The sequence below is a fragment of the Carassius auratus genome, chromosome 37 (assembly GCF_003368295.1).
Source record: "Carassius auratus strain Wakin chromosome 37, ASM336829v1, whole genome shotgun sequence".
Classification (NCBI taxonomy): Eukaryota; Metazoa; Chordata; class Actinopteri; order Cypriniformes; family Cyprinidae; genus Carassius; species Carassius auratus.
The window spans coordinates 17733040-17804944 of record NC_039279.1 but is presented as its reverse complement, the minus strand read 5'-3'; the positions used below and the strand labels follow the sequence as shown (position 1 = coordinate 17804944).

Here is a 71905-nt window from a genome sequence, read left to right as displayed (position 1 = left end):
CGAGTTTAATGTGTCTCTGAGCACTGGCCTCCAGCGAACATCGGATGATATCAGCGTCTTTTTCCGGTTTTGAGATTGCATAGAAAAAGCACCGCGTTGTTGTGCTCCAAGAAAGACGTCGGTCGTAAGAAACAAAAAGCATGTGAAAGAGACCGAACGCCAGCGGAATATAAACTAAAATCTACTCTGGTTTCAAGGCACGGCTATTCTAAGATACTCTCAAGTGTGCAAAATGAAGCTCAAAGGTTCGCGTATCTTAAAAGTTGAGATCACTAAAGGTGTTTTGCGGGATAGACTCAAATCAGTGTGCTTCGCTACCAAATTCACGTTGGCACTCCGTTGCATTTGGTTTATTAGTTTCTCCTAGATTTTCCACAGCTGTGGGGCATTTCTAAAACAGCAGGATCAAGCCGCTTGTCCGTCTCGATTCTTTTTTGTGCAAAACGTTTCTCAGCTGCTGTGGTTTGGTCCTTTATGTCGCTCGGTCCACTCCGTCTTATTGGTTTGGTGCGGGTTGGTTCACGATGACCTGGATCACAAAGTCCTTCTGGATCTTGGTGTCCTGCAGGCGGGTTTTGTCTGTGAGGAGCTTTCCAGAGAAGAACCAGCGTTGATGTGCCAGCTCAATGTTCTCCTGAGCTTGCAGCTGCTTCTTCAGGAGGCCGATGCTGTCGGACATGCTGGCGTTCAGACGCAGGTCTTTCCCGCTGGAGAGCCGCACCTTCAGCTGGAACTCCTTCTTCTGCGTCGTCAGGGGCTCAGGGTTTTCTGACAGGTCTTCCTCACTTCTCTCTGTGATCAGGTTGAGAGGCGGAGCCAGGCAATAAACCGGAAGCTGGTAACGGTTGCCGAGTTCATCGTAACACTCGGTCAGGGATCCTGCAGTGATTGAACGTACAAACAATTGTGAGTGATGGGAAATAAAGTGCTATGGATATAACAATGTTTGGTCATTTCTTTGGTTCATGTCAGTGAAAACGTCTTCATTATGGTAAAAACAATAAAAAAGTAGGGTATTTAAAGGGATAAATCTTTGCATTCACAAATGTAAATACAAAAAACATTCAAATATTCGAAAAAGGGTCAAAGATATACTTCAGAGTGCTTAAAAAGCATTTTATCATCTGACCAATCGCAACGTGATTTTACATTTGCAATGTAAATATAAGCTGCCTTATTATATCGTCTGAAACGTGCTGCAATTATTCAAAACTATTCCAGAGCGTCTTTGTGCATGTAAAGATTGTGGTTTAACGTGGATATTGAGACGCGAGTGAACTAGAAAAGCCTTATTTACATAATATAAAACAAGTATTGCAACCCAAACGTTACATTGTGAATATGGAAACATTTGGATTCATAACAAATGAGATCCACTCATATACTTGGATTGGACTATATGTCAGCTTTAACCTTTATTTAAAGAGACGCTGACCGAATTGTTTTTTATTATATGTAATAATTGCACCACTATTTTAACAATATCCGACAAGTTATTCCACTGGACAACAGATGGACTCTCTTTTCTCTTTTCCCAAATACTCAGGTCTTACCTTCTGTGTTTTTTTGTATATAATTGATGGTAATTATTGGTCAATTCAACAAGAACAATTGAAAATCTTTAATTTCTTGGGTTTTGGTTTTTAATCTCTCTTCATATTCAGCTTGAACACATGGCAAAGCAAGTCAGGTTTAATTGTTTAGCACATTTCCCACATGCCGGTAATTCAGTTCTGGTTTAAATTAATTCAGGCTTTTGGGGTTTCAAATAAATATTGTTTATAATGAATGCAACTTTAATTTCTGTACTTCATAATTACACTTTTTTTTTAATTCTCGTTTGTTTGCATATTTATTTGAATGATTTTTGTGGAATAAGGGAGACTGATATACATATAGTGTTTGTAAATGCTTGCATTATTTCTGAATGTAATAATAAAATGTGACTTAAGCGCTGGTGCAACATTTTTTCCCTCAACAATACGATTTTGGGTTACATCGACGTCCTTATTACAATACAATTATTCAATTAAGTAGCTATTGTTTCTAATTAATGTCTATTTGTGTTTTTCATAATAATAATATAATATTCTTATTCTGTTTATTAATTTGAAGGATTTTTTGTGTAATGAGGGGAACTAAAATACATGCTTATGGTGTTTGTATATTTTTGCATTTAATTTGATATTTTACATAATTTCTGATCATGATAATTAAATATGACTTAAGCACTGATGCAACTGTTTCCTCTTCTCTCAACAATGCAATTTTGTGTTACACTTTGTTTTAAGGAGTCCGTATTACAGTGTAGTACTGAATAATGTTAATTAACAACACACACTCACTACGGGATCAGGATTAGAGTTTGCTATTGTTATGGTTAGTTGCATGCATGCATAATGTGCTGTTATTACAACAGTACGCACATGTAATGTAAAAAAGTGTTTTGACCCAATTTGTTGCTTATTGCACAATATAGCACCTCGTCTCTGCATTTGGTAAATGAAAAACAGCAGCATGAACATTTCTAATTTTCTGTTCCACAGTTGCAGGCAAAGCTGACTCTCACCGTGTGGTAATGTGATGTTGGCTCCGTCCACGATAGCCTGAGCCAGTTCATGATCGTTACACTCCAGAGCAACAGCGGCAGCTTTCAGGGCGTCCCAGATCTCCTTGCGCCCCTCGAACGCTGGAGCCGTGTCCCAAAACTCATCTCTCTTACTGCGGAGCTGGCCCTCCGTCATGGGGTAGTCGCTCTTCCACTTCAGCTTGTCTTTCTTCAGCGGCTCATTACGACCTGCAGACGCAGATGAGGTGTGAATGACCACTAATGAGCGAGAAGTGTAGACTATACAGCATTTCCTGGATTAACGGCTGTAGAAAGACTAGCTTTGAGGATCAAAGAATTGGACTATTCCACTGAATTACGACGAGGTTAGTTTCCAATCAAACGTACATGTGGTTCCACAGCAAAATGTGCATGTGTGACTCCACTAATGCAGATCTTTCCATTTGTATTTTCCATCAGTACTTTCACTAATGCCTCAACTGGGCAACAAACAGGAGATTAGGTGCGATGTGAAACCAATAAACAAGAATAGACGTTTAGTGCTGAGGAATGGTTATAGTTTAATGGGGTACTAGGAGGAGAACTCCAACATTCAATTAGAAAGAGCATAATTTGTCACCTTTGGCTACAGGAATATAATAAATAATAAGAAACAAACATTTACACACATACTATACCTTTTAAATATATTAATACTTACTTTCATTCAGCAAGGATGCATTAAAATGGTCAAAAGGCATTTATAAAGTCACAAAAGATTTATATTCAAAATAAAACCTGTTATTTTGAACTCTCAATTCATCAAAAATCCTGAAAATGCATGCTTTCCAAAATAAATAAATACATTTATAAATATATAAATATCTTAAGTGTAGTGATGCTGAAAATACAGCTGCACATCACAGAAATAAATTACACTTTAACAGAGATTCACACAGAAAACAGTTATTTCAAATTGTAATAATATTTCACAATATTGCTGTTTATAATGTATTTTTAATCAAAGGAATGCAGCCTTGGTAAGCAGAAGAAATTTGACATTAAGCTTCCATATAGTTATATATTATTAAACAATTAATTGTACCAGACTACACATACAATTTAGTGATAGATTTTGGAGTACAGAGTCAAATAAAAAGCAGAAGTATACTATACGCTCCCTCATATTCACATGACTGAATAAAGGTTGTGTATTTATGACTGTTTGTCTGCAAATACTGCCCTCTCCAATGACTGATCACTTCAGGCAAACAGCCTCCATCTATCAACAACCCTGAAGGCATCCGGTCAAACAGAGCTGCTGTTTTCAATCAACAATCATATGTTGAGCCCAACACACGACCCGTATTACTGGATAATGCTTCAGATCACAACACCGACTCAAATGAACAGTCCACATTAGCAACAACGGTCTACAATTATTATTGTTAAATAGTCATTCAATCCAATTCAAAGTGTCGACATTACAAAAAGAATCAAATTACAGTTCATTAAAAAAGCAGATCTACTGCTCTTCTGTTTTCATCCGATGTCAGTTCAGTTAAACTGTTTTTACACTCCAGTTACAAATAAGGTATATTTAAATACCTGATGGGGTTCAAATAAATGAGAAGCACTGTTAAAACAATAATACATCACAACATCAGACTTGTCTGGACAGGGTTAGATTTCTCAGAGGACCCCCACCAAAAAAAAGCCAACATGCTATTCCAAAGTAACATATAAAAACAACGTGTGCAACCAACAATTATCCACTTATAAGTGTTTTATATGTTTATATCAAAAGCAGTCATAATTTAGAAACAACTTTAATTTAAAAGATAATTACAAATACATTTACATTTAGTTTAATTCAAAAAATTATTTGAAAATGTAGAAATGGTAAATGTAATCTGAATTTTCTTTTATAATAATAACTCAGAACTTTACAAATAATCCCATTATAGCATTATAGTATATAAAAATTCATATTAAATCATTATTTAACAGCTGCAACACAATCAATTTTATTCAGAGCAATCTGGCGCAGGTGCTGATATTTATATGGCCATAAGATGAAATACCTGTATTGTAAATCAATGAGACCTTTATAACAGACTACTTGCATAATCACCATAAATTAGTTGTTACTTTATATCTCTTCCAATGCTATACTCCCGACAACCCCGAGGTGCGTTCACTTTTGCTTCTTCTGTCGTGGCAAATATCCTTGACAACAGTCGATTATGTCTCAGGTGAACAAACTGTTGATACAAATCAAATACGGATCATTACATTGGACTCATGCATAGGGCTGGGTATTGTTCAAAATCTTTCGATCCGGTGCCAATTTCGATACCTCCGTTTCGATACCGGTTCCTAACGATACTTTTTCCGATACCATATATTTTAAAATCCATTTCAACATCAGCACAAAACTTTTATTTTTCACCTTAATTAAAACAAATTCTGGTAACACTTCACACTCAGGATAACATTATTAATACAACTGGTTGTGCTTTTTGGATAGGGGTGCACCATTCAGGGGCGGACTGGGACCAAAAAGTTGCCCTGGACTTTCTGGCCCACAGCAGCCTACCACATCATAACACAAACACCCTGTTTTGATGTCATTAATTTAATATTTAAGTATACAGTTTGGGGATTTTAACCAATAGGGCAACTTTTTTTTGAAAAAAAAAAGAACAGCAGCTGTTCATTTAGCGACTCCTAGTGAGCGATACATGCTCATCAAGACACAAACATTCTTCTAGAACTCACACTTTGCATTCAGTTAGCAGATCCATATCAATCATGCATGAAATAGAAGTTTATAAACTCAAACGATAGCTTTATGTGCTTTACAGATGAACTTGAAGTCTTTATTCATTCAAGATGTTTAATAATAGATAATCTTTGGCTCGGTAATACAAGTTCATGATCCAATTAGTGAACCGATCTTTTGAGTCAATCTTTTAAAATAATCATTTATTTTGTTTAACGAAACCAGTGTTTCACAAACTTGATAGATCTGAGGTGCAGGGCTCGTAAAATCGCTATCCTGACGTCCCGGGGCTATTGTGTTTTCCAGTCCGATGTGCTATTGTGAATAGTGATGTAAAATTCCTATCTTGATTTGCGTTGTTCACTCGCTTGCAGGGGTGAAGCGGATCGTAGCCGATCGTTTGCATTTGTTTCTAAATATTGCTGATTCAAGCGTTTTAAACAATTTGCTCGTTCGGAGCTTGCGCTCACTCATTCTAAGCACGCGCTGCACCTGAGCTTTTTTGTATTGCTTGTAACTGACTTACAAGGTATGGAGAAATATTATGAAAACGATTACTATTAGAGCTACACAATTAATAAAATTTCTATAATCGCAATTACAATCATGGATGCCAAAATTACGTAATCGTTCAAAGTCCAGTTATGTTATTCTGCACGCTTAAGATGCTTTTTTTCTTTCTACATGTTATCTCAAGGGTTTTTCCCCATTATTTTTAGTTTTAGTATGACATTATAAAACCATTTAAAGTTAGACTTTTTTATAATTTAAGAGAAGAAACCAATCCGATGTACAGTTGACATTTGAGGCTTACAATTTCAAGGGAATAATCGACATTTATGATTATCGTCATAATCGTGCAGCCCAGTAATAACTATTGCACTTTATTTTTTTTTTGGCAGGGCAAGCTCCACAACACCAAACAGACATGTGATCCGTCTCTTTTGCCTCAAGCTGCCGTTTTGGCTTTCTCAAGCCAAAAATCAAAGCTTTAGCCTCTAGTTGGATATTCAAAGACTTGTTTAAATGACAAAAACACATATTTGCTGATAGCAAAAGTTAGCCTTTCTATTTTTAGTCCTATATTTTCCGATATATCGGGGTACATCGCTCAACTACGGTACAGTATAATGTTGACAAATCATATTTATTCAAAAAACTTCCAAAAAAACACCAAGAAACTGTAAGGCTACAGATACCGCGAATGCAAATATGTCCAATAAGTAATGTTTAGAAGATCTAGCAGCAATTTGACCAATCCACACGTATTAAACTTCCCATAACCCTTAGGGTGAACAACAGTAAAGGTGATGCCTGCCTAAGCAATCACCTCGGGCATGAAACCTGCTACAGAAATAAAAAGTTCACAGTGATGGTGAGATAGTACATGACTCAGTGCTTTCCCATCCTCACGCTGCTTCGACTGGTGCCAACTATTCAAATCTTGCACCCAAACACTTTATTTATAGTATAAAGGTGTGAAATCATCATACAGTGCTTTGGTCATATAAAAGAGACCACTGACAATGTGAAGAACTCTTAAAGTACAGCTCTAAACATTCCCAGAAGATTGTTTTGTTTATATTCTCCAGATTTCATTGGCTGTCACAATGTCACCCTTTGATACAGTCTGAACAATTCAAGACCAGTCTGCACATTTTAAAAATAACTAGAAAATCTTTCGCAACGTGCACGGCTAGATGGAAAGAGCATGTGATCTAGTCAAGGTCAAAGAGCTTATTCCACTTTATCGTTATGACTTATGCCACAACAACAAGAGGAAATGTGGGCGTGTAATGCAGAATGTGACTGTCAAAGTTCAGCACCTCAATCAAATCACATGTAAATGGCTCTCTTGTTATCGTAAGTGCAGAGTAAAGATGCTTTCTTCTCATGTAATTCTCTCGTTACGTTCACACACTCATCCCAAGCATGTTCCCGCTTCCTCCTGCAGCATCACAGAATAATGTGCAACTCTTCCTCAGAACTGGTTCATTTGTTGCGAAAGTGCTGTAAAAGGCATTTTTATGACATTGGGTTCTGTAACTGTTGAAGTGTTTTAAAATATGCAGTCGAACTGAATGCAATCTAAGCGAAAGACTGGGTACCACAAAATACCACAAAAGCCCTGTGTGCATGGGATTAGTATTACCTGCACTGAAATAAATGCATTTAAAAAAAAAGCAGTGACATTTACGGTAAAATACTGGAAGCTGTGGTTAAGAAATCACACTAAAAAAAAAAAATATGGTAGCAGCATTATAGGTTTTACAAACTTAACTTAAATTCACAAAAAATACCATATTTCATTAACTGATGCAATGGGAATAAACCAACATATTGAAGTATTAAAATCTGTTTTGAACCATTGTAATGCACTATATATTCAGTAAACATTCATCTAACAACATTAGATGCCAGATTAAACCCTAATGTACCCAACTGAAAAAATAAAAAAAATAAACATTATCTCAATAACAAAAAACATTAAATATGAAGTGTTATTCAGGGAATTCTGGGAGTGTCAATTCCCCTGAACATAGTATGGAAACGTACTGTTAACAGGTTGGTTTTTACTGTAGCATTTTTACAGTATTTTACTGTTAAAATTACATACATAACACATTTTTTAATGTGTTGACCTCCAGTCATTTGTAATAATTGTGGAGGCTGTCTGTGATTTTAATCCCGTGCGAATTGAATGTCTAATTTGTCAAGTAGAAATTCTCCTGAAAATGACCAATCATCTTCATGGGTCCTGTGATAATATAAGTCCGGAACGACTTCTTTGTTTCCTGTGCATGTTTTTATTTTGTTTGTATTTTCGCAAAGAATGGAGGCTGCGTTGGAGTGTTCTGATTGTATTTTGGGTGCTGGGTTTTAAAAACTGTAGCTAATTATTTTCATTATCGTTTATCTCTTTTGAGAATCTCCCAAAATTAGCAACGCTGCAGAAACATACTGGAAAGATGCATTGACTTCAGGCAACGCTCACGTAACAGACGGCCAACGTTTCAATGAAAATCTTCTCTCCTGTTCAAAGCAAGACAACACACAACATGCTGAAGCACAGATAACTCTACAATACAAGACATCTGTGGCCACAAGACTTTCACTGATAGAAGTCAAACACGTCACTGACAAAATGCAATGGTTTCCTTTAATGGAAACAACATTTTGGGGCTCTCTATCTAATTATGTTTCACTACAGCTTATGGTAAATGTAAAAACAACAGGCATGACGGTCACAAACATGCAGAGACATGCCCCGAGACGGACACGACTGCCAGCTCCAACATGCACACTGAAGAAAACAGACACCATACGAGTAGATAATGTGTCTAACAGCCCGTATTATCACATCGACAAACAGACCTACACACTGTGACAAACAAACACAGTAGTGCTAGAAAACAAATCTTACTCCACATTTAAACTATTCATATGATTTCTGGAGGGAAGTGAAACTTATACGAAGAGGAAAAGCAGAAGTATGATGTGTTGATCTTAATACATCTGATATGTGCACATTTTAAAACACAGCTACAATAAGTTATTGCATAAGAAAACAAACATTTCTTAGAAAAATGTACTAGTATACTTTGATACATGTATCAGTGTACTATATATGATAAGTTCACATATTTATATGCCTTGATGCTTAAACTACCTTTGTGTAGAATGGAAACATGTCTAAAAACATGGTCATTTTGACTAGGGTTGTATGAAAACTAACATCTCTTACTAAAAACATAGTGTGAAACCATTGCACTTTGAGATATATATATATATATATATGGTGGCAATATAATTATGGTAGCAAACCTATGGTAGTTTGACACACATATAAATACCACATGCATACCCTTTATAAGTTCACATACAATATCTTGCAACATGGTAATATCTTGGAATTTTTGTTTATGTTTTTTTTGTCTTTTGAATGCCACATCAGGTTAAGTAAATGCACCTGATGTTTGCATGTTTTCAAAGAAAGCCACACACAGAAGCAAACATGCAAAGGTTCCTCTCACCTCCACGTTTCCTCTGCGTCCTCGAGGCGCGTGCGTCTGACTCCGCGCGCTCGCGCCCCACGCATCCTCCCATGACTGTCAATCAAACGCAGGCCACATCTCAACACAGAATCTAGATTCACTCCTGCTTTGTTATCATTTGATTTCCCAACCGGAAACAGTATTGCGCTTTAAATTACTGCTGCGCTATGGGTGATACAGCAGCAGTACGCGCAATAAAGGGAAGTAACTAACTAACAACTAACTAGCTAACTTACAGTGGCTAGCTAAGAACACGAGCTTTATCCTGAAGTCATCAATCCGGTCTAAAAAGAAACAGAAACAACATCAGCGAGACTGGTATTTGGGATATGTAGACTATTTCGCGCTTACGTTACTTCGTAGTCTATTAAATCATTCCTGCGTCGTAAACCTACCTCAGCTCTTTATCTCTCGCTAGTCTACCTTTCCTTTCCCCCTTCTGGTGTTTCCAACTGCTTCACGTTACTGGCGCGCACCGCGCATGCGCACTCTGACCAGTGACCACGTGACTCCACCAGAGCCCCTCTTGTTGAGGGAGCCTTCAATCTCCGCTCAGAAAATGCAGCGGAATGTGGAAGTGGTGAAAATAATATGAAATGCAAACATTTAAACAGATCTTTTTAAAAATAACTAAAATCTCTTAAAACTATAGTCTATAAAAACTGATAAGTTGAATTATGTTTAAAGAAAAAAAAGAAAAAGTGTTCCGAGCAGATGAAAAATGTTCCTGTCTTACGCAACGATTTGCTGAATGTACAAATATAAAATAATAAAATAATATAACACTTCGATCATTTATGGAAGACAATGCAACATTAGTATCAGAAAAGCATTGCTATTTCAAGATCTGCTTGTCCTCACGAACGACACGGGTCCAGAGTTTGACGTCTCCACCACTTTATGTGTTTGAGTGACGTAAAACACTTTATACTCAAATGTCAAAAAAGTTACTCGAATCATTGAACAGCACTAATAAAGCCCATTCTTACAGATCATTAACTAAAGTTGGTTTAGAGTTTAGTTACCCTTTAAACATATTTAATAACAAAGACGTTCTCTTTCATTGTAATAATAAATATATTTATTTTTATAGCTATTATATTGTTATTTTGGGAGTCATTTTAAATAGGACAACATTTTTAATGAGCAAAATGGACATTTAAAAAAAGGACAACCTTATTTTTATTTATTTTTATATATGTATATATATTTTTTTATTTTAGCTACATTTTAAAATCACAAGTCAACCTCAAGATGTACTTGATTACGCAACATAAATAAATCAATAAAATTAATAAATTAAAAAATTATGAAAACTATATATATATATATATATATATATATATATATATATATATATATATATATATATATTTTTTTATATATATATATATATAGTTTTCATAATTTTTTAATTTATTAATTTTATTGATTTTTAAAAGAAAACAATATATATATATATATATATATATATATATATATATATATATATATATATATATATATATATATATATATATATATATATATATATTGTTTTCTTTTATGTTTATTGCTATATTACCGTTGTTTTTATTTGTTTATTATCTCAAATTATCTTATCTATTAAATAATGTTTTGTACTTTTTTTTTTTTTTTTACCTGAAAACAAAAGTCGTTTCGCGGCAGCCGCAGATGTTGTTGTGCGCATGCGCAACTTAGTCTGAAGCCTGGCTGGTTCTCTTCAGGATGGCGGATAACAGTGTGCTGCTGGGTTTAGTGGAAGAATTCGTGTCTGGACAGGTTGACAGCAAGGCTGCAGAAACCGCAACAGGTATCCCGTCAATTATTCTCCCTCGTCTTTGTTGTGTTTTACAGTTGCAGCGCCGAATCTTTATATTAGCTGTATTATAAAGGAGCGCGAGCGCCGCGTGTGATGCTGAACACCGAAAGCTAACACCACATCCTGTGTTACACACACACACACTGGGGCTGAACACAAAGATCAAATCTTTGTTAGGATTACACGGTATTTTTTCTTCATAATACATTCAAATCATTAGCTGCCATGGCGTCGTTTTCTATATTAAAGGCATGTTTGTTTTGCTAAGCTGCTAGCGGAGCTCTTCTGTGTCAATCTGACAGTGTGCTGTTACTAAAGCACATTAATAGCCTCACATCTGATACATCGCTTTTAAATGATAAACATGATCAAATCCCAATGCATTATGTCATCTGATTGACTCATAGTTCATACTAGACAAGTATAAATGTACAAATGTCCACCTTTAGGTTGTGCTCCACATGTCGTTTTGTTGTGAAATCTTTAACTAGAGCAGCACAGGACTAACTTTTATTTTCTTAGTAATATTTCAAGATGAACAATTGAATGTTGACTGAAGCAGCATTGGTTAATTTGATCAGCCATACATCATTTATTTAGAAACATCAAGAGTTTCAGTCAGATATGATCATAGGTCTAGGCTTTTGAGGAACTTTTATTTATCTCTCAATCATCATCATTGTATTGCATTGCATTATATGCATGTAAATATCATCTTAATGAGACGTGTTATTGGAGATATAGAGGGATGTCAATTATATTGATATCCTTTTATTTAAGTTAGTCTCCTATGCTTAAAGATCTCAGTCATTTGCTTTACAAGCATCAGAACTGCATCTTTTTTTTTTTTTTTGCAATATCAGCATTTGCAGCAAATTGCATAATTTTCCTCTGTTTAGATTGTTTCTTTTTTTCAGTTATTCAAAATATCATACAATGTGAGCCACAAAAGCATCATGTATCAGATATAATGCATAACAAACAAACAAGCAACCATGCACAGTCCGTTTCTTCTGTTCTTTTTGAACCTTTTTAAACCGTTCCATTAAAAACAGCTGTTTTCTGACTATCATTAACAGGCTTTAAAGGGTTAAGCATGAGTTTATGTCTCTCTTCAGGTGTCAAGACCGGACAGTTCACGATTCTTCAGCTGGTTGAAGCTTTGGGGTAAAGGTTTCTGTATTCTTCATAAAGTGAGCTGAGTTTGTGGTTTCAGGTCTTCCTGCTCTTCTCTAGTATTGACTGTAGTAGTATGTCTTGGTGCAGGTTGAGTTTGAGCAGCTCTCAGCATCAGACGCGTGGCCGTGGAGTCCAGCTCCTGTCTGAGGTCCTGCAGGAGAGCTACAGCAGTCTTTCTGAGAGAGAGGGTAAGACGTGCCTGATGATGCACCTTTAGATGGGTGTAGTTTGAATGCATGCCATTGACAGTCTAAGCAAAGATGCATCTGGGTGTTTTGCTTGCAGTGGAGGTCCTGCTAGCTTTCTATGAAAACAGACTGAAGGACCACTATGTGATCATACCACATGTTCTTCAGGGGCTCAAGGCTTTGGTAAGAGCACTTTTGTGTCTAAATGTGCATGATCTGCCTTGATATTACTTGTGTGTATTGATGTCTTTGGTTGCTTTCAGACGAAATGCTCGGTTCTGCCTCCTGGTTCAGCTGTGTCCATCTTGAAATCCATCTTCCAGGATATTCATGTTCAGGTGAATACATTTATTTAGCAAGGATGCATTCAATCGGTCAGGAGTATTTTTTTCTAATTCTTATAAATGCATAAAATATAGTTCAGATTTTTTTTTTATTCAAATATGTTTGGGAACAAAATGGCATACAAAACATGGCTGATTTATCATTTTAATTGCAACAGATTATCACATGATTACTAACAAGCCATTAGCTAACTCCGTAATTATACATTAGTTTAATATTTCAATCATTGCAATTTGATAAGTTCCTTACATCAGTGACCTCTGGCTCCAGGACGTCCCGAGTGTCCTTCTGTGTTTCCTGAATGACATGAACTCCTGTCCAGCTCATAGACATAACGTATATTTTCTCTCACTTCTCTGCGACAGTCCTTGATGCTGGCTGAACGATCGTGTGTTTACAACATCCTTATCAGTCTAATGGAGTCCAAAGAGGAGGGTGAGGAACGCCGGCCACCTTTCTTTCTCTCCTTTATGTTGTTGACTTTACATTCATGAAACAGCAGTGCACACTATTTCTTGTCCCACAGAGCTCAAAGGTTTGGGTGCAGACTTCATATTTGGATTTGTGCAGTCAGTAGATGGAGAACGAGATCCACGCAACCTGCTGCTGGCCTTCCAGGTGGCCAGGAACATCATTCAAAGGGGCTATGATCTCGGTTAGTGTTTACATGGAGTTGAACCCGAATGCATTTAATGTAAAGTAAAAAAAAAAATAAAGTAATTTTTTTTTTTTTTAATTATTATTATTTAAATATATATTAATTAATATATTATAATTAACATATAAGTTAAATATAATTTTTATATATTTATTTTTATATTTTTTATGACCATAATTACTTATTTGTTATTAGTTATTTATCTTATGTTGTTTACTGATTTGACCATATGCACAAATGTTGTTTGGTCAGTAATTCGGTTGTCTTCATGTTTTTCAGGGAAGTTTGTAGAGGAACTGTTTGAAGTGATGTCCTGTTATTTTCCTATAGACTTTAGCCCTGTGAGTACTGCTGTCTTACATGTTTGCATTTCATGCTTCACCTTAAAATTCAGTACATCTCTTGGTGAAATTTATTCAAACTTAAAAAAAAAAAAAAAAATCCTTTGCTCTTTGAGCTGCATTTTTTTAAATCTAAAAAATACAGTAAACCCAGTAATAATATGGAATGTTTTCCATGTGAATATATTTCAAAATGTAATGCAATCATATTCTTGTGATGCAAAACTGAGTTCATCAATGCATCATGATCTGAAATAAATCATTTCATTACAAATGTCTTTTCTGTCACTTTTGATTCACACTTGCTGAATGAACGTATTAATGCATACTGAATGCCTCACACTCATGTAAATGTCTGTTTCTCTGTCTGTGCTCAGCCGCCCAGCGATCCTCGAGGGATCACACGGGAAGAGCTTGTTCTTTCTCTTCGGGCTGTTCTTACTGGGACGTCTCAGTTTGCTGAGGTAGGATGCTCTGGATGATCTAAACCTCATTCAGGCTCTTAAAGACTTGTTTGGGATTATACTGTGTGTCAGTAGACTGGAAACGATGCTTTGTAGGACCTGTTGTGTTTGTTTATTGTGTCCTGTGTGCTTTCTTCTGACAGTTTCTGTTACCATTGATCATTGAGAAGCTGGACTCAGATATTCAGAGTGCTAAAGTGGACTCCCTGCAGACACTGGTACAGATCCAATGCAGATCTACACTCACTACATCAGTGTTTCTCCACTGCTTCTGCTTCAGGATTCACGTTTTACACTCGTTATGAAATAATGAGACAACACTGTACTCAAAAAACACCAACAGAAGTAAAAAAACATAGTCCGATTTACATGAAAAATCATTTTGGGGAATGAGGTCATGTCACCCAAGCTGTCCGTATTTCCATCTGCCTCGTTCAATTCGTTTTAATTTGTGCCAACCAGTGTTATTAGAGGTAACTAAAACATGAAATACTTGAAATAAAATACACTTTTAAAGTAGAATATTTAATAAAAAACCCTTAAACTTATTCTATTTCAGCTAGTTGCAACATTTCTCATTTTCTTTCGTTACTAAAGTAAAATTAAAATAAAAATGAATTGAAACTATATAGACATTTCAGTAAAATAGAGAATAAATAAAGAATTTTGCAACAAAATAACTTTAAACTGTAATAAAAAAAATAGTAAATGTAATAGTATCTCACTGATACTAAAATATGGCTGTTTTTGCACTCGACTTTTATGTCAAGAAGATAAATTTATTTTTTACTCCTTCCATTTTTCGTCTTTTGAAGTAATTTGAAGTAATTAATGTTAAACGGTCACAACACTGTTCATGATTATAATATTTCATTGTTTGCAAATAGCATAATCGCCATCCACTGTTATATATCTTACCTTTATGCATTTTGCAGACACATTTTCACCAAAGTGGCTTACGTTGCCATTGCACTCGAGATACACATTTTATTTATTCATGCATAGCCTGGAACTCGAACCTGTGACTTTGCTTTTTGCCATGCTTTACCGTTGCTCTGGCTGAACATACTGTATCCTCTGCAGTAAATGAATAAAACACATGTGTTAGTGTGCTAAACATGAACCCTGAATGTTCCTGTGTTGCAGGCCGCCTGCGGTCTGACGTATAGCCATAAAGAGCTGGCAGAATTCCTTCCGGGTCTTTGGAGCTCAATACGGAGGGAGGTAAGAGAAACAATGGATGCTGGTGCTTTTCTCACATTAGTTTGCTCTGTCATGCACACTTCCCAATGCTTTATACCAAAGATTTTCAGTTTCAAACAGCTAAAGTGTAAACTAGAAGAGTTTGGACAAAATGCAGCTGTAAAGCCCCTCAGTTAAAGACAATAGTGACATGATTCAGCTCAGTTCAGTTCAATTTGCAAAGTTCATCAATTATGAAACGATGCAGCTCTATGGAAGACAATCAAATCAGTCAATTAAGTTCAAGATTTATCTTGATTTACTGAAATAACTTTGCTATATGTGTCCCTGGAGCACAAAAGCAGTCTTAGGTCTGTGGGGTATATTTGTTGCAACAGTACATAGTATGGGTCAAAATTCTCGATTTTTCTTTTATGCCAAAAATCATTAGGATATTAAGTAAAGATCATGTTCCATGAAGATATTTTGTAATTATCCAACTGTAAATATATGAAAACGCAATTCTTAATTAGTAATATGCATTGCTAAGAATTTAATTGGACAACTTTAAAGATGATTTTCTCAATATTTAGATTTTTTTGCATCCTCAGATTTCAGATTTTCAAATAGCTGTAGCTCAGCCAAATGTTGTCCGATCCTAATAAACCACACATCAATGCAAAGCTTATTTAGACAACACTTTGGACTGGTTTTGTTGTGTTGTGTTTGATCTGTGTGCAGGTGTCCCAGACGGCCAGTGAGCGAGTGGAGACCGCTGGTCTGTCGGCTCTCAGTGCTCTGGTGTCCTGTCTTTCTCGTTCTGTGCTCACTTCAGACTCCGAGGATGTGCTGCAGGTGTTTTTAAGCCTCGTTCTCAAAGGTACCTCCACAATGGTGGATTCAAACAAGTATAATTGTTAGATAGCTTTAAAGGAATGGTTCAACCAAAAATGTAAATTTACTGTTCACATGCAAGATGTAGTTGACTTTTGTTGTTCTTCAGTAGAACAGTAAAGAAGATTTCTAGATGTAACTGTGATCCTTGGCCATTCATGAAATGCACGTCAATGCAACCGTCGCTTTGAGAATCACAACAAGCAAGATAAAATTAATACCCATGGCTCCTGGTGATTTATGAGGTCTTATGAATTGATTGAGTAACTTGTAGATATGTGCTGCTCGATCTGCAAACTGTTTCAGACGGCTCAGTTTGATTTGATGAAGCATATCAAATGATTCGTTCGTTCGTTGTTTTTGCTTCGAACCCTGATGGTAACTGCTGACTTGTATTTTATGAATAACCAAGGACCATGGTTTCGTCTTTACTGTGTTACTGAAGAAAACAGGGTTGGGTGGCCTGAGGGTGAGCACATTTTTGGATGAACATGAATGAAGCACACACTGCCAAAACAGCTGATCATGCAGAATAAACGATGAGTGAGCACATCTTCTCATGATTGTTCCTGGCCTCCTAGTTAATGATCAAGCCGAAGGAGACTGATCAGACTCATAACATATATATCAGTGTTCTCCCAGTCACAGTTTGTGTGTGTCTCGTCCTCTCAGACTGTCAGCATCATCTCTGTGAGCCAGACCTCAAGCTGGTGTGGCCCAGTGCCAAACTCCTGCAGGCCGCGGCCGGAGCCTCGTACAGAGCCAGTCTGATCGTGTCCGCTGCCATCATACCTTCCCTCCTGGAGCAGTATAATAACAGGACACAGGTACCATCTAGTCCATCTTTAACTAATATCTTCCGCACAGGTCTTTTCCTGCATGTGCTAAGTTAAAAAAAATCTTCTTTTGGCATGCAATTGAAATGTATCAAATAATGTTTTTCCTTAATAAAGGGATGCATGGATGCATTTAAAAGCAAAATTCGTTTTTTTATCAGAATGCAAGAATTACATTATTTTTGGCTTGAGCTGCATTGAACAATTGCATAATTATTAGTGCTGACACAATGAATGCAGAAGTGGAGCTATGGTTGGCTACTCCGCTCAAAACTGAAGCTGTAAGAATGTGTTGGATTAAGTGCCAGATATAGTTTGTGTAACCAAAATCATAACCAGAGAGACAAAACAAAAAAGCACTTTTCACGTAAAAACCAACATAAGTCATTAAAGGGATAGTCCACCCAAAAATAAACCTTTTTGTCATCACTTACTAACCCTCAAGTTATTCAATACTCTACGAGTGTCGTTCTTCGGTTGAACACAAAAGAGGTATTTTTGAAGAAACTGGATAACCAAACATCTGACGATAGCCATTGACTTCTAGAGCATTTTGATATTCAGTGGAAGTCAATGGCTACCGTCAGATGTTTGGTTATTAACTGTCTTTACATTTATTTTGAAAGCAGAATCTCATGATTATGGAAAGGGGTGTAACATTTCAGACGAGTGCTTGCAGTGTTCGGCCAATCACAATGCACTGGTTCAGTCGGCCAATCAGAGCAGACTGCGCTTGTCAGAAGGAGGGGCATTGTACAGTATTTAAAAAATACTGTTTTTTTTAACATTAAAACATGTTTACATATTCTGTTACACCAAATACACAAAATAATGATCTTTATAAAAAAAAAAAAAGCATAATATGACCCCTTTAAACTGTATTAAAAAAATGGTTGTTTAGACCCATGCGTACTGGTATATAGTGCTGTAATGCATGCGTTTGACTGTGTTCTTTACAGTGTGCTCAGCGGCGCACCCTGCTGGAGGTTCTGCAGGGTTTCGTGCAGCCCACCGCACTCAGCCGGCCTGCAGATGGAGGTACATGAGCAGATAACATGATCGAAACACTCACGCTCTCATGCATACGATTAGCTTTCAAAAGTGTGTGTTTGTTACCACTCACTGGAAAGAGTCTCAGCAAGTTTAAGTGATGTAACACATTTCAAATAATTGTTTAATATGTAGTGTTGATGTATTTCTCTTTCTGCCTCCATCATAAACACACAGAGGACAGTGTATTGGTTGCGTTTCAGCAGTCGTTGTGTGGCGTGGTTTTCTCAGCGCTGACGGAGTCCAGCGCCGGTCTCCAGATTACAGGCACACGTGTGCTCACTGCACTGGGACAGCAGCCCGGTGAGGACACACACAACACATTATCCAGCGAAAACACATTCAACTGATCTAAAGTGGGGTTAAAGACATTTATAACGGTACAAAAGATTTCTGTTTCAAATAAGTTCTTTTTGAACTTTCTATGTAAGGATTTTTGAAAAACATTTGATAATAATCAGAAATGTTTCTTGAGCAGCATATTTTCATGATCTCTGAAGATCATGTGAAACTGAAGACTGGAGGAATGATGCTAAAAATACAGCTTTGAATTCAGCATTAAATTACATTTTACAGGATATTCACTTATAAACACTAAATCAGATACATGCAGCATTGGAGAGCACATTTATTATTTATTTTTTAAATAAATAATGTTTCTTTCTTGCACCAAAACATATTTCTAACATGCTTTAATGTCTCTCTGACCTACTGCATTTTTAAAATGTCTGTTATCTTTAAATATAATCGGATTACCATTTTCTCGGTTATAATGATTAGTAATATTGCTTGTGGATTGATCGTTTGTTTTTGGCACTGTCCTGTTGTTTAAAAGAGTTTGCAAATTTAGCATAAATTGTGTAAAATTAATTTAAAAAAAAATCTGGAGTCAGAGTTGTTATTATTGTTGTTAACTAAAACCATCAAAACATTTTGTTAATTTAAATAATATATATAGTAAATATTTAAGAAACCGAAAATTTGAAATGTTTCTTTTGCAATTAACTGAAATAATGTTGAGGCTTATGCACTGAAATAAATAAAAACTGAACTGAAACTTGAAATAAAAACAAATTAGCCCTAAATGGAAGTGTTTAAGAAAATCAGAAACTAATAAAAAAAAAAAAAAACAGTATTTCTAAAAAAATGTAACCATTTAAAACTGAAAGTAGAATAAAAGTGAATTCAGAATATTAATGAAAAAAATATCATGGTATATACAATTTAAAATAAGCTCTTGAACAGTAAACAGGCGTTGAACACATTTTTTGCTTGCATACAAAAAAAATTAATAAATGTGGTCGGTCAAAAAACAGCAGGCTCATGGGATACTCTTGTTTGCTCCTCACAGGTTTGATGTCTCAGCCAGATGTGGAGAAAGCTGTCGATCATCTAACCAGACTCATTCTGGAGGAAGACGATCCTAAAGTGAGGTAGATGTGTGCTTTTTCATGAGAAGTATTCCTTCTTTAAAGCTTCTCTCGTACTGATGTCCGTGTCTCTCAGTTTGGCTGTGGTGGAGTGTTCAGGATCACTGGCTCATCTGCATCCCAAAGCCTTTATTTCCAGGATGATTCCTCGACTGAAGGAAGAGATCCTGTCAGGTGGGACCCAGAGTACAAAACACACACACAAGCATGAACAGCATCTATGGGAGGTTAATACATAATTAGGGACCGCTCTTCTCCACAGGTCAGTCTGATGCAGCTGTACGTCAGCGGTGTGTGACGGTGTTGGCGTCGGTGTCGTCTCTGTCCAGTGTGGTGCAGGAAAGCGCCCCTGTTCTGCTGCAGGTGCTAGCTTCAGCCCACACAGGTACATTTATTCACCGTACCCTTTTACAGCAAGATTTCTCTTCTGATAATCTAGCTTCTAGCGATTGAGTATGAGGGATGTTTTCCAGCTTGAAGCATTCTCTTTTTATAAACACTTGAATATAGGAAAGTTTCATAAAAATTTTATAATTTTGAGCAAAAATGTGAATAAATCACATTTTTATCAAAACTACATCTGGATAATATTCAGTACGATTATCAAAGCATAAATCCAGTGAATCGCTTCCATTAACGAAAGCTTGCATAGACACATACAACTTCCTGGATAGACATTTTAATCCATAACATAATGCAGTTTTTATTTATATGCGGTCTATTACTGATGATCACATTATTTATCATATGCATCTGTCTTCATAAGAGATCGCTAGTTTTTACGTCCTGTTCACGTGTGTTTTGTTTGAGAGGTTTTGTACTCTTTCAGAAGATGTGTAATAGCGCCCCCGAGTGTATAACAACAGTGAAAAAACAAAAAGCCGTAAAAACTCATCAATGGCGGGGAAAGAGTTAAATGGACACATTTTATTACATTGTTTTCATCCCAACCTGGCAACCAGTGATTGACAAAGTGATTCTTGACAATAACTAGGTTGGACCACACTAATAACCGATAACCGATACATCAACTGATAGTTTTTAAAATGGATAATGAATGAAAGCTGAAATAAAAACCGTGCTGAGCTATGAAAATATACGGTACTATTTAATTTAATTGAATGTTATTATATTATACCTTAATTGTTGATTTTAGTTCATAGTGCATTAACCGATACAGATTTACAGTTTTAGTAAATGCTGAAATTAACACTCTAACAAGGAACAGTGCTTCAGCAACATTTTTTTAACCTTAGTTAATGTTACAAACTGACTTTTATTGTAAACTGTTACCATTTTATAGAAATTCAAAGAGCCATGCTTAATGTTGGCAATCTTTAAATATCTATAATATCGGTATGGATTTTTGTCGACAACATTTGTTCCAGCAATTGATTATCGGTGCCGATTAATCGGCAAAATTGATCAATCAGTCAGTCTCTAAAGTGTGCGCACTCTCTCTGGACTGAGATAAAGGTAAAGGTGAACTAAAAACAGCAGCAAACATTTATGTTTTGGTTTAGTGATCTCCACTTTCATATTTTGCTCATATAGCCAGTGGCAAATTATCATGCAAGTGAGATATCGGTTAAATAAACATTCAGATTTTTGTGTTTTCATAGAAAGTGCACTTAACTCTGTGCAACAATATAAATTCATTATGTTGTTTTAATTAGAAAAAAGGTTTAAAGTCCAATATTCTAAAATGACAATAATGCTGAATATCATTTCTGTGCAAAATAATCATAATCATCAGTTTATCACATTGACTCTTGACCTTAATTTTTTAGTTCTGATGTAAAGTCCTAATATACTGATGTGATGCTGAAATGCTGTTGGTCTTTCAGGTAGCTGTGGTTTCTCTGTGGAGGAAGTGGCTGCTGTATGCATCAGTTTGCAGAAGATAGCGGCGCACGCGCGTGACTCGGAGGAGATTGGACGGTTCTTCCATGACATCATCATTCCACACCTTCTAGGGCTCTGCTTACAGGCAGCGCTGCAGAGTAGGGACGCTGGTCAGTGTCCGGTGTGATCTCGGTGTGATCTTCTGGTGTATGAAAGTGTGTGCTGTTAGTTGATGTAACTGTGGGTTTGTACAACAGGTCACAGTAGTCCACTCACAGACGAGGCTGTTCTGTCTGCTGTAGTCCCTGTCATGAGCACAGCCTGTGCTGCGCTACAATCAGAGTGAGTCCAGCGGAAACAACACACTGTTCAATTATTATACTTTTGAACATATTGATTCATTTTAATATCTGTGACCCTGGAGCACAAAAGCAGTCTTAAGTCACTAGGGGTATATTTGTAGCAGTAGCCAAAAAACATTGCATGGGTAGAAATTTGGGATGCGCCGATACGATAATTCTTTAAATATGAAAGCCGATAACCGATATTATTATTATTATTATTATTATTATTATTACTCTTTATTTCAAACTCATGGTCCATATGAAAAGAAGAAAGAATTAAGAGGAAAATACACACAGAGAATTTAAAAGACATACAAGCTTGCATTCCAATGCTTCCGCAAGCTGGAAAAATACCTTGTATCACTTAATGTAACATCATTTAAGACCATTATGATACCATTTTTTGAATCATTCAGCCGACATATGAAATTATACATACACTTCCTTAAGACAGCATGCAAAGTAGGTACATTATTAGATACAAACAATTGGCTTGCACTTGTCCACCTTGGATGTTTAAGCAAAATTCTTAGCGCATCATTAAATGCCACCTGGAGTTTTTGCATTTTAGCTTTAGCATACCTACACCATAAGTGAGCTGTATAAAAAGATGTACAGAATGCCCTAAATAGAGCTATTTTAACAGCATCAGTACACATATAAAATTTACGAGCCAGCATATTAGCTTGCCCATATAACCTACAGCACTGGCGCTGCACATCATCTTCATCATTTAAATCATTTCTAATGATGTGACCCAAGTATTTCACTTTATTTACCACATTCAATACTTGGTCATCTATATAAAAAGAAGGAAAATTTTGCTTAAGGTCCTCTTTGGTTTTAACAATCCTAATCACACTCTTTTTAACATTAAATTTTATATCATGCTGCACACCATACCTTGAACATACTCGAAGCAGCTTTTGTAATCCTGCGCTACAAGGAGACATAATAACCAGATCATCAGCATACATCAAATGGTTAATGAGACTATCACCTATTAAACATCCAGTCTTACAATTATTCAACTCCACAGAAAGACCATCCATGTACAGGTTAAAAAGAAGAGGTGACAATATCCCCCCTTGCCGAACCCCATTCGTCATAAAAAACGGTTCCGATACGTTCTTACCCCATTGAACTTTTAAGGTTTGATGTACATACCAAAAATATAATATTCTTATCAAGTATGGGGGAACCCCTCTTTCTTGCAATTTTAAAAATAACTTAGTATGATTAATTCGATCAAACGCCTTAGATGCATCTAAAAAGCACAAAAAAACAGTTGAATTATGTAGATTATACTTACTAACGATATGTTGGCCTGTAAATCTAAATCCACATTTTTACATACGTTTTGAGAGCCTGATTACCAAAAAAAAAAGTATCATCATTAAAAGGCATTAAACACTTCAACAAAACTAACTAATTAACTAATGGACCATTATTCTAAAGTGTTACCAAAATTTATTTTTAAAGAGGAAAATAATGCATTATTTATCGGCTCTAAGATATCGGTTCGATAATGAAAACAGAAAAAGTAACATTTATCGGCCGATATATCGTGCATCCCTAGTCGAAATGATACATTTTTCTTTTATGTCAAAAATCATTAGGAGATTAAGTAAAGATCATGTTCCATGAATATATTTTGTAAACTTCTTACTGTAAATATATCAAAACTTTCTTTTTGATTAGTAAAATGCATTGCTAAGAACATGGTGATTTTCTCAATATTTAGTTTTTTTTTGCACCCTCAGATTCCAGATTTTCAAACAGTTGTATCTCAGCTAAATATTGTCTTCCTACAAGCCATACATCAATTGAAATCTTCTTTATTCAGCTTTCAGATAATGCACAAATCTCAATTTTAAAAAATTGACACTTAAGACTGGTTTTGTGGTGCAGGGTCACATATAACATCTAAATAATTTTCTGTAATAAGCGGGGATGCACGTATATTTCTTATAGATCAGCGTCCCGCATGGCCGCCCAGGCTGTTTCCCTCTTCCTGGATGGAGACGTGTCTTTCCTGCCAGAGAATGCCTTCCCTTCCAAAATCCAGCTGCTCCAGGTGTGACAAGATCATCTCTCAACCGTCAGGTTTACATTTGACCATCCAGATTAACTGAGCTTCGATGTCACAGACCCTTCTGGAAGGATTTGAGGGAATAGTTCATCCAAAAATGAACATTTGCATGTCTGGTGAAGCCAAAAGCTGCATGTTTGTAAGAAACAAACACATCGTTAAGATGTATTCAACTTAAGAGAAACGTATTTATTACTTCAGGGTATCATATCTCAGGTGAATGGTGGTCTGGTCCATACCAGCATCTCTCTGATCATCAGTATCTTCAGTACAGACCTCCCATCATCTGTAGTGTCTGTAGATGAATGGAGGGCTGATTTATTAACTGTCCTTGTTTTCTCCAGATCCAGTCTCCAGCTCTGTCTCAGCTGGTGTGTCTGCTCATGGCCTGCGTCTGCTCTCTTCCATGCAGCGTGAGTTTTAGCAGATTTATTCACTACAGAATCCTGTACTGTAGGGTTGCAAGGTTTGGGGATTTTTTTTTCTTTAATATTGCAAATGCATTTAAAATCGTAAATTACATTTTTGGTCTACTACTACTTGTACTTCCATTATTTGAAATAAAAAATAGAATTTTTATTAGATTCTTTTTTATTGTAGTATTTCACTGTGAAATAACTAATATTTCAGAAAACATAATAAAAATCAACAAAATTTTACAGGATAACTGTTATTAACAATTATAAATATTATTGTATTTTCTTTAATACTTGATTTAGTTTTACAGTTAAATTACAATAAAGCATTAATATAAAAATACTAATTATTATGATTATTTCTATTGGAAAATGTGTAAAATATAGTATTTGAAGAAAAAAGATAATAACCATTTTGTTTGTAGAATTACAATACTAAGTTAGCTTAGTTCCTAAATAATATTATTATTATTATTATTCTCTTTAATACTTATTTTATTAAATAAAATATTGCTATAAAATATATAAATAACAAAATTGTATTTTTACTATTCATATGATGATATTTTTATTGGAATATAATATCAATATAAATGTATAAAAAATTAATTTTTTGATTATTTTGTATTGTAATATTTCACTGTAAAATAACAAATATTTCAGAAAACAATAAAAATCAAAATCATTTTACAAGACTACTGTGAAATCACAATATTGGTATTTATATTCATTTCTGAATATGATTATAATAATTAACGATAATTACAGTTAAGTTTGTATTTAGTTTTACAGTTAAATTACAATAAAACATTAATATAAATAAAAATACAAATTATTATTATTTTATTTGGAAAATGTCAGAAAAGTCTAGTGTTTTAAGAAGAAAAAAAAATAACCAAGAACATTATTTGTAAAATTACAATACTAATTTTGCTTAGTTCCTAAATATGACTACATTATTATTATAATTATTGTGTTTATTTTATACGTATTTTGTTTCGAAATAAAATATTACTATAAAATATATGAATATAAAAATATTAATATTTTTACTATTTATATGATGATACTATTATTGTAATATTATATTTCTGTAAAATAAAAAAGTTTGTTATTTAGGAAAAATAAAAATCGATCAACATCATTTTAGATTACAGTGCATCTGTAAAACGACGGTACTCATATTTATGGCTGTTATGTTTTTTCAATTTCAAACGTGTAACGATGGATGAAAAAAAAAATGCAACAGTCAGTGTATAAGTTTGTGGATTTCTGGTTTCCATTGAAACTGAGACTTCAAATGTGCATTGGCTGAACACCAAAATACATATTTTAAGAGTGTTTGACAGCGATTATGGCCCGGTTCACATCATTGATTCCCCTCTCACCAGGTGGAGATTCCTGAGATTGACAGGCTTCTTCTGCAGCTGGAGGATCTGAGCTGCACCTGTCCTCACCTGTTCTCCTACACCTGTGCAGCCAAGTGCTTCGCTGGCTTGCTCAACAAGAGGCCGGCAGGTACACACACCATCAATCACATGCTCTAAATCCTGTGCTACATGATCTGATGTACGTCACTGGGACACTGCATGCGATATTTGAGCAGCGGAGTTGATTTACCTGATCTGCATCATCAGGTGTGTGTGTGTTCAGGTGAAGCTCTGGACGCGGTGCTGGAGAGAGTGATGAAGAGGATCAGTGTGGAGCTGGAGAACTCTTCCTCTGTCCAGCGGACTCGAGCGCTCACGCTGCTGCTCTGGGTAATCACCAGATCACATGACCAGGAGTCTCTCACATCAGCTCCTCGGTCTAGATTTAGAATCTGTTTTTAGTTTGTTTATTGTCTTTCTTTAAAGAGATTTTATAACTGTGTCAGCAATGATCAGCAATCCACAATTCATAAATATATAAATTGAATAAAATAGTTTTGAGTATTTTAAACTTATTATTGCCATTATTTTATTATCATTTGATATAGTTTTATAAATGTATGTTTTTAATATATTTAATATTTACTTTTAGATTTTGGTTTAATTTTTAGTAATTTTCTTCGTGTTTTTTAAATGTTGTAAATAAATAAAATATTTATTTAAATATTTTATATTAGTGGTTTTTTTTTTTTTATTAATGTTTTAGTATTTCAACTAAATCAAAAATGGGAAATTTTGTTGTTGTTGTTGTTTTATAATTCGCCCCAAAATTAAAATCTTAATTTTCTCGCTTCCATGTCGTTCCAAACCCATAAAACTGCTTTTTATACTTCTATAAAATGTAATAATATTTTGAAATAGGTTTTACAATTTTGTTGTTGTTTTATTTATTATATGTTTTATGAATATTTATTTAAATATTTTATATTAATATATATATTTTTACTTCATCGTTTTAGTATTTCAATTAAATCAAAAATGGGAAATGTTGTAGTAAAATTTTTTTTCATTTTTTATTTATAATTTGCCCCCAAAATTTAAATCTTATAATAAAATAAATACACATAAAACTGCTGTGTATCTTAAAAACACAAATGCAATTAATTTTGATGTCCTGATCTGTTTGTGCAGGTGTCTAAAGCCCTGCTCTTACGCTACCATCCGCTATCAACAGCCCTGACCGACCAGGTATCCTCTGTTTCCTCTTCCTGTCCCGTCAGTCATGTTTCTGAGCTCCAGTGTCTGACTGCTGTCTCCTGTCCTCCAGCTCTTCGCTCTGTTGAGTGACCCGGCGTTAGGATCTCAGGCGGCTGATGGTTTCGGCGTCCTCATGAGCGACTCTCAGGATGTGCTCAATCGCGGTTGTCACGCTGACGTGCGCATCATGTACCGACAGCGCTTCTTCGCTGAAAACTCAGCCAAACTAGTCGAAGGCTTCAACTCGGCAGAGCAGGGTACCTTGATCACCACTTCCTGTCTAAACCCGCGGTGTGACTGCATCGCTCTGCTTGCCATCTAACAGCTGTTTTTGTTCCACAGAGAAGAAGTCTTGTTATTTGAAGGCGCTGTCTCATATTGTCAGTAACCTTCCCAGACAGGTGCAGCTCACAGAGCTTCCTGCGGTGAGTTGAGCTTGTGCAGGTGAATGAGGTTTGATGAAAGCTGTTGTGTTATGAGTGTGGTGTTCTGGATCCAGCTGCTGCCGCTGCTGTTGGAGGCTCTGGCGTGTGTGGATCAAGCCGTCCAGCTGTCCACTCTCTCCTGTCTGCAGCCGGTGTTACTGGAGCCACCAGAGGCCCTCAGGAACCAGCTGGAGGCGCTGTTCTCCCGTCTGCTGGCCCTCACCACCAGCCCCGCTATGGTACTGACCTCAACACTGCTTCTGACCTCAACACTGCTTCTGATTCAACACTGCTTCAGATTACACTCGTCTGATCTTGACTTTATCTTCACTCCCACAGAAAGTGAGGATTGCATCGCTGCAGTGTGTTCATGCGCTCTCTCGCCTGCCTGAACATATGGTAAGACAATCATGAGGACGTTTGACCTGCTTCAGTTAGCCCTAAACAGTGCAGTCATTATTACTTGGTTTAAACAAAAAGATGAGTCAAGCAAAAAAAAAAAAAAAAAAAAAAAAATATATATATATATATATATATATATATATATATATATATATATATATATATATATATATATAATAAATTATTATAATTTAATTTGTAATTATTTAAATTTAATTATTTTTTTAATTAAAATAAAAAAATAAAATACAAATAAATGTAAAACATCATTGAAATTTTAATTTAATTTATATATATATATATATATATATAATAAATTACTATAATTTAATTTGTAATTATTTAAATTTAATTATTTTTTTAATTAAAATAAAAAAATAAAATACAAATAAATGTAAAACATCATTGAAATTTAATTTAATTTATATATATATATATATATATAGAGAGAGAGAGAGAGAGAGAGAGAATGTCCCTGGTATTTGATCGCATGATTATATATTATTATGTAATATATTAAAGATCTTAAGATTGTAAAAAATATTTTTCATTACTATTATTACAAAAAGAAATGTATAAGTCAATCATTTAAATAGTGTTAAATTTATTCATTGATTTTTATTTTTTCTGCTCACCAATAGTAAAAATTGTAAAATATTTTTACAATTAAAATGACCTATCTATAGAATGTTTGTAAATAAATACAATTTTTAAAATAATTTATTCCTGTGATGCGCCGCTGTATTTTCAGCATCATTCCTCCAATCTTCAGTCACATGATCTTCAGAAATCATGAAAATATGATGATTTGCTGCTTAAGAAACACTTATTTTAGTATTTGTCTGGAAATCAAAATGCATTTATTTTTCCAGGATTCTCTGATGAGAATCAGACAGCATTTATCAGTAGAAATCTTTAGAATAAAGGAAAACACTTCTGGTAGATTGTTGTGTTGGTGTTGTTTTTGTATTTTAATTGACCCTGAACTTCAGATCTCTGCTTTTAACTGTGGCCTTTTAACTGTATCCTTCTGAATAACAACCACAAGTGATTTATGCACAAGACCAGACTTATAATAATGAATCCTGCTGACTTTGGTGTGTGTTTCAGATCCTGCCGTTTCGTGCCAGGGTCCTGAAAGCTCTCGCTGTTCCTCTGGACGACAAAAAGCGTCTGGTGAGGAAGGAAGCCGTGGCGGCTCGAGCAGAATGGTGAGTTTTTACACATCCAAGCCTTGGAGGTTTCCACTGACGGCGTCTAACGTGGAGTTTCTCATCCGCAGGTTTCTGTTAGGAAGCCCCGGTGGAAGATGAACAGATGCTGTAGATGACACAGACCAGACCAGCCTTTGATTTTACTCCCTTAGCCTCTTTTTTTTATGATGTGGCATGAGTCTGGGCACCGAAGTGGCTAAACACGGACACACAGACTGCTTGAACACAAACACAATGATGCGCTGAATCGAGAGTGAATCACACACACGAGCCGCAGTGCATTGTGGGACGTTATCATTTGTTCAATAGAGCCGTGTCACTATTATAGGAATGTTAGTTTGATGCAGGATACAGCTGTTGATGTGACTGTCCTAATGTCCGTATTTTTAAACCACAGTTGTTCATTTTCTCAAGACTTACTAAAAGGTCAAACTGACGAAACTGATGCCAAGAATATAAAACAGTATTTAAGTGTCATAACCTGTCAATAAAACTTTTTGCAAATTGTGATTTGGCTTTGCCTATGACTAATGTTTCAGTGCTAAACTGCGGATCATTTATCATTGCTTTGGTACAAAATACATCCAATGATGAAGTCTTTCAAGATGCATTAATCATTTTCTTAACTCAGACAAAAACTAACGCTGAAAAAACTAAAATGCATCTACTGCCCAGTTTGTACTTGTTTACCTACTGTTACTTTTTTATTATGGCTTGAATGTAACTTTATGAACGCTACATAAAACAAAACTGAAAAAGAGGAACTTGCTACATTTGCTTCATATTTTAATAATAAGCTGCTTCAATGTGAGAAGAAAAGACAAACAAAAGAAGATTTAACTCAAACCGATTTTATGTTTTAAAAAGATACAAATTGTTCCCTTTTGCGTCTCAGTTTCCCAGTTCTGTGTTATTACTGCTTTATATCGCACTAGTTTATTTGTACAGAATGTGCTGCACTGGCCTTAACGTGAACCTTTTAAAGTTATAAACAGATTTCAGCTGGTTCAAAATCATTTTATTACTCTGAAATTATCACCGAAACGGCAAAAGACTGAGATCACACTGAAAATATGGTCACTTTAGACTTACTGCATTATTTAACATGATCTGACAATAAAATACTTTCACAGTATTTATCATTTCAACATTTACAAATATATTTTTAAAATCAAACGTTGTATCCGTTAACATTAATGCATGTTCAAATAACTATTGTGGTAACCAAAAGTAATTAATAAAAGCATTAAAAAACAGTGCTCAGATATTAACTAAAGGTAACAAATAAGACATCACTGTAAAGTATTACCTAATAAGATTTTTATTTTATTTTATTGCATTTTAATTTTTAAAATCCTGTAGTTTTAGATTATTTTTTTTTAATCAACGATAGGAAATAAATGTACAAACATGGAATCTGTAATAATTCTAGGACAAATAATTTTTTTTATTATTATATTTTTTTATATAATAATATATTTGAATATATTTTTTTTAAAATATATATATATATTTTTAAATATATATATTTTTTTTTCACTTGAACGAGCAAGTGAAAGCAAAAAGGGAACGTATCAAATATCAGACATCCTAAAATCCATGTTAATGTTTCTGCTTTTAATCTATAATGTGAAAATTTTAGAATATAAAATACTTAATTATATTTCCCCAGAGTGCTCTCAGACTTCTGAAACCCACCATAAACAGTAAAAATGCAGGAGCATTTCATGTGTAAAACCTGTTGAGTAGCAAACATCTCCAAAAGCTAAACTAACTACATTTGAACAAAATGCATGGACCACTTTGTAAATTCAAAGTTTTTATAGAGAACACAGGTTCCCATGAATGTCCGAGTTTAAAAAAAAAAACATAAATATTCCACAGATGTCACCACAATCCATTCACATGAAGCCTTTGGCATTGAGTAGAGTACCATCAACACATTTCAGCAGACAAGCATCAAAAAACTCTGATTTGTAAAGGACAGGAGTGATGCAGAGACCCCTTCAGTCTTTAGAGTTCATGATATGGATTTCTGAACATGTCTGTGAGGTCATATGGCCATGGTGTTGATCCTGTGTGAAGGACCGTCCCACGTCAGGCCGTCCCCGTGAGGAAGATGACCGGAGGGCAGCAGGACTCTCGTCAGCCAGTCACTGGGGAACAAGAACAACTTTTACAAGTACAGACAACTGGAAAATAAATAAAAAACAGGCAGATGACATAAGATGTGACAGTGGAGCACAAAAGCAGTCTCAAGTCTCTGGGGTGTTTTTGTAGCAATAGGACATTTTTGATTAATAATATGCATTGCTAAAAAAATATTTAGATTTTTTTTTGCACCCTCAGATTCCTGATTTTTAAGTAGCCAAATATTGTCCGATCCTAATAAACCATACATCAATGAAAAGCTATTTATTCAGCTTTCAGATGACGTCTAAATCTCAGTTTTTTGGTTGTGTGGTGAGAGATATGAGATGAGAAATATTTATACATTCAACTTTCACCTACATCTTGGGGGACAATAATAAAACGTTAAACATCTCACCTCTGCTTTTCAACACCAAGAAATATTTTCCAGTTGTTCATTTTTCCATGGTGGTACGGATTACGAAAAACCTGTTGAACAGACAGTTGTTCACGCAACGTTTTCTTCAGAAATGAGAATAAAACCTGTCCAACTTAATCTCTTAATCGATCCAGTTTAATCTCTGAACGTTGGGTTGACTTCATGAGCACCCGGCTCTAATCACCTTGCCCTTCAGTCGCAGTCGTTTCCTCTCTTTTCGGTTGATGTGTCTCTCCACGCTGGTCTCTCCTCTGGTGATCAGCACGGCGTGCCACAGCGTCAAAGCTCCTAACGCCACAGCCACTGAACTGAAAACACGGCAGAAACCTCAAGCACAGGATGAGAAACACACGTCATGCTGTGAAGTGAGAAGTCTTACCTCGTCAGCACCCACAGATACACCAGGCTCTTATGAACCATCCTCTCCTGATGGGTGAAGGCAGGTGGAGGAGGTGTTTGATAGGAGCTCTTCAACAGAGGAAAAGATCATTAGAGCTAAAACCAACTTTTAGTGATTCTTCATCTACTGTGTGCGGAGCGGCTAGTATCTGATGTGGACATACAGCTGTGATGCATGGAATATCTGCAATTAAAGTTGACTAAATCAGTCTTTTATTAGTGGGACTAGTAAATATCTCATAGGTGATTTCAATGTCACATAATGTAGGTCTTGAGAAAGAGACTTCTCTTGAAAGAGCATTAGTGCAAACATGAAATAAACTGAAAACAGGCCGAACTTGTATTAACCCGGAACATTCCCTACATTAACTAAAGTTATTTCCCTCTAGGAGTTTTGGCTCTGTGTAAGTTTGCTTCTACCTGCGGTGAGAATGAGATATAGATAAGCCCCGCCCCCGGGACCGCCTCCCCCTGAGCGTGACCGTCCCAATACCTGCCTGACTGCAAAAACAACACAAACGCAAGCCCACCATCCAACAATGTTTTTTTTTTTTTTTTTTTTTGAAAGAAATGTTTTCTTTTATTCATCAAGAATGCATTAAATTGATCAAAAATAAGAGCAGATTTTTTACAAATTCTGCTGTTTTGAACTTCCTGAGAAACGGTTTCCACAAGAATCTTCGGTAACAAATCTGTAAACAAAACTGATAATAACCAGAGCAGAAAATCAGAGATTTAGAATGATTTCTGAAGATCATGTGACACTGGAGATGATGGAAATTCAGCGGCGCATCACTGAAATAAATTATAGTTTAACAGACAAACACATAGACAACAGTTATTTTAAATTAGAAAAACATTTCACAATTTTACTGTATTTTTGATCAAATAAACGCAGCCTCTGTGAGCCGTAGAGACTTAAAAACTAGTGCATGTAAATCACCAGAGAACCCAATCTGAAGGCATTCAGAGCGTGATGAGGACTGACCTCGATGGCATTGTAAGCGTCCAGGAACATGTCTTTGGCACTGATGCTGCAGTAGATGCAGGCCATGGTCATGAACAGACAGAAACTGAAGAAGTAACGGTGGTTGAAATGACCCACGCAGTTATTTAACCAGGCTGGACGAGAGCTCAGTTAAGACAACAGAACACACTCACAGAATCATGACTTTTTGTAATGCATCATAAAGTTTTGTTTACGCTCTGCTTCACAAGGATACGACAGTGGTGGTCCATTTTCAAAATACATCTGTGAAGGAAAAAACGAACACACCACAAATGCATTATTTTATTTCAAACATTATTTTCTTAATTGATTAAACAGAGCTTTTCTTTTTGATTCATCTGATGAAAAATGTAAACCGTCTGAATTATTTTTTTAAATAATCATTTAAGTCATTCTACACTATATTTATTTTTCCACATCTTGCCCGGTGTTGTCCTCCGAACAGCATGCATCTGATCTTTGTGTTGGGGTGTTTAGGAGACTCACGCACCGGTTGCAGATGCTGCAGTGATGGGTTCTAGCTGGTTTGGGAACGATGCACTTCTTACAGATAGTAACAGTTGGGATTTCACTCTTTTCCTAAAACAAAACACATACAGTAACAAACACTTATTAATAATGCTAAATATAAAAAAAAGAAAAAGAGGAGTTTCCTTTTGATTCAAATACATTTGCAAAGGTTTCAGAAAATAGCAAAAAAGAATGATTTTTCAATTACATTTTTTTTTTTTCAAAGTCTTAATTTAGGAGATATTAGCAATGAAGCAAACCAACCAGCTAGCTATGGGGAGAATCACAACATTACAGACTTTCACCTGAGGCTAAAATTTAGCTTTTTTTTCTTCTATTGTGAATAAGATGTAAATCAGTATTGTGATGTAGTAAATAAATACAAAAAAAAAAGTTGGAATAATGCTGGCTGATAACTTTGACAAAAGCATACAGTAATTATTGATTAACAACCTCAGAGCTCATAGTAAGTGTTTCTTTAAAAGTTTTTTTTTTCTACTAATCCTTAAAAATCTGTTCCTCAATGGAGAAAATGAATGTGATTTTCAATTCTGAAATCCAACTGTTGTACTATATTGATTAGTTAAAATATGATACTAAATATAAATCAAATTAAATAATAATAAAAAAAAAAAATATATATATATATATATATATATATATATAAATTTTTTTTTTTCATATGAGTGAGTGTGTTTAAATTATTTATTTTTATTTCTTAATGTAATTTAATTTATATTTAGTATCATATTTTAACTAATCAATATAGTACAACAGTTGGATTTCAGAATTGAATTTATTTAGAAATATATTTTTTGTATATTTTTTTTTTTTTTTAATTTTTTTATTTATTTATGGTTTATTTGTTTTAATTATTTATTTATTTTTTATCATATATATATATATATATATATATATATATATATATATATATATATATATATATATATATATATATATATATATATATATATATATATATATATATATATATATGATAAAAAATAAATAAATAATTAAAACAAATAAACCATGAATAAATACATATTCTTAAAATATATTTGTAAATAAATAAAAAAGAATTGAAATAAATAAATAAATAAACACACACACACACACACACAATATATTCCAGAGTAAGTAAATAAATACAATATTGTTTTAATATCTTCTGAGCGTGAGACAGACCTGCGGTGGGGACCCTGGACATGTGGTCGTGGCTTTATAGTAATGATAGACCAGCATGAGCAGGTTCCAGTGTCCGTAACAGAGGTGCCAGAGGATCCAGTGAACGGGGTACGTGCTGAAGATGATGGGCAGCACACACAGATACACGATGATGACCACAGAGCTGGTCAAGAGGATGACCAGAGACACAAACACCTGCACCAGGAAACAGAGAAACATCTAGTGTTTACCATGGATGCGACTCAAGCACTATGAGATAGATGAACTGTTTGGGGTTCCACCCACCACTCCGAACCAGCGGGTCATGTTGTCCACCAGCCAGTAGATGGGCTCAAAGACACAGTCCAGCACCGTGTCCGAGTTGGTCAGGACGTTGTAGTGCAGGGACTTCAGAAGCAGCGTCCCATAGTTCCACAGGTCTCGTATCCGGCTCGGCCTCTTCCTGCGTCCTCGTCGAGGACAGAGTCTGAACCAGCGCAGGAAGAGACGCATAACTCTGGAGAGGAACCAGCTCCAGCTGCGCATCCCACCGCCTTCAACACACCAGCACAGGAGCTCAGAGTGACACACACACACACACACACACACACCAGCACAGGAGCTCAGAGTGATAGTGACACACACACACACAGGAGCTCAGAGCGACACACACACACACACCAACGCTGTCAGCAATCTGCATTGAGCACACAATACTATCTTCTATCTTCTCCAGCACTATCTTCTTCATCTTCTATTTGAGTTGTATTATTATTACAGTGTATGAGAATAAAGTGCCTCCCTAAATGAAGAGGGAAACAACCAAGACATTCCGGGATATTCCAGAAAAAATTAATACATAAATAAGTAAATTAACTAGTTAATAAATATAAAAAAAATATATAAATGATTTTTTTATATATATAAAAGTATATTCCAATATATCCCATAAAAAAATAATTAATTCAATTAAAAATTAAGTAGAGGCACACACACACACATGGAAGATATTCAAAGGAAAAATAATAAAATTAAATCAAATTTAAAATGTTAAAAATGTTAAAACTTAAACAAACATACAGAAGACATTTCAAGCTATTCTAGAAAACAAAATAAATAAATAAAATAAAAATAAATTAATTAAAAAAAAAAGTTAAATAAACACACACACAAAAAAAAGTAAGTAAATATATTTAGAATCTCTTCAGAAGATCTTACTAAATCTTTCAGGCGCACAGATTGTAATAAAAGTCCTTACCCAGCTGATATGATTCTCTTAGCAAATAAATATTTTCAAAAGAGACCGAACAAAAAGTGTTCTTAACTAATCTGTACCAGGAAAGAAACTGCCCTGAAGCACATTTCTAAGACACTTACTCCAGCAGTGAACACACACACACACACACACACACACACCTGCTCTGACATACACAAGCATTAGTTTGATTAGATAAAACATAGCGAGCTCAAAATACATCGTCAAGGGGTGGATAACTATTGCACAGGATTATCAACTGATGTCGGAGACAGAAAAAACCCTCTAAATATTTGATCAAGTCCTTGGCACTTCACCTTGTGTGACAACAACCAACTCAAGAAAAGCTTGTGTAACCCGGCACTGGACGCATTTCCTCAGCAGCATCTGATCCGGCCAGAGACTGATGAAAGTGAGGATCAGTTACCTGTTATTTTTAATCTACATCTCCCTGCGGGGTTCAGATGAGACGGGACATCTGGGCATCCGTACACACTTCGTTTTTCCAAATGATGCAGGTGGAAGCTGAGCTCGTGGCAAAAACAACTGCGTGATGTGATGATGTCATCTCGAGGTCACAAGGTTGCCATGTTGTTACAATAAAAGAAAAACTCAGTGATGCATCATGCACCACTACTGATGTTAAGCTCTTTTAGAAAAGAAGGTTTTTAACTATTATTGCTTGAAATTTAGAAAAAAAATTGCTGTTTAACTACCGTTAAAAAAGTGTTTTAAAACAGTTGTTTTTCACTGAAGTAAAAATATTACTAAAATAAAATTGTTTTAAAAAAAGGTATAGACAAAAAAGAAAATGAAAACTACACGGCAGCTAAACTAAGGTAAATTTGAATAAGAAAATAGCTCTAAATTACTAAAACTGAAATAAAAAACACTAAATAAAAATTAAATGTAAAAAAGGACTACAATTTTATTTTTTAAATAACCAAAACCATAAACAATAAATATTTACACTGTTTCAATATGTTTGTATCACAAAGTTAAGGAAAGATGATGCTTGAATGGTCAGTATGTAGATTTTAATGTTTTGATTTTAAAAAAAGAGAGTAATTTTTCTATGAAATAAGAAAATAAATAAATTATAATAATTAATAAACAGACGTATTTTCAATATTTGATCGAATGCATCCATAATTTGTTTTTTTGTTTTTATAAAATATAATAATAATAATAAATACATTAATAAATAAACACAGATAGATGAATAGCAAATTAATTTAAGCATGAAATATTAATGCACGGGCATGCTCCTATTCACACGAGCTAATTAACATAGACATTAGAGTCTCGCTTTCTTCTGACGGAAAGAGATGCAATGAATCTGGATGGTGACTGATGACTGCATTTCAACATAAATTGTGTAAATGAAGACAAGCACTCCAAAACACTTCAGGACTCATGGAAACAACACACAGAGTATAAGACGATATGACCATGCAGCTCTGCCATCTGTCTGCAGTGAAACACACACGTGACCTGGTTATGATTGACAGCTCATGATCTCAGGTGTCCACGAACACTTTCAATTTTCATCACAAGAGAGACTTTCCATTGCAACACCAGAACAAAGACAAGTCAGGTCAGACGGTGAACGAATGAATGACCGTCTGAACGCGTGTTAAAGTCACGAGGGCTGCTGTCAGTCACAGACGCACAGGAAGATAAAAGAGATACGCACCGAGAGCTTATTCGACCAGCTCGCTCATGAACCGGTTCAGGTCATGTTCGCAGGGCGATGGAACACATTAAGGATCACACATTCAATACAGCAAACATCTCCTCGATCAGCTAGCAAATCCTGTGGCTGGAGCCAGAACCAGCGGAACTTCCGGTGTTTACAGCGGTTTTCAAAATAAAAGTCGTGAATTTACATGAATTTTATACTTGTGTTTTGGGGTTTTAATGTATATATTAAGATCAGAGCTACAGGAGGTCATATATGAGTCCCACTGAAAAAACATTTTTCCCCTCGATTTACTATTTCGTTAACTCGATGTATAAATAGTTTTCACGATTTAGCAAATCGAGGGAACGCAATAGTAATCGTGTGCACGTTTTAGTACATTGAGGGAACGAATTATTAAATCGTGTTCACAATTTATTTATTTTTTCTTGCGTGTCATGAGCGGGGCTCCGTACTTCTCACATAATATTTAGAGAAAAATACTTTTACTGCATATACATAATAATATTATGCATTTTGATAATTAATAATTTAATAATGAGACACTAGGAAAATAATAAGCAAAAATAAAAAGATTTTATAATAATAAGTGAATTTGTAAATAACATTTGTAAGTACAACAATTTATTCATTAAAAACTGAGCCCCCCACAATATGAGGTTATCATAGTAAAAAATAAAATAATATAAAATAGTTTGTATAAAATGTTTTACTGCATTTTATGCAATTAGGTGCATTTGATAAGGTTTCATTGTTAACATTATTAACTAACAAGAACAAATTGTATTTTTAATAAAATTTTTAATCATATTTTTTATTTCACAAAATAAAATAAAATAATTAAATAAATAATAATAAAAAAATAAAACAAAAATAAATGAAATAAAATAAATGAACGAACGAACGAACGAACGAACGAATGAATGAATAAATGAATGAATGAATGAATGAATAAATAAATAAATAAAGCTGTCTTAAAGGGTAACACACATAAAATATCTAGATTTTAAAGATCAAATGATTTTTAAAGGAAATTCTGAGTGTGGTACCCAGGTTTAGTCGTGCTTCGTGCTCTTTAATGTTGCCAAGGGTTACCGTTTCCACGCGAGAACGAGGCCCATTGACGTCACTGGCAGGCTTTGATTGGTGTTTCGCGGTTTCCGGTGGGCAGACGTTCAAGCGCCTGAGAAGAATAAAGAGTTTCTGTTGCCGACGCTGATAACGGAATAACGGAATCACGCAGAAACCGAGTCGCGTTTCAAAGGCTCGGTAAGGAATAACGTGTCGTGTTTAGTCGCGCAGCACCTGTGATGATCGGTTAATGCTGACTGAGATGTCATCTGTTTATAATTCAGATAAAGATGGCGACGGCTTAGCGGCCTTCTGTTTGACACTAACGGCTTTTAATGTTCAGATATCTACGGTTATAACTAGTCTCTAACCTTTTATATGTGATGTGTTTTAATGTAGAGGTTTCGAGTACGTTTTAGATAACGTCATTGTTTGCTCTGTGTTCTATTTAGATATCTTAACTGCGTTTTGATGGATTAAACTAATATTTCATACGCATTATATTATTATTTTTATAATTATGTTCGTTTGGTTTTGTAAAATAGATCTAAATGTATGATCGTGCTCTTAACCTTCAATTTATGCATATGCTAGTATTGTGATTGAGATTGTTGAAGTGTAAAAACAGATTTTATGTCAACATAATAATCAGCCTGCAGCATGAAGCATGACGTTTTTCTGTAAATAATCATAATTAACGTGTATTGTGGTTCATGTGGTGGAGCAAACCGTCCAGGTTTAATCTGCAGATTATTACTGACATCAATCTCATCTCTGAAATAATCCTGTTCCTGTCCTCTTGAGGGAATCCAGCTCAGAACATTCAGTCTGTGTTTTCAGTGTATTTATGGTCATGTGCAGACATTGATGATATTTTGATGAATTTTAATTTGTTTTTGGACAGCGGTTTCTGCATTAATTCTGCACAGGATTGAAGGGAATCACAGCAATAGTCTCTTTTTCCATCATAACAAAGTACACAAATCGTCATTTAAAAAAATCCAGAAAAACAAGTTTATGACTTGAGACGGATTAAGGTTTCTTTAGCACTTTCTGCAGTAAGGTGCATATTAATATAATTATTTAATTGGTAACAATAAGGATTAATTTGTTAACATTAGTTCATGTTTGATTAACTAACACGAGCAATATATTTTTACAGCATTTATTAAGTAAATTGTATTCCTTTTTAATATAATTTATAATAATACTTCATTTTTAATTCATCTTAAATATTTTTTATATTCATTTCTGTATAATTTATAAATGCTGTATTTAACTTTTGTTATTAATGTTGTTTAATAAAAATAAAAAAAGTTCACATTGCATTTACTAATGTTTTTAATAATGTATTAGTAAATGTTGACCTAAACACTAATATTAATAAATGCTGTCAAAATTATTTTTCATGCTATTGCTAACAAATCTTAAAGTGTTACCATTTAATTATATCTGCCAAGTTACTTTTTATATTAAATATTTCATAAAAAACTACATTTAGATGATTAGTGTTTTCATTTATTTATTGCATAATTTTAGGATTTATTTATTTTTATATGTTTTCAAACACTTACTCTCTAGTATTACTCTAGTATTAAACCTCTCAAAAAGAAAGATCGACTCTGTTTTATTAGATCAGTATCTTGAGTTGTTTGTATTTCACTGATTGTGATTGTAAAGTATTGTTTGGTGTCTGTGCACCGCTGCAGGTCAAAGGTCAGATCCAGCATGGCGTCAGGCAACGTGAGCAGCGAGGAGGAGAAGAGTCTGAGGGAATGTGAGCTATATGTGCAGAAACACAACGTCCAGCAGCTGCTGAAGGACTGCATTGTGCAGCTGTGCACCTCGCGGCCCGACAGACCCATGGCCTTCCTCAGAGAACACTTCGAAAGGCTGGAAAAGGTTTGCACAGAATTCTGGCATGAAAATAAAATCAACAGATTAAGGAAACGTTGCTGACTTAACTTTGCATAAAGTACGTTTTCAATAACTGGAGATGAGTTTATTAAACAACATTTGGTCCATGCACAGCCACAGTTATCTTTGTTTTTATATATGTGTGTGTATATATATATATATATAGATATATTTATATTGAAGCATCTTCACGTGCAGGAGGAAGCTAAGCAGCTGTTAAACCAGCAGAAGGCCAGCTCTCGCTCAGACTCTCGTGAAGATGAGGTGTCTCCTCCCATGAACCCGGTGGTGAAGGGCCGCAGACGGAGAGGAGCCATCAGCGCCGAGGTCTACACCGAGGAGGACGCCGCCTCCTACGTCAGGAAGGTCTGTATTTCTCCGAATGACGTCTCATGTGTCAGACTACATTGGTCAATCAGTTGTGTTCTCTGTCTTTTCTGTGAAGGTCATTCCTAAAGACTACAAAACCATGGCTGCTCTCGCCAAAGCCATCGAAAAGAATGTGCTCTTCTCTCATCTGGACGACAATGAAAGAAGGTGACTGACGTCGTGTTTTAGTTCATTTATCACATTATTTAGTTTTTTAAGGCAGGACACTACAGGAAAAACTTTTCTTTTTTTTTGTCCATGCACTGGTCAGTTTTTTGCGACGGCATTTTTGTGCCTCGTTGAAAAAAAAAAACTAAGATCACGAGATTAAAGTCTTAATATTTTGAGAATAAAGTTAAAATACTTCAAGAATAAAGTCGAAATATTACAAGAATAAAGTCGTAATGTCGAAACATTCCGACTTTACTCTCATAATATTTAGACTTTATTCTCACAATATTTAGACTTTATTCTCATAGTATTTTGACTTTATTCCTGTAGTATTTAGTGTTTAGACCGACGCACCGCCACAGAAACAAGAATGAGATGCATTCCAACATAACTGTGGCATTAAACTCAGTTAGTTATTAGGGGTTGTTTAAAATAGTGCACATATATAGGCCTTTCAGATTACTTGTTAAAGTGAAATACCTTATATCAGCACACGATGTACGTCTGTTTGTGGATGGGGACTTTGTAACTGCCAAAACTATGTATTTTGCATGCATCACATTATAGTGCGGAGTGCATGAAAATAACGTTCTCACGTAGTCCTTCTGCGTCATCACCACATAGTGTGCGTCATAAGTTAAGTGATCAGTCTTCAAGAAAAGGACTACATGAGAACCACTATGGATGATAAGTTCGCTCTGACGCCTTGTTATTATTTTGTCTTTACTTTATTTGTAATGCCAAGAAAGAGTAAATCTCTTATCAATGGGAAGAGCGCGCTGCCGTGTACCAGCCATTAAATGTGTGGGACACCAGCTCCTCGTTTTCTAACTTATTAATTTCATGGATAAATTTCAGCGACTACAGGCTCTAATCCTCCTGTGCTACCCCATGCGCGGCGTCTGTGTGTGTGAAATGCGGTGCTGAGGTGAAATAGCTGGGCAGTTTGATAGCCAAATTATAATAAGCCTAATAAAAATAATATTATTATTATAATCTAATACATTAATACCCATTAATACTACTAGCACAACCCTAGTAGTATTACAACTTTATTCTTGAAACATTTCAACTTTATTCTCGTAATATTTCAACTTTATTCTCATTATATTTCGACTTTACTCTTGAAACATTTTGACGTAATTCTCGTTATATTTAGACATAATTCTCGCAGTATTGCAACTTTATTCTCGAAACATTTCGACCTTACTCTCATAATATTTCGACTTTACTCTCATAATATTTTGACTTAATTCTCGTAGTATTACGACTTTATTCTCGTAATATTTCAACTTTATTCTCAACATTTCAACTTTATTCTCGTAATATTTTGAATTTATTCTCGCCAGTATTACGACTGTATCCTCGTAGTATTTCGACTTTAACCTCATAATATTTCGACTGTATTCTCGTAGTATTTCGACTTTATTCTCGCAATATTTCGACTGTATCATCGTAGTATTTCGGCTTCATTCTCGCAGTATTACTACTTTATTCTTTTAATATTTAGACTGTATTCTCGTAGTATTTCGACTTTATTCTCATAGTGTTTCGACTTTATTCTTTTAATATTTTGACTTTATTCTCAACATTTCGACTTTATTCTCAACATCTTGACTTTATTCTCGTAATATTTCGACTTTATCCTAATAGTCTTTCGACTTTATTCTCGTATTGTTTCGACTTTATTCTCGTAATATTTAAACTTTATCCTCGTAATATTTCGGCTTCATTTTCGTAGTATTACTACTTTATTCTTGTAGTGTTTCGACTTTATTCTCGTAGTGTTTCGACTTGATTCTCGCAGTATTACTACTTTATTTTTTTATATTTAGACTTTATTCTTGTAATATTTCAACTGTATCCTCGTAGTATTTCGACTGTATTCTCGTAGTATTTCGACTGTATTCTCGTAGTATTTCGACTGTATTCTCGTAGTATTTCGACTGTATTCTCGTAGTATTTCGACTTTATCCTCGTAATATTTCGACTTTATCATCGTAATATTTCGACTTTATCACCTGCGTAATTTAGTTTTTTTTAAACTGGATTTGAGTTTTGTTCTGGATATTTATGCAAATGATCCTATTTTTAATTAGACAATGCTTCATTTGCATACTTAAACATAACATTCCAGAAGACGTGTAAATACAAACATTTTTTTAACTCCTAATGAAATCAATGAACTGGGGAAGTGTGGGATGTAAAAGATTTCTGTTTTCCCTACAGTGACATATTTGATGCCATGTTTCCAGTCACCTACATCGCAGGAGAGACTGTCATCCAGCAAGGTATAGCTTACAAAACACTGATGAGCAATCACACTGACCTGATTTAATCATTGGTTCACCTTCTCGTCTCGTCTCACACTTGCTGCCCAGGTGACGAGGGGGATAACTTCTATGTCATCGATCAGGGTGAAATGGATGTGAGTTATCCTCAACACATCTTCACATAGAAACATTGTTCTGGATGAAGCAGACAGCAGGTCATGAGTGTGTTTCCTCACAGGTGTATGTGAACAGTGAGTGGGCCACCAGCATCGGCGAGGGCGGCAGCTTCGGAGAGCTGGCTCTGATCTACGGCACCCCGAGAGCCGCCACCGTCAGAGCCAAGACCAACGCCAAGCTCTGGGGCATCGACAGAGACAGCTACAGGAGAATACTGATGGTACAGCTGCCCTGCACTCACTCACACACACACTACACACAATACACACAATACTCCAAAACATCCATCTGTCCTGTGTTTGATCATAGGGAAGCACACTGAGGAAGAGGAAGATGTACGAGGAGTTCTTGAGCAAAGTCTCTATTTTAGGTAAGTCTGTCTCTATTAGACAATAGACCAGACCAGATGATGCATGATATTGGAGTCAGAAGAAGATGATACTTTAACAGTATTTTTAAAGATCTTTTTCATTTTTTAAAGTCACAAAATGCAAAACAGTGTAAATGCGTTTTGAAATGTTTTAACGGATCATCTTGAAATGAACGTCTCTTCAGTTCTACTTTCTGTGTATGAATTATCATATGCAGTTAAAGCACTGTAAAAGTTTTTCCCCAGACATCTCTATCGTATGATTCCACACGAGTCTCTTCAGATCTTATGACTTCTTTTTTATTTTAACTCTTTCCCCGTCAGCGTTTCTGAAAAAAGGGTCATTGTGTCTTTTGAAAAGTCTGATAATCTTCACAAAAATTTCATGTCTTCCTGAATATTTTGTTGTATGAGGGTCAAAGATGAAAAAGGGTTTAAGCATAAAAGCAATACTGTTTTAATTGTTTTTCCCCCCCAAAAAAATCATACATTTTCCCCTAATTTACAGAAGACACCCACTAAGATGTCATTCAGTGTGACAATCCTATCAGGCATATTTACAACAAAAATTTATTTATGACATATTAAAAACTAATTTATTTAATCCCAAACACTATCCTAGGTTTCGCACATTTCTCAGTAAGTTTTTAAGTTTTTACTCATTTACAACCTAGTAAAATTACTTATGCTCACTTATTATTTTATATATTTTACTATGTACAGCTCAGAATAAGCATGTTGTCCGAATTTTTACATGACTATAAGTGTTACACCGAATGACAATGGAACATTATTTCAACCATATTTTGACATTTTATTCTTCAAAAAATTGAAACCTTAAATGTAGACACTTTACTTGCATTTAATGTGCTTTCTATGGACTAATTTCGTCTAAAAGCCTACTTTTAAACCGAAATATCTATTCTAGCTTCAAGTGTTTTTTTTTTTTATCAACACTTGAATGTAGGTGAGTTTCATAAAAAAAGGAAAACATTGAATTGCATCGTGAGTTGAGTGAACCGTTCCTTCCAAAACTACAGATGATATCTATCTATCTATCTATCTATCTATCTATATATATATATATATATAGAGAGAGAGAGAGAGAGAGAGAGAGAGAGAGAGAGAGAGAGAGAGAGAGCGAGAGCGAGCTCTGTGTGTGTAGTTCCTGAATGCTGAGTGTCTGTGCTCGCTGCAGAGTCTCTGGATAAGTGGGAGCGTCTGACTGTGGCTGATGCTCTGGAGCCGGTGCAGTTCGAGGACGGACAGAAGATCGTGGTTCAGGGAGAACCAGGGGACGAGTTCTTCATCATCCTGGAGGTGCAGTATCTCGTCTGCTGACACTGTGTTGGTGAAAGTGTTGTGTCTTCTCAAGTCCTGCCGTCTGTTTCCTCAGGGATGTGCAGCCGTTCTGCAGCGCCGGTCAGAGCATGAGGAGTTTGTAGAGGTCGGCCGGTTAGGACCGTCAGACTACTTCGGTGAGCGACATTAAACATCATTCAATTCTTAAACGAGAGTTCACCCAAAAATGAAAGTAAAAATCACCTTGCACTTTCCTTGCTCCTCTTTTCAAGAGAGTAACTAATTTAGGCTCAAATCAACATTTTTGTATGAACTATCCATATAATGTTAAATATATCGATGCAGGAAGTCTCTGAATATGATCTGTTAGTCAAAACGTATCTCATCAGATAGGATACATTTTATTAAATGGTTATTAGTCATTCATGAAGCTATATTGAGCAAGTATAAACTATAAATGATATAGACCTATGAATTCAATATTTATGGGTTGAATGTTTCTCTTTGTTGATATTAATAACAGAATATATTAATTTAGTAGGTCTCTGAATGCGATCATTCATCCTAAATGGATACGATACAGTTTATTTATTATAACAGGATGTTTATTAGTTATTAACAAAACTATATTATGGAATCCTGTGGAACAATAAAAATAAAAAAGGCGATTGTGACTCTTTTTCCGCTCCATAATTCTAATAGAGATCAAAGTCAGAATTACAAGATATAAACTTAGAATTCAGAATTGTTTTTTTTTTTTTTTTTTTTTTTTTTTTTTGCAATTCAGTAATTTATTTCGCCATATAAAAAAATATTAAAAAATGTGGCTACTACTAAAAAAAATGTATTTATTTATTTTTTTTCAAAATTTTTTATATTTCACAATCTGGCGGACTTTGCAATTATCTTTTTTTTTTTTTTTTTTTACAGTGATTGTTTATTGCATGTATAAATAAGAGTGTATTTCTTTGCTCTGGCTAGGTGAGATCGCTCTGCTGATGAACCGACCCCGTGCAGCTACCGTGGTCGCCCGCGGCCCGCTCAAATGCGTCAAGCTGGACAGGCCGCGTTTTGAGCGTGTGCTGGGACCATGTTCAGACATCCTCAAACGCAACATCCAACAGTACAACAGCTTCGTGTCGCTCTCCGTCTGAGAGCTTTACCGCTGGGTCCTCCTCACCATTTAGCTTCACGTTTCCACGCATTCCCAGACTCACTAGTGCTTCATTAAGTGCTTCCCATGCGACTGTCCCGTCAGCCCAGAGCTTTAACAGCCGCTTCCATCGTCAGACGAAAGGCCAGACAATCAAACGTACCTTCCTCCAATCAAATCACAGCCTTTACTCTGCAGTGTTTTTACCTTTAACTCCAAGCGGTAAATGAAAACGACATAAATATATTTATAGTAGAGTTATTCTAAAAGCATTAGTTTTATAAGGTGATCTGACTACATATAACAGAGTAAGACAGACGTGTAATGTTTGGCTGTACTGGTTATATTCTTTAACATTACTGCCTCATTTCCCTACACGGAGAAAAGCAGGCAGGAAGATGAACATGTATGCTGTTTTATTTCTTCTCATCATTCCAGCAAACTCTCACTCTTTGGGTTTCAGTTGCTTGTAGTAGTAACCAGTGAAGCTGTTCCTGTGCAGTATCTAAACGTTTATTATAAGAGAAACTGATTTTTAAATGGATATCTCCTCGAAACCATAGTAGTTTCTGTTCTGTTACGATGCCGGTGCCAAACGTTGGACAGAGCCTCACGTCTTGACTTGAGGTGAGCGGGACCGATATTTGATAAATGTAATTTGTGTGTTCCCGCATGTACGCCGCCACTGAATGTTTCAGTATTTACCTTTTTGTTGTCAGTATATGGCGAGAAATACCAGTTTTATTTTTCAATAAGCTTATTTTTCCACAACGGTGCACAGTGGCATATTTTTAGACGCATGTCATAATTTCAAGTGTTTCTGTGGCTACTTTTTTTAAAGGAATAGTTCACCCAAAAATTTAAATGGTCTGCTCTCACGTCATCCAAGATGTAGATGAGTTTGTTTCCTTATCAGATTTGGGGAAATGTAGCTTTACATCACTTGGATCCTCTGCAGTGAATGGGTGCCGTCAGAATGAGTCTAATTATTTCTTACAAACAAACAGCGTTTCTCTTCTCCAGATGTTAACTGATGGACTGGAGTGGTGTGGATTACTGTGATGTTTTTATCAGCTGTTTGGATTGACGGCACCCATTCACTGCAGAGCATCCATTGATGAACAAGTGATGCAATGCTACATTTCTCAAAATCTGGTGAAGAAACAAACTCATCTACATCTTGAATGGCCTGATGATGGGTACGTTTTTGGGAGAACTATTCCTTTGCTTGTAGCAGTTTTAATGTCGAATTAAAAGACTGAAACTATTATAAAATGAGATTTTAATGTATTTTCCGAGGTCTCTGGTTTCTAATGGTACTGTTTGAAAACAGAGGCTCACAAAAACAGTCATAAACCAGAAAATGAAATCCTCTCAGCTTTTAACATCATGAATGACTTCAAAATATCTTTGATACGTTTTTTTTTATTTATAAAAACTCCACCAGGAGCTCAAGTTAAAATGAACATCAGTGATTTGATATTTACATGTCCATATTCTGTTTTGCTGTTAAACAATCCAGAGTAATCAGTGTTTGATTCTCTTTAGAAAAGACGATTCTCATTATTGTTCCTTGTTTGAGTTTTTGAGAAGTGCGTATTAAAACGGTGCAACAGATTCTTTCAGCTTCATCTTGGCATCTTTGTCACATTTATTAAAGTCACTTCCCCTGAAATAATAAGGGCAGAAACTCACTCACACACACACACACACACACACACACTCCTCTTCACAGCAGTGACGCTTGTATCTGTGTGAATGAATGGACAGAATGACTGATGAATAAACAGATGAATAGAGCTGCTCCTTCAAACCACAACATTTCTGCTGGTTCTGTGCCCTGCTGCTGATATACTGCTGACCACTGATGATGATTTATTTGTCAATGTTACCCAGATGTGTAGTCTGATTTCCAGTGAGTTTTGCGCAGAACATAATCTTTTTGGTATACTGTAGATCGTCCAAATGGCAGTTTAAGCAATAAAAAGGTTGTTATTGAACCATCAAATGGAGTGGAAGACTTTCTTTCAAACCAAATGCTCAAATTTCTTACAAGTTGTCATAAATATTCAAGGAGGCAGCGTTCAACAAAAAATAATAATAAAATCTGACCGATTGGAATGGAATTATTACGTACTACATTATATGCAATGTGCTTTGTTGTACACATTCAGTAAGAGGTTTATGTTTTTTGTAGGATGTATTAAATTGATTAATTAACAATAAAGACATTTTTAATGTTACAAAAGATTTCTATTTCAAATAAATTCTGTTCTTTTGAACATTCCATTCATCAAAGAATCTTGAAAAAAAAAAAAATCACAATTTCCACAAAAAATATGAACTCCTTGCAACACTGATAATAATCAGAAATGTTAGAATTATTAAAGGATTGTGTTGCGATAACCATACTGCAGATATAGTTCTGTAGAATTATAATTTGAGATATCCTTGGTTTGTATGTTGTGTGGCATTTGCCGAATCTGTTCTCATCCAACAGATGGGACTGAATTCACCTGCTTGAGTGCCACAATCAATTGTGTTTTCATTATAAGGCTTTCTGTCCGCTGGCAGTCAGGAACTCCACTGAATCAAAAAGTATGAAAACATTTTTGTCATTTTAATGAGCAAATGTGAGAATGTGACAAACAGCCATGAATAATTATGACCAGAATTTGATTTGCAGGTTTTTTTTTTTTTTATTTTTTTTTTAGATCATGTTTATCCACCACCACCAATTCCGAAATTAACATTTTGAGCATTTGATCAGCATTTGGTAAACCCAAATTGATCTCTGCCAGCTGAGACACTAATGATGACGGATTTCAGCTAGCAATAACGTGGTGAACCACAAGTTGCAACAACGCTTAAAAACTTCAAATGATTTGGTTTGATTCATTTTCAAAGATTCCACTTGACAGCCTGTGAAGTGCAACCAGATGAGACAGCTGAAGATTACACGCTTACGGTCCGTCTGGAAATCTGTCTCGCAACCTACCGCAGAGTTTCTCTGGTGATGTGGCCTGTTTGTGTGCTACATCATCAGCTCAGCCGCCACTAATGGTTGTTTGTATAAAAATGGACAGAAAAGGAACGGATAATCAGAGGAAATGCTACTTGCTGTGCAGTTAAAGCACCACATGAATGGTGTGTTTGCTGATGTAAGGAGATCTGAAGATCATCTCTCTCCTGCGAATGCTGCATCATCTGTCTGTCTGGCCTGAGGGATTTTAGAGAGGGAGGTTCTTGAAATAATATTTAAGTGACCCCTTTTTTGCATAATTATGATACAAAGACAAACATGAGATAGAAGGTCAAAATTATATAAAGTTAATGGTTGCACTTTATTTTACAGTACGTGTACTAACATGTACTTACAGTGTATTTATCTAAGAAAGTTCTGGTAACACAAGGTAACTACATGGGGTAGGGTTAGGTTTAGGGGTAGGTTCAGGGTTAGTACCTAGTTATTACATAGTTATTGTAATTACTGTAATAAGTACATAGTATGTATATGAGGAACAGGACTGTAAAATAAAGTGCTACCAAGTTAATTATGAGACAAAAAGTGATACTTATGAGATAGAAAGTTGGAACTATGAGATATTCATCACAAAATTTACAAATATGTTTTTTTATTTCACTATTTTATGATCCCTTTGTCTTTAATGACTTGTCTCATAATTTTGACATTTTCTCATAATTTTGATATGATCGTATTTATGCGTTATATTTTTATTCTTTGTTTCTCTCCGATTTATCTCATAATTTCTACTTAAGTGATAATTTTGGCTGTTATGATTATGACTTTGTATCTCATAATTTTGACTTTTTGTCACTTTTGACGATTAAGATTTTATAGGACTATCAGACAGCCCTTTTTAGCCGATCATAATTACGATAAAGTCATAAATATGAGATAAACGCTCAACACGAGTTAAAAAGACATACTTTAGTAGTTATGTTATATATTGTTATATATTGACATCGCGATACTAAGTTTTATCTCATATTCAGATGTTTCATGAACATTTCAACTCATAATTTAAATTTCATGTCAATTTCAGAGCTCTTCATCTCAATAATTACTTAACGATCTCATAGTTTTGATTCTCTCATAATTGTCATAATTTTAATCTCTGTGACCTTCTCTCTTCGTTTTAGTTTGTGAAACTTTGTTAAATTCATAAATGTGACTTTTTAGCTCATAATTTCGACAGTTAAGAATATTACACAGCCCTTTTTAACCAATCGGAAATATGAATAATTTTTCCTCCTGATGTCCTTAGATGCCATGATTTTGGACAGGACGGGTGGTGATTTAGTCTGAAAGTTATCATAACGTCACTTCAGTGGATTGCTGATATCTCCTCCAGCCCTCGCTCTTCTCGTTCTGTCACCTGTTGTTTCCTCTTGGGTGGCTTGTAGTTACTCTGGATGACTCTACAAAATCTGTGATCACCACTTGTGGTTCTCCCAGCTTCTTCGCACACTTTCCTACTGTCCTGAGCACATGTCCGAGCCGGCGGTCCAAGGCCTGCAGGTGGTCCTCGGTCAGGACTGGAGAGAGAGGGTCTCTGGAGAGGGATTCCCTCATGACGTCGCTCAGGCGGTACTCGGACTTCGCCAAAAGCTTCAGTCTGAACAGCGTGGAACGCTTGATCCTGTGAGAGGCCATGCGTTTAATGAGTAAGACTACATATCTCATACAACATTCAGAATAATACAATTTAATAAATATTTCAGAAAGATTCTTACATGCAACATTGGGTCAATGGAGCAAGAATGGACATCTCATCGTCTGAATGCCGGCCGAATCTGCAGTGCACAAGAGGATGAAGAAGCCCGTTTAGGCCTCATAATAAAAAATAAATAAATCATGCTTTGGTCAATCATAATTAGGGGATTAAAAAATCCAAATTATGACAGAAACTGACATTTTGATATCCTAAGTCATAATCAGACAAAAATGACACAAAGTCATAATTATGACAAAATTCTACTTTTTTATATTTCGATTCTCATGTGACAATTTCCACTTTATCTCATAATTTTGACTCGGTCCGTTTTGACTTTTCTATCTCATGACCTACTAAATACATTTTTCTTTGTCTATGCAGACTTTTTATCTCAAAACTTTCTACATGTTTTGCCATATTTGAACTTCTCAGTTTTGACTTGGGTGATTTTCCTGAATTGTGTAATGATTATGACTCTCTATCTCATAATTTTGGCTGTCAATTTAAACTTTTTATCGTTGAGTTTTTCTAATCATTTAGACCTTATATTATAATTGTATCTTTTTTTGTACGTTTTTGATCCCAATTATGACTTTTATGTCATAATTTGAACATCATAATGTTGAATTTATCTAATAACTTTTATCCCATAATTTTGACTTTTTATTACTTTACTTTTTGTCATGATTTTTACTTTGTATAATTCATAATGTGACGTTTTTTGTTAGTTTAGTCTTTATCTCAATTATGACTTATCTCATAATTTAATTTTTTTGTTAATTTCAACTTTTTATCTCATAATTAACTATTTTTTTCATAATTTTAAAATTTTATGTCCCGATTTACCAAACCATTAAATTTTTTCTCGCATCAAAAATTTGCTTCCATTAGAAAGCACTTTCATAAACAAAGGGGCTATTCACACATTAAGTGTTTATATATATATATATATATATATATATATATATATATATATATATATATATAAATGCAAGATGCAAAGCAGTGGAATGAAAAAGAAATGAAAGGTCTAGGAACACGTTTTCAAATCTGAACTCTTGACTCGAGTGCTGTGTTTATTGAACACCATGTATTGCACAAGACACTGGAATAGATGACAATGGCCAAAACTATGAAAAAGCAGTGCAGTGCATTGTAAAAATGCATTCAGTGTTAAAGTCCCCAAAATTATACGGATGAGAACATACCCTCTGGCATTGTCTAAGTGAAGCAGGAAGCCATCATCTCCAAACTTGGTGAAAATTTCATAGTGGTGTCTGTCCATGTTTCCTAAGACATGAAAGAGAATTTCCTTATTGTCAGTGTGATGCTTATTTTGGAGCAAAACCAACCAACAACACTACTTTGATCGTCAAGTACGAAACATTTTTCATGTAAGTTTTGACATAAATAAATCCAATCAAGTGTCGACATGGAAAGCGTTTACATGCCTGTAAGGAAGTCAAATATAGCCATGTCAATAATGTTGAGCAGTCTGTTCCCAGAGTTGTAGGGATAAAGTTTTTTGACAGTATCACAGTATAACGGATTGACCTCCCACCTGAGACGAAACAGAAGATGTTAATAGCTTCAAGCTGTTGGACTCATCTGAACATTACTGAACTTTCAGACCCTTTTGTAAGCATGACAAACATTTTTGCGTCTTAGCCATGGCCTGAATCAAGAGCTGGATTTCTCAAATCCAAATAAGGAAATTGTACACTTCATAAAACAACAAATGTTGATCAGACCGGATAACTGTTTTATATTCATCATAAATCAAGTTAAACTGTATCTAAACAGACCCTTTTTATTTTCTTAAAACACATTCCTGCTCTTATTAAGTCCCGGAAAGAAAATAACCATTCTTAGTATTCAAAACTTGAGAGTGATTGAGTGTGTATGAAGGTCGGAGCGTACTCCTCTCTCCCGGTGAAACTGTAGGCGCGGATCCAGGGGTTTGGGATGGAGATACGCGGGGCGATGCTCAACCCCGGTAGATAAGCAGACATAGAGCCCTCCAGCAGATCAGGATGACCACACACGGCGTACTCCGACTTGCACACGTACAAACACTTTGCAAAGAAACACGTGTTGTTGGCTGGTCAAGAAAAAAGAAAAGCATTTAAAGCAACTCACTTCTATAAAAACTGGCCCAAAGTTACACATATAAACAGACAGAACCGTTCATAAGTTTGGGGCACAAATTTTTAGTTTTGTATGTTCATAAGTTAATTTATTTGATCAAAAAAATACAGTTACATTTTGTGATATAATTTATTTTATTATTATTTGAATACATTTTTAAATTTAATTTATTCCTGTGATCAAAGCTGTATTTTCAGCATCATTCCTCCAGTCTTCAGTGTCACATGATCTTCAGAAATCATGAAAATATGATGATTTACTGCTTAAGAAACATTTCTGATTATCAATGTTGAAAAAAGTTTTTTTTTTTTTTTGTGGAGACAGTGATAATTTTTTTTAGGATTCTTTGATGAATAGAGAATTTCAAAAACAGCATTTATTTGAAATATAAATATTTTGTAACATTATAAATGTCTTTCCTGACACTTTTGATCAATTTAATGCATCCTTGTAAAATAAAAATAAATGTACTTACCCCAAACTTATGAACAGAAGCATTAATTATATTTCTTTTGTAAAAAATTTGTAAAAATTTGTTTTTAACTAGTAATGCCAACCTGGAGAGTTGAAGAAGACACTGCGCAGCTCCTCATTGTGTGTTATATACAAAATTTCACCCGTCACGTTAATGAATCGTCCCACCACCGGTGGAACTCTCCGGAAGTCCAGCACTCTGCACACAATTCATTTAATCACACATGGCTGACCATCTAATTCAGCTTTATTATCAACTTGATATTTTGAGTGAGACCTGCTAAAGTATCTAAATAGGCTTGTTAAAGGGATTTTTATCAGATTTCAGCTTGTCCAGTAGCATTATACATGATTCTTAGAAGATTTTCAATTCCATTTGCTTTCCTTCTACGACAGGGTTTTAGTGCCACATAAAAAAAAAAAAGATACAAATTTAAGTTTACGAGTTTAAAGTCGTAATATTTTGAGAATAAAGTCGAAATTACGAGAATAGAGTTAAATGTTATGAGAATAAAGTCGAAATGTTTCAAGAAAAAGTCGCAATAGGCCTACAGCGAGAATAAAGTCAAAGTATTACAAGAATAAAGTTGAAACGTTTAAAAAAAAAAAGTCAGAATAGGCCTACTATGAGAATAAAGTCCAAATATTATGAGAATAAAGTCGAAATGTTTCGAAAAAAAGTCGTAATAGGCCTACAACGAGAATAAAGTTTAAATATTATGAGGATAAAGTTTAAATGTTTTGAGAAAAAAAGTCGTAATATGCCTACTACGAAAATAAAGTCGAAATATTACGAAAATAAAGTCTAAATGTTTCGAGAAAAAAGTTGTAATAGGCCTACAATGAGAATAAAGTCAAAATATTATGAGAATAAAGTCTAAATGTTTCAAGAAAACATTCGTAATAGGCTTAATACGAGAATAAAGTCAAAATATTATGAAAATAAAGTCTAAATGTTTCAAGAAAAAAGTCGTAATAGGCCTACTACGAGAATAAAGTCAAAATATTATGAGAATATAGTCGAAACGTTTCGATAAAAAAGTTGAAACGTTTCAAGAAAAAAGTCGTAATAGGCTAAACACGAGAATAAAGTCAAAATATTATGAGAATAAAGTCCAAATGTTTCAAGAAAAAAGTCATAATAGGACTACTACGAGAATAAAGTAAAAATATTACGAGAATATAGTCGAAACGTTTCGATAAAAAAGTTGAAACGTTTCAAGAAAAAAATCGTAATAGGCTTAATACGAGAATAAAGTCGAAATATTACGAGAATATAGTCGAAACGTTTCGAGAAAAAAGTTGTAATAGGCCTAATTCGAGAATAAAGTCAAAATATTACGAGAATATAGTCGAAACGTTTCAAGGAAAAAGTCGTAATAGGCCTACTACGAGAATAAAGTCAAAATATTATGAGAATAAAGTCAAAATGTTTTGAGAAAAAAGTCGTAATAGGCCTAATACGAGAATAAAGTCAAAATATTACGAGAATATAGTCGAAACGTTTCGAGAAAAAAGTTGTAATAGGCCTAATACGAGAATAAAGTCAAAATATTACGAGAATAAAGTCGAAACATTTCAAGAAAAAAGTCGTAATAGGCCTACTACGAGAATAAAGTCAAAATATTATGAGAATAAAGTCAAAATGTTTTGAGAAAAAAGTTGTAATAGGCCTAATACGAGAATAAAATTATAATATTACGAGAATAGTCGAAATGTTTCGAGAAAAAGTCAAAATAGGCCTACTATGAGAATAAAGTCCAAATATTATGAGAATAAAGTCGGAATCTTTCGAGAAAAAAAGTCTTAATAGGCCTACAACGAGAATAAAGTTTAAATATTATGAGGATAAAGTTTAAATGTTTTGAGAAAAAAGTCGTAATACGCCTACTACAAAAATAAAGTTGAAATATTACGAAAATAAAGTCGAAATGTTTTGAGAAAAAAGTCGTAATAGGCCTACAATGAGAATAAAGTCAAAATATTATGAGAATAAAGTCTAAATGTTTCAAGAAAACATTCGTAATAGGCCTATTACGAGAAAAAAGTCAAAATATTATGAGAATAAAGTCTAAATGTTTCAAGAAAAAAGTCGTAATAGGCCTACTACGAGAATAAAGTCAAAATATTTTGAGAATATAGTCAAAACGTTTCGATAAAAAAGTTTAAACGTTTCAAGAAAAAAGTCGTAATAGGGTTAATACGAGAATAAAGTCCAAATATTACGAGAATAAAGTTGAAACATTTCAAGAAAAAAGTCGTAATAGGCCTACTACGAAAATAAAGTCAAAATATTACGAGAATATAGTCGAAACGTTTCGAGAAAAAAGTCGTAATAGGCCTAATACAAGAATAAAGTCAAAGTATTACGAGAATATAGTCGAAACGTTTCAAGAAAAAAGTCGTAATAGGCCTACAATGAGAATAAAGTCAAAATATTACGAGAATAAAGTTGAAACATTTCAAGAAAAAAGTCGTAATAGGCCTACTATGAGAATAAAGTCAAAATATTTTGAGAATATAGTCAAAACGTTTCGATAAAAAAGTTTAAACGTTTCAAGAAAAAAGTCGTAATAGGGTTAATACGAGAATAAAGTCCAAATATTACGAGAATAAAGTTGAAACATTTCAAGAAAAAAGTCGTAATAGGCCTACTACGAAAATAAAGTCAAAATATTACGAGAATATAGTCGAAACGTTTCGAGAAAAAAGTCGTAATAGGCCTAATACAAGAATAAAGTCAAAGTATTACGAGAATATAGTCGAAACGTTTCAAGAAAAAAGTCGTAATAGGCCTACAATGAGAATAAAGTCAAAATATTACGAGAATAAAGTTGAAACATTTCAAGAAAAAAGTCGTAATAGGCCTACTATGAGAATAAAGTCAAAATATTATGAGAATAAAGTCAAAATGTTTTGAGAAAAAAGTTGTAATAGGCCTACTACGAGAATAAAATTAGAATATTACAAGAATAAAGTCAAAATATCACGAGAATAAAGTCGAAACGTTTCAAGAAAAAAGTCGTTATAGGCCTACTACGAGAATAAAGTCAAAATATTACGAGAATATAGTCGAAACGTTTCAAGAAAAAAGTCGTAATAGGCCTACAATGAGAATAAAGTCAAAATATTACGAGAATAAAGTCGAAACATTTCAAGAAAAAAGTCGTAATAGGCCTACTACGAGAATAAAGTCAAAATATTATGAGAATAAAGTCTAAATGTTTCGAGAAAAAATTTGTAATAGGCCTACTACGAGAATAAAGTTAGAATATTAAGAGAATAAAGTCAAAATATTACGAGAATAAAGTCAAAATGTTTTGAGAAAAAAGTCGTAATAGGCCTACTACGAGAATAAAGTCGAAACGTTACAAGAAAAAAGTCGTAATATGACTACTACAAGAATAAAGTCAAAATATTACGAGAATAAAGTCTAAAGTCGTTTCAAGGGAAAAGTCGTAATAGGCCTACAACGAGAATATTTTGACTTTATTCTCATAATATTTAAACTTTATTCTCAAAATATTATGAGTTTAATCGTGTAATCTTAGAACGTGGCACTAAACCGCAGTCGTATCCTTCAGCAGTGACTTTTCTTTACTTAGAGTGTTGAATCAAGCTCAGATGAGGAATAACCTGCAGGAAAAAACACCCTTTTCTCAAGTGTCTTTGCTTACACCACTAATGACAGGGTGAAACTCCTGGGGAATTTTTCCTTAGCCGCTGTCGACAGCTTGTTCACTTTGGAAATGATACGCTTTGTAAAAAGCACTACACAAATAAAATAAACTGACCTGTAAACCTTAGTTTTTAGAAATTCTCACAGTAAGAAAAATGGGGATTCATCAGCATGTTTTCCTATTAATTTTCATTCCCATAGGGATTTTGTTTAAGAGTCATAAGCCATAAACTAACAAAGATGCAAGACTGTGAGCTTACTAGCTTTGTAAAAGAACTACAATCCCATGAAGCATTTAGAACTACATAATAAATGTAAAACAATGGATATATTGATTGGAAGAATTATGGGTAATGTAGTTTTTCACCAAAAATTCTAATGCCCAACATTATTATTTAAGAAACCAATTGAAATAATTAAACTTCAACAAAGACATATACAATCTATCTAAAACCCTGTAGTTCAAAACAAGCCTGTCTTTAACAGCTTCAAAAATCAATTCCCCTGTGGAAAAATGAATGGGATTTTTATTTCCCGAACATCGACTGTTGCACAATATTGCGTAATATTGCTAGTCTGGATGCGATGTTCGAAAAAAGGACCACAAAATGTGGACTTGCCCTAAGGTTTCATCACTGTATAATCGTCCACAACAGACCTCACCAAATATGTTTTGTTGAGAGTCTCAACAGGCCTAAACTATGATGTGCAGTATCTCTCTGAGGGATTTCATCTGTTTACTCATATCAGATCCTTCACTCTATAATTCATTCCTGCTCTTGTCTATCTGTCTGTTAATCCGGTTGCCTTCGCTGTGTGACTCTGATGACGTTCGTCCTTCTCACCTGTCGAGGTGGAAAGCTGCTATCTCAGCATTGTGTCTCTGAAAGTCGACAAAATAGAAGAAGTTCTCCGGCGTCTCTTCATGTCTCTCCTGTCTGAAATCAAAAGGACCATCACTATCAGTTCAACCTAAATCTAAATCAAAGTGTACTTATAAGTCCATCTAAAAGCAAAGTGATACCTCATTGGTTTAAACATAGCTTTGCCAAAATCTTGGAGCTTTAGGGCCAACTTCAGGTGAAGACCGCTTGGTTTAACCACTGATTAGACAGAATAAAAGAAAAGAGTTATATATATTAAAAAAATTATTAGTCAAGAGACTAAAGTTTAAAGTGACCTATTGTGCAATTTTTAAGGTTCTTAATATGTGACCCTGGACCACAAAAGGTAAATCTTTACAAACTGAAAATTATGTATCATCTGAAAGCTGAATAAATAAGGTTTCCATTGATGTATGCAACTATTTTAAAATCTGGAATCTGAGGGTGCAAAAAAAATCCAAATATTGAGAAAATCGCCTTTAAAGTTGTCCAAATGAAGTTCTTAGCAATGCATATTACTAATCCAAAATGACATCTTGATATATTTACGGTAGGAAATTTAATAAAATATCTTCATGGAACATGATCTTTACTTAATATCCTAAATATTTTTTGCGTTACAGAAAAACATATAATTTTAACCCATACAATGTATTTTTGGCTATTGCTACAAATATACCCAAGAGACTTAAGACTGTTTTTATGCTACAGGGTCACAAATAGTTTTGGGAGTCTACAGCTACATTATACACTGCATGAAAGGCAACATTTGAAATCGCACAATACTTATTTTTCTGTTATAAAACATTTTCAGCTTTATATAACTAAAGTAAAATAATAAAACAATGTTTCTAAATGTTATATATGCAAAACAATCCAGAATAATCACTTCCAAGAAACACATTCCTGGAAAATGGGATTAAAAATGTCAGGATATTGTCAAACACTTGACTCATTTTGGACTGAGATCTTATTTTTTTTCGACCTTTCAGCTGTTATAGTTTAATTATAGAGGGATCTTTACATAACAGGGCTTGCGGTGAACACAACGCTCCACCACTGCTGTTCCTTAGCTTTTGTCTGAGGGTTTGGCAAGCCATGGCCGGCTGCCGGCAATCCTCAACCGCACCGTTCAAACTTCATTTAGCTCCTTTTCAGCACAATCATATCAATAGTTCACAAACTCAACCACACTCCAAAATAACACATGAGTAATAAGCATAACAGATAAACAACACAAAAGTTCAATGCAAATAACAAAACATTGCAGTTATACTCTATTAGACATTCAATAAGGACAAAAAGAGCTAAAAGTGGAAAACCTGCAATAGTATTTGGTTCATGTGTAAGCGCTCGGGGCCAGATGCGTTTGTGTGGTTTTATCCTCACTGTCTGTTATAGGATGGTGCTGGTGGACATTAAGAGGCGTTTACTCTAGACTTTCGTGAGTGGCAGCTTATATAATGGCCTCATCTACCTTAAACCATTGGCCATTCATTATAAAACAATGCCATTGAAACTAGGCCTTTGTTAGTGGCTTTCTACTCTACACCACCGACTTGCAATTAGTGCTGGACGATATACTGGTTTAAACAGTAAACCAATTTGAATCACGCACATGGTATCAATTTTGAAAAAGAAAAATGGGGGAAGCAATGTAAACAGCATCTTGAATTGAGAGGTTAAGCACATCAACAGGAGCAAAAAAAATTAGGTGCCGTCACTTTAAGACACAATGCATGGATATAATTTAACAATATACACAACAGATTTCTTTCTCAAATGTTTGCGTTCACTTAAGATATAGTCAACAGGTTTTCGAGGATACTCACCAAAGATGGGTATTTTGACATGTATCCTGTATTTGTCTGTTCAAGTGCAAGAAGACGCAAAACTCAAGGGAAAAAATGCAAAAGATAACACATGCAATTTTAAATAAATTTTTATAGTAAAATACTGTTTTTGAGAAGCAATGAATTGAATTTCACTGTCAAAGGTAATTTTTTTTAACAAGACTGTGCTAATGTATTTTTATATTGTATATTATTTAGTTGTCCATTATACAACTGTTCAAAAGTTTGGGGTCGGAAAGATTTTTTTTTTACATTTCTGGAAGAAGTCTTTTTTGATTACCGAGACTGCATCTATTTGAGTAAAAATTCAGTAAAAACAGTAATATTTTGAAATATTATTACTGTTTAAAATAACTGGTTTCTATGTGAATATATTGTAAAATGTAATTTATTTCTGTGATGCGCAGCTGAATTTTCAACATCATTACTCCAGTCTTCAGATGATCTTCAGAAATCATGAAAATATGCTGCTCAAGAAACATTTCTGATTATCACCAAGGTTCAAACTGCCTCATATTTTTGGGGAAACTGAAATGCATTTTATTTTTCAGGATTCTTTGATGAATATAAAGTTCAAAAGAACAGCATTAAATTTAAATATATATATATTTTGTCACTATAAATGCCTTTAATGTTACTTTTAATCATTTTAATATATCCTTGCTGAAACACAGTATTAATTTTCTTAAAAAATATCATAACTTTTGAACAGTAGTGAATGTTTTTCATAAGTTCCAGAAGTCCTTACTCAGAAGTGGCCATCATATTATTTAGTATTTTGTAAAAGAAAATGTAGTGTATTTTCTGATTTATGCACATTGGAGAGTGTTTTTAATAGTTTTCAGCTAAAAATGTTCAAGTTTGTTAGATAAATGGTGATAAAAATATACATTTACCTTGTGAGCAGTCACATGCACCCTTCAGCGCTTTCTCATCCTGGGTGAAATCTGTCAGACAATGAAACAGACAAGAAATACTGCATTAGCATTTTTCAGATTTGGGATTTATTTGGGTACTGAACCAACTCCTCGCATAGCATCACCTGCGCTGATGACGGTGGCTGTCTGCATGTCTCGCAGGAGTCTGTCGACGCCGCTGTCGTCTCTCGAGTACAGCGCATATCGATTGATCCCTAGATGGAACCGCAGCCAGCTGGCCTCCGGGTCAAAGGTCACGGGATGATCGAGAATAGTGATGTTTGAAGCTGTTGCCGCCTCCATGTAGAACTTTTTCATTCTGTGCAGGAGAACAAGAGCTGGCTTTTACACAAATGTCATCTGTCATTATATAAAATGTCAGATTCAGAAATTAAAATCTTTTCTCTTTAAATGTAAGTGAGAGGTACTTTCCTGCACAAACACTTGGAATGAAATGAGTAGAAATTACACATTTGGCGAGATCTACCAATATAGGTGTTATTTGGTGTTAAGTTAATGACTTTCCTTTGCATGCACAGGTAGAAAAATTAAAATTTTAAACCTTTAAACTGCACGCACATACACGTTTTAATAACTTTTATTTTATTTAATATCTTTGAACACACAAGCATAATACTGTTATAATATTTAAGTGGCATGGCATAAAATATAATGCACACATTCACAATTAACTGCTGTAACTGAGAGATTTACCAGGTGAAACAAAACAAAGATAATAAATTAGAAACAAATTAGGGTGGGACTACATACTGTATATGTGCTGTCACTGAATATAAAATAATAGGCATAGAATAATATTATTAATTAATAATAATCAATATATATTTAAATAAATGTTAAAATTTGACTTTATTTTTAAACAAAATTGTACTATATCCATATTATATGACAATAAATATTTACATTTTGCTTTATTTTAATTATAAGGGATATAATACTATTATATCAGTTAAATGGCATTGCAAGTAATACCCTGGCAGAAACACAATCACAACGTTACAGATCATTGATCCCTTTTGGAGCAAGCGTTCGCCGCTGATTGTCAGAAATTGTCACCATGACCTCAACACGCATCAGCTTGAGACAACATCATGGAGAAAAGAGAAATGAGTTGAAATGCAAATAGAAACTCTTGAAATGTTTACTGTGGCAGCGAGCCAGCAGGAGCTCACACGAGAAGATAGAAGTGAATCCTCTTCTCTCTGCTTCCATAGTTCACAGACTTCACCAGAGCTAACAGACAGACTCACATCACGCCTCATCAGTGTGTTTCTGCTTACAAATACAGCAACATTTGAGGTGTTTTTCAGCCCAATCAGGGATGGCTGACCACTGACGGACCCACAGCTTCTTGAGTCTTGACTAGTGTGAGCTGGTTAATGTGGGTAACGAGACACTCGTGTTGTCTATTGGCACATTAAGGTGCTTTTAAAATGATCCTGAAGTATGACAAAAAGTATCAAGTATTCCCAGATTTGCACTATGCAGTTGTTTGTTGTCGTACTTTGACCCTGACATCAGTGACCACACGCTGTGACCTGCCAACAGGATATGAGACGCCAATTCCACGTGTCCCAATCCAGAGCATTACCACACACGGATCTGTGCACCGCTGGGCCAAACACAAGCAAACACATCACTGAGTCACCTGATCTTCTTTAATCTGCAGGCTCTGTCCTCACCGAGGTCTTTTCTCCAATCTCAAATTAAGTTGTTAATTACAGTAAATTCAAATAAGCTATAATAAGCGTCAACAACTAAAAATAGCTTCTTCTTAAATTTATTGTCAAGCAACAGGTTGCCATTGTGACAACTTACCCCTTATCGTCAGTGTGTGTTCAGTACTGATGGAAACGTTCAACACTTATTCCTAGTCAGCACTTTAAAGTATGTATCAATCCAGAAGCAGATTTAACAACTTAAAGTAACAACTATCCCCTGCTAATAAACACATCATACTCTTTAAGATGAAGCCCAACAGTTGAGTACCTCTCCCAGCGGCTCACTTTCTTCTTGCAGTAATTCATGAGCTCCTCTTCTTGCAGTAGCCGCTCGTCGGGCCCCAGTTCTGGAAGACGGATGTTGTAGAGCGGATGTCTGAACAGCCGCTCCAGCTTAGAGCCTCGCTCGGTGGAAACCACCGTGAAATTCTGGCTGGTCGTCCACGGGACGGTCGTAGTAGCTCCTCCGTTCTCCAGGCTGTCGTTGGTGACCCTGCATGCACAGCTTTCTCTGGGCAGATGATACCAGGTTTTGAGTCTGGGAAGCAGGACGAAATGGATGTCAGCCGCCAAGAGAGTGACCAAAGTGACGGTCACCAGCAGCCGGTCCCTCCTCATGTCGCCACGCTGGAGTGACCAGCTGGGTTGAGATGTCCTCCAAACTGGCTAAGTTTGGTAAAATGATCTTTGCTTCTTCATTGACGAATCCTGCAACTTCTAGTCAGACCGATGCTTGGTTCCCTGCTTATTCCTTTCAAATCAGCTGCATGCTGCTCCTCACAGTAGCTCGCACATCTGACCCAGACAGCGCAGTGCCCTTGTGAGTCAAGCTGCTTAGCTCTCTCTCTCTCTCTCTCTCTGCGTTGTGCTGCTTCAGGACTGGAGCGTGGAAGCTGTGCGCTTTCCTTTCCTTCGGGCAGCACTCCAGCTGCACCTTCCCACTTCCCATGTAGACACAGCCTCCAATCAAAAAACACACACGCTGGAGGGAGACGGAGAGGGAGAGGCAGGGAATGAGTCGGAAAGCAGGTCTGAGTGCCAGCGCACATAAACTGAGTGTTTTCAGTCGGGAAATAAAAAGGACTGGGTTTTTTCTCAGCCTCAAACGTTTACTGGTGAAATTTGCACGTTTCATTGAAACAGCACAGCACACAGCTGTGTGAGGTGGATGGGAAGCACTGGGGGAGTTTTCCAGACAACTATTTTGTCTTTGGGATGAGAAGGAAAAAATCTACAAAAACAAAGAAAGGGATACAGAATGAAGCCTAAAAATAGGTTTTCAGAAAACATGCACTTTTCTGAGGCTTTTGATGAAAAATTAAGATTTATGTATTTGAATTGCACATTTATATATATATATATATATATATATATATAATTTTTTTTTATCCATTTGGATTATAGAGTTTTGGCAAACTAATAAATTTGTATTAAAGTTTAATGCATATTTGAAACAAGTACGAAACATAAGATTTCAGCACTAAAAAAAATGTGCATCTACTTTTATTTTTATTTAAATAATCCTGTTTTTCCTAAATGCATTGATTCGAACAGTTTAGAATCAGCATTAATCTGTTTGTTGGGAAAATAATTACATTTATTCAAGTAAAAACTATGAAAAAAATGGCCATACTGGTGATAATTAACTAATTAAAATTGAAACAAAATCATTTTTTGGTGAGAACTGTGTATCTAAAATACATTTAGTACTATTTAATTTACCTCTTTATTATGTTTCGTTTATATATGACTGACAAATATGCATCACATTAGATTTATTAGTGTATGTGAAAACTGTAATCCAAATGGAAATTTAAAATGTAATCCAAGTCTTAACGGGAAAGTTTACCCAAAACTGAAAACTCTGTCATATTTTACTCACCCTCAAGTTGTGCCAAACACAAAAGAAGATATTTTAAAGAATGAACAGCCATTGACCAACACTGACTTACACAGTAAGTCTAGGCCTGAATATTTTTTTGAGTGTAAAAAAAAAAAAAGCAGGTCTTTCCCAACACTGCACGGGTGGATGAGTCCAAAATCCAATGCTATTTTGAAATGCGATCCCCTTCATGCTCGAAAACAAACATGTCTTTTTGAATGAAATCACATGTTGTTTGCAGCTGTTGTTGATGTTTGAAAACACTGAACAGTAAGTATCTGGGTAACACCCAATCCATCCCTGCTACCAGATGACCTCAATCTTGACCGAGTGCCAGCATTTACAGTACTTTCAGAGAGAGGTGGCTTCTGGGTAATTCTAGAGGGATTTCATCAGCCACCTCTATACTGTGACGTTCATATGTGTGGAGTTATTTCATGCTGTTGGATTCGGATCAGGAACACTCACATTGCACTTCATTTTTCTGCCTTATTTGAAGTGTCACTGATGCTTGATTTATAAAATTGTTTTGTTCGTCCTCCAAAGCCTTGTGCTATGTTAACTTGTACTCTTCGTTATCTGTCTTGGATTATTCATGCAGAGCAGCTCCAAAGCTTCCAGGAATTCTTTCAACAAATTATATAACGGCATGTCAAAAGCTGGCTTTTGGGAAATCTCGGTGAGAAGTTGTGAGGAAAGTTTCCTAGTCAACAAAGAAACAGATATATGCATGCATATAGCATCTGTGACAAGAGGAACTTCTCACACGGCATCATTTGTACTCACTTGTCAGATGAATGCATTCCACATTGAGAGGGAGTTTCTGAATTCCCAGACGAGAGACGAGAGCAGGCCAATCACATTTCACATTTGTGCGTACAGTTGTCCACTTCTTCTTGAATGGATAGATGGAACAACTAATAAATCACGGTGCAGAGCTGTGCTCATGTTCGGATGATGAACGATCGGCTTGCGATGCGCCAGAGGACAAGAGGTGCAGGTGAAGCAGTGCTGACTGCGCTTGTGATATTTCATGAATTAAACGACTCATTATCTGTGACTTTATAAGCTCTAGAGATAACAACGAGCCAAAACCGTGTCTTATGCACCATAACTGTTTAAATTTGATTTGAATCCCACAAATTTTAAAGCTTGTAGTTCCTTGGAAATAATTTGTTTTCAGATGATTTGAGGCACTTGGCCGTCTGAGTTTGGGACCATTTTTATTGTATTTTATTGCTATGCAGGTTCTAGGGTGTTCTTTGCTAGAGTGTTGTTTGTGGCTTCTATGGCCACGTACACAGAGTAAAGTTTCTGGAGTGACAGGAGCATTTAAACATGGATGTGAATCTCCTAAATTATCATTTTGTGTGTGAACAGAACTCTCTCTCAAAAATGCATTGACTGACATGTTGTAACCAAAACAACATCTTGGCATCTCACACGTTTGGTAAACGGCGACCAAAGTCAAACTCATTATGTTCGTAGATTTCATCTAAACCACCATCAACAGAGCCGTCGTGTTTTTTTTTTTTTCTCGTTTCGAAGGCTTCTTTGCAGAGTGAACTCTTGAAGGGTTGCCATGTCCACTTATTACAAGCCACACTTATGAAGCGTCTTTGGCCTCAGCTTATAAAGCGCTCCAGTTCATGGTTAGTAAAGTAGGTAGGTCACTATATTTTGGAACGTGGATAATTTCCAAGATAATGTGTTTGGGTTTAAGTTTATTATTGGCCTGTTCTTATTTGATGTTTTTTATAGCAAGATCTGGGAACACTAATGAGTCAAACAGTACCCTGTAATTTCTTGCAGAAAAGACCCAACTCTGATATGCATTTAATTAACAACTGGATTAGTACACACTGCATAGAATTACTGTAAATGCACTATTTGTGACTTTATAAGATCTAGAGGAAACAATGTTTCAAAACCACGTCTTATGGAACATAACAACGGTTTAAATTTAATCTGAACACCATAAATTATACATTTGGTGGTTACCTATGTTCCCTTTTTTCCAAATGAGGTACCTGGCTGCTTGTTTTTTGGACCACATTTTGGATTTTAAAGAGTTTTATGTCCAGGGAGGTGTTTATTTTGGTTGGAGCTGTGTATGTCTTTGCGGTGCTGCAGTGGACACATTCCTCTCCGAGGTCTGGACTGCAGCTATGGTCTAAATGTGCTTTCACCAAGTACAATCACAGGCTGCTAACTGGTATATATACTGCCCCTGTGCGCTACAGTGTAACTTCCAGGTCAATTCAGGGTGACACATGCATAGTTATATTTTTACAGACGTGTATGTAATAGCTTGTGCAAAATCCTGGGTGATGCTAGGGTGTTGTTGTTTTATATGGTTGTTCTAAATTGTTGCTATAATGTTGTTGTAGGTGTAACAGTCTCTGTTTAGTTTCATTGCACACTGGTTTTGTTTTCCCTGTTGCTCGTCTGTGCTCCTCATTACTTTCCTTGTTTTTTTAATTAGTACTCACTAGTCATTAGTTCTCTTAATGATCTTCCTCTTGTCGAAGTGCTTCGTTCTCCCCATGCAGTGTTTTGTACACACTTGTTTGTGTCTTGCGTAGTTGTATTTGTTTGTTCAGAAAGACATATTGTTAATGTTGTCAATCAAATCAAGGGCATAATAACCAGTGCATTACTACGACCTAAAAGAACGTCTATACCTCACAACCACAAAAAAAGAAAAGAAATGTATGGCTAAAATACCTACATGTTTTTAAAATGTTTAGACTTAATATTCTAATAAATAATACAGCCATGGAAAACCATGTCTATTGAAAAAAAAGTGAGGTGCAGAACAATGTGAATCATTGTGTAGTCACTGACCTGTGCAAAAAAAAAAAAAACACTGGTGACCTCCATCATATCTAGTGTTTCACAATAGAGAAAAGCTTCAGAAGAGAGCATGCAAAAGCTCATTTCAGTTCCTCTTGAGGAAATCTGCCGTATCTTCTCGCTCATTGATCTTCTAGAAACAGTTTTATCTCTAATTACAGTCATGGTTCTCATACGCTTGTGGTGAACATGTGAATAAAATGCTTTCAACTGCTTCTCGTTTAAATTAGATGAGGATTTTCAAAGCTGTTTTTTCCACTGTGGTGGAGACTTTTGTGTGTCTGACGTTTGTGATGTGGTTGCCTTACAATGTCTTTACAGTCAGTAGCCCATCCTGGCACACGCCGACGCTGGCGATGCATCTGCACTCTCTCACCATAAACTCACCGTCCTCCGTGATTCGCTTTTTTATTTCTTTTCCAGTCAGAAAAAAACATTTGAGTCTTCTCATTCCACCTCACCAAAGGCTTCACTAGCCAAGCAGAACTTCAGTGTGTTGAGGCGTTCATGGAAACAAACAAACAAATGCTGAAAGTGAAACTCTGGTGCTGTTCTCATCACACAAGGGGTAAAGTAAAATTGGTTATATTTTAGTTTTTCTTCTCTGCTGGTTTTGCAGACCTTTCAGTCAGTGCCCAGTATCATGTAGCCACAGGTATGTTGGGCTTTTATGGTGTGGATATGTCTTCATCACATTTCTTCATGGCCAGTTTTGTCCCCATCTCTTAGTGAAATAAAAGCATCTCCAACTGGATTTTGTTTGTGTGTGTGTGTGTGTGTGGGCATGTTTTTGTGTATACACAGCTCTGTATAATGACATGGGTATGACACAGGTATTACAAGGAGAGGGTGACTTATGAGGACATAACCCATGTCCCCATTTTTCTAAACGCTTATAAATCATACAGAATAAGTTTTTTTGAGAAAGTAAAAATGCACAAAGTTTCCTGTGAGGGTTAGGGTTAGGTGTAGGGTTGGTGTAGGGCCTTATAGGACATTATAAAAACCATTACACCTATGGGATGAACACACTTTACACAAAAACAAACGTGTGTGTGTATGTTTGTGTGTGTGTGTGTGTGTGTTTGTGTGTGTGTGTATTTTCTAGTCTAAATGGACCATTTTTGACTAAATAAGCTAGGATCACACTTTAGGCCAAAAGTCAGATTTTATTACATTGGAAGATGGAAAACATTTATATGTATAAATATTTGTTCAATATTATTTTTCATTTTCACATCATAAGAAAATTAGTTTCTAAGTAATTCTGAGAAATGAAGCATTTTCTTTTTGTCCAAGGACATTTATCATGAAAGTAAAAAAGGGTGACTTTTTCAATTAAACTTTTTCTTCTCTACATGTTGTCCCAGAATCCCCTGTGCAGCTGCTATGAAAGATCAGTGCTCAAGAAGATACTGGAGGAAGTCTGAGCTTCAGCAGACATCTAATTCTCCGACGAGTGTCTAGACAGCTGCAAGAGCCGAGTAACACACCCAGCTCTGTAGGGAGGCTCAGTTAATCGCTGGTTTTGGCATGACGAGGACTTAGTGCAGGCTGGGAGAGAAGTCAGCTCAGCAAACTGCCAGATCCCGTCTATCTGTCTGTCTTACAGTCACATACTTTTTAAGTAATGCTGCTATAATGGATGTTGAGGTGAGAAGTCAGTGCAGATTTAGTGATCGGTAAGATTTTGTAATGCTTTTGAAAGAAGTCTCTTCGGTTCCCCAAGGCTGCATCATATAAACACTGCAATATTGTGAATTATTACAATTTATACATTAATCTATGTGTATACATTGTAGAATGTGTCACGTGATCCTTCAGAAATCATTCTAATATGCTGATTTCCTGCTCAAGAAACATTCCTGATTATTATCAATGTTGAAAACAGCTGTGCTGCTTCATAGCATTTTCTTTAAATAGAATTTTTGCAACATTATAAATGCCTAAATGTCACTTCTGATCACTTTAATGCAACCTTGCAGAGTAAAAATCTTACTGACCCCAAACATTTCTGGTCATTAAGTGGTCACTGTAAATGTCCGGGGTGAGTGTTTCAGTCCACCTGGTTGTTGACTATCACCTGCACTAAGGCATGTCCCAGCGACTTCTGAACTTTCACCCCAGCAGATAAAACGTCCAGCGCTGACACGTGATTGGCTTTGCTCTGTCCTCCCCTGCTCCTCTAGTTTGGTTGGACTGGTACGCTCTCTGTGGGAATGGTAATGTATCATGGTTAGGCATCAATCAATGACTGACAAAATCACACAAATGCTTGCCAAATTAGGTTTGTGAAGGATAGTTAGTGAGGATGTGCATATGCACGTCATGACGTGGTCACATAATGGTGTCAAACATTAACCAGCTTTAAGTGGATCAATGCATCTCAGTCGCACAAATACACATGTAGCAAAGAGATAGTTCACATAAAAATAAAAATGTATTCTGAATTCATTTACACTCCCTTGTGTTGTTTCTTTACAGAACAAAAAACACAAAAAAAATAATTTAGCAATCACATTTGATCTCTGAGCTACGTTCGATCACAGAGTCTTAAATTAGGTTTGATTAAATTAAAGGTCAAAAGTCTAGTAAATTAGTATGACATCAAAGTAGTATTTAATGAAAAAAAGTATCGATAATGCAAGAGGACATGTAACAGTGACCTCGCAATAAGAATAAAACAGACTAATATTAGCGTAAATGCCGTTCTTCTTATGATGTAGCGAGTACATTGGGTGTTATGGGGAGTGTTTCCGGTTCTCGTTGACCTAATTAATGCGGCCCAACAATCCTTTAACAGATTTGAATAATAAAAATGTGAGAGTATATTAAATGTATGCCAGGTTAAGAGATCAACTTACATTTAAACTGACAGTGTGTGTCATGCCTCCCAAACAACACTAGGTAGTTTGTGCGCTGACCGGAGAGGGATATGCCGCCTACAGTTGATTTTGATAGAGAGGATAAAAGAAGATAATTAGAGAAACATTTCAGTATTTTTGCTCATACAATGAAAGTCATTGGTAACAAAATCAGATTGGTTTCATGTTATTCAGGACATAAACAGTACTGGTGTGATATTGCTCTCGCTTTGTGTGTGATATCGCATATCATTTGATATAAATATTAGACATTTGACACATATATGACGCATAAATAAACAAAATTTCCATAACACACTAAACCTAATATACAGGTTCATCTCAATAAATTAAAATAAATTATGTCATGGAAAAGTTCATTTATTTCAGTAATTCAACTCAAATTGTGAAACTTGTGTATTAAATAAATTCAGTGCATACAGGCGGAAGTAGTTTAAGTCTTTGGTTCCCATTAATTGTGACGATTTTGGCTCACGTTTAACAAAACCCACCAATTCTCAACAAAATCTCGAAATCTCTACAAATTAGAATACTTCATAAGACCAAAAAAAAAAAAAAAAACATTTGTAGTGAATTGTTAGTCTTCTGGAAAGTATGTTCATTTACTGTAAATGTACTCAATACTTGGTAGGGGCTCCTTTTGCTTTAATTACTGACTCATTTCAGCACTGTTGAGGTGGTCTGGAAGCCCAGGTTTCTTTGACAGTGGTCTTCAGCTCATCTGCATTGTTTGGTCTCTTGTTTCTCATCTTCCTCTTGACAATAGCCCATAGATTCTCTCTGTGGTTCAGGTCTGGTGAGTTTACTGGCCAGTCAAGCACACCAACACCATGGTCATTTAACCATTGGTGCTTTTGGCAGAGTGGGAAGGTGTTAAATCCTGCTGGAAAATGAAATCAGAATCTTCAAAAAGCTGGTCAGCAGAAGGAAGCATGAAGTGCTCCAAAATTTATTGGAAACTTAACACTGGACTTCAAGCAACTTGGGCTATGAGCAGAACTTTCTGTTAACATGCTTTGATACAGCACTCTGTGAACAGCCAGCTTCTTTAGCAATGAATGTTTGTGGCTTACCCTCCTTGTGAAGGGTGTCAGTGATTGTCTTCTGGACAACTGTCAGATCCGCAGTCTTCCCCATGATTGTGTAGCCTAGTAAACCAAACTGAGAGACCATTCTGAAGGCTCAGGAAACCTTTGCAGGTGTTTTGAGCTGATAAGCTAATTGTCATGTCATGTCAATCATGTCACCATATTCTAATTTGTTGAGATAGTACATTGGTGGGTTTTTGTT

At 35.3% G+C, this 71905-nt stretch overlaps 5 protein-coding genes across 7 annotated transcripts in view; 2 read left to right on the top strand and 3 right to left on the bottom strand.

The window, feature by feature from the left end:
- Positions 1-9883, bottom strand: part of ubtd1b (ubiquitin domain containing 1b) — a 12832-nt gene extending 2949 nt beyond the window's left edge. Inside the window, exons 1-5 of one of the 2 annotated variants that reach the window (XM_026223232.1) lie at positions 9784-9883; positions 9625-9672; positions 9368-9442; positions 2570-2797; positions 1-879 (exon numbers count right to left, since the gene is read on the bottom strand). The exon at positions 1-879 is cut by the window's left edge and continues 2949 nt beyond it. In XM_026223232.1, coding sequence (XP_026079017.1) covers positions 497-879; positions 2570-2797; positions 9368-9440 — 684 coding nt within the window. In that variant the 5' untranslated portion in view covers positions 9441-9442; positions 9625-9672; positions 9784-9883 and the 3' untranslated portion in view covers positions 1-496. Of the gene's footprint in view, positions 880-2569; positions 2798-9367; positions 9673-9783 lie in introns of both variants that reach the window. The other variant, XM_026223231.1, reaches the window with a different exon arrangement.
- Positions 9884-11053: 1170 nt separating this feature from the next.
- Positions 11054-29652, top strand: mms19 (MMS19 homolog, cytosolic iron-sulfur assembly component). Its single transcript, XM_026223228.1, has 31 exons — positions 11054-11201; positions 12329-12377; positions 12477-12577; positions 12675-12760; positions 12841-12915; positions 13288-13357; positions 13449-13577; positions 13860-13921; positions 14299-14385; positions 14529-14603; positions 15532-15609; positions 16309-16447; positions 17134-17288; positions 18257-18335; positions 18525-18650; positions 19699-19780; positions 19854-19951; positions 20040-20162; positions 21625-21792; positions 21880-21964; positions 23941-24043; positions 24403-24471; positions 25866-25992; positions 26128-26234; positions 27036-27092; positions 27172-27358; positions 27444-27526; positions 27601-27765; positions 27866-27925; positions 29039-29139; positions 29211-29652. The coding sequence occupies exons 1-31, from the start codon at positions 11117-11119 to the stop codon at positions 29239-29241; spliced, it is 3042 nt and encodes a 1013-aa protein (XP_026079013.1). The 5' UTR covers positions 11054-11116; the 3' UTR covers positions 29242-29652.
- A 1296-nt stretch (positions 29653-30948) lies between these two features.
- Positions 30949-37905, bottom strand: zdhhc16b (zDHHC palmitoyltransferase 16b). Of its 2 annotated transcripts, XM_026223229.1 has the most exons (11): positions 37748-37905; positions 35103-35350; positions 34818-35012; positions 33610-33698; positions 33334-33362; positions 33099-33232; positions 32531-32611; positions 32091-32179; positions 31896-32019; positions 31691-31761; positions 30949-31298 (listed from the first exon to the last, which is right to left on the bottom strand). In XM_026223229.1, the coding sequence occupies exons 2-11, from the start codon at positions 35340-35342 to the stop codon at positions 31196-31198; spliced, it is 1155 nt and encodes a 384-aa protein (XP_026079014.1). In that variant the 5' UTR covers positions 35343-35350; positions 37748-37905; the 3' UTR covers positions 30949-31195. The 2 variants fall into 2 exon arrangements, with proteins under 2 accessions (XP_026079014.1, XP_026079015.1); XM_026223230.1 differs by lacking the exon at positions 32531-32611.
- A 974-nt stretch (positions 37906-38879) lies between these two features.
- prkar1ab (protein kinase, cAMP-dependent, regulatory, type I, alpha (tissue specific extinguisher 1) b) lies at positions 38880-47389 on the top strand. The gene is made up of 11 exons (XM_026223227.1): positions 38880-39022; positions 40534-40726; positions 40940-41107; positions 41187-41278; positions 43511-43572; positions 43663-43709; positions 43793-43951; positions 44041-44101; positions 45300-45421; positions 45498-45579; positions 46385-47389. The coding sequence occupies exons 2-11, from the start codon at positions 40553-40555 to the stop codon at positions 46555-46557; spliced, it is 1140 nt and encodes a 379-aa protein (XP_026079012.1). The 5' UTR covers positions 38880-39022; positions 40534-40552; the 3' UTR covers positions 46558-47389.
- Positions 47390-49161: 1772 nt separating this feature from the next.
- fam20a (FAM20A golgi associated secretory pathway pseudokinase) lies at positions 49162-63880 on the bottom strand. The gene is made up of 11 exons (XM_026223226.1): positions 63261-63880; positions 61376-61569; positions 61230-61280; positions 58621-58699; positions 58442-58534; positions 54001-54116; positions 53216-53396; positions 52747-52856; positions 52504-52585; positions 51315-51374; positions 49162-51220 (listed from the first exon to the last, which is right to left on the bottom strand). Exons 1-11 carry the CDS (start codon positions 63608-63610, stop codon positions 50953-50955), a joined length of 1584 nt encoding a protein of 527 aa, XP_026079011.1. The 5' UTR covers positions 63611-63880; the 3' UTR covers positions 49162-50952.
- Positions 63881-71905: the final 8025 nt, after the last annotated feature.

Coding starts and splice junctions, on each gene's coding strand:
- mms19 (XM_026223228.1), top strand. CDS start 11,117: ATGGCGGATAACAGTGTGCTGCTGGGTTTAGTGGAAGAATTCGTGTCT. Junction 21,793..21,879: donor GCTGCAGAGTAGGGACGCTG/GTCAGTGTCCGG, acceptor TTTGTACAACAG/GTCACAGTAGTCCACTCACA. Junction 29,140..29,210: donor GTGGCGGCTCGAGCAGAATG/GTGAGTTTTTAC, acceptor TCTCATCCGCAG/GTTTCTGTTAGGAAGCCCCG.
- zdhhc16b (XM_026223229.1), bottom strand. CDS start 35,342: ATGCGCAGCTGGAGCTGGTTCCTCTCCAGAGTTATGCGTCTCTTCCTG. Junction 32,612..33,098: donor ACGCTTACAATGCCATCGAG/GTCAGTCCTCAT, acceptor TTGTTTTTGCAG/TCAGGCAGGTATTGGGACGG. Junction 31,299..31,690: donor CTTGGTGTTGAAAAGCAGAG/GTGAGATGTTTA, acceptor CTTGTTCCCCAG/TGACTGGCTGACGAGAGTCC.
- prkar1ab (XM_026223227.1), top strand. CDS start 40,553: ATGGCGTCAGGCAACGTGAGCAGCGAGGAGGAGAAGAGTCTGAGGGAA. Junction 40,727..40,939: donor ACTTCGAAAGGCTGGAAAAG/GTTTGCACAGAA, acceptor CTTCACGTGCAG/GAGGAAGCTAAGCAGCTGTT. Junction 45,580..46,384: donor AGGACCGTCAGACTACTTCG/GTGAGCGACATT, acceptor TGCTCTGGCTAG/GTGAGATCGCTCTGCTGATG.
- fam20a (XM_026223226.1), bottom strand. CDS start 63,610: ATGAGGAGGGACCGGCTGCTGGTGACCGTCACTTTGGTCACTCTCTTG. Junction 61,281..61,375: donor AGCCACCGTCATCAGCGCAG/GTGATGCTATGC, acceptor ATTGTCTGACAG/ATTTCACCCAGGATGAGAAA. Junction 51,375..52,503: donor CACTTAGACAATGCCAGAGG/GTATGTTCTCAT, acceptor TGTGCACTGCAG/ATTCGGCCGGCATTCAGACG.